At 37.5% G+C, this 59,400-nt stretch overlaps 2 protein-coding genes across 2 annotated transcripts in view; both read left to right on the top strand.

Annotated features, from left to right (window-relative positions):
• The window catches only part of NAE1 (NEDD8 activating enzyme E1 subunit 1), a 26,121-nt gene extending 18,856 nt beyond the window's left edge, over window positions 1-7,265 (top strand). The window contains exons 16-20 of the mRNA XM_036115165.2: window positions 1,300-1,386; window positions 1,904-1,996; window positions 4,573-4,687; window positions 4,773-4,822; window positions 7,023-7,265. Coding sequence (XP_035971058.2) covers window positions 1,300-1,386; window positions 1,904-1,996; window positions 4,573-4,687; window positions 4,773-4,822; window positions 7,023-7,132 — 455 coding nt within the window. The 3' untranslated portion in view covers window positions 7,133-7,265. The remainder of the gene's footprint in view (window positions 1-1,299; window positions 1,387-1,903; window positions 1,997-4,572; window positions 4,688-4,772; window positions 4,823-7,022) is intronic.
• A 4,266-nt stretch (window positions 7,266-11,531) lies between these two features.
• TERB1 (telomere repeat binding bouquet formation protein 1) lies at window positions 11,532-54,310 on the top strand. The gene is made up of 17 exons (XM_036115166.2): window positions 11,532-11,562; window positions 20,765-20,875; window positions 21,061-21,189; window positions 23,855-23,986; window positions 24,702-24,762; window positions 24,860-24,975; window positions 25,074-25,196; window positions 30,932-31,084; window positions 31,719-31,850; window positions 32,854-32,979; window positions 34,572-34,729; window positions 42,082-42,431; window positions 44,073-44,137; window positions 44,446-44,541; window positions 49,840-49,989; window positions 50,292-50,357; window positions 53,942-54,310. The coding sequence occupies exons 1-17, from the start codon at window positions 11,532-11,534 to the stop codon at window positions 54,127-54,129; spliced, it is 2,187 nt and encodes a 728-aa protein (XP_035971059.2). The 3' UTR covers window positions 54,130-54,310.
• Window positions 54,311-59,400: the final 5,090 nt, after the last annotated feature.

Consider the following 59,400-nt stretch of genomic DNA (forward strand, 5'->3'; position numbering starts at 1 on the left):
CTCTCCCCTCTCATGCTGTTTCTCTCTCTCTCTCTCGAATAAATAAATGGAATCTTAAAAAAAAAAAAAAGAAAAAAAAAGAAAATTGTCATTAATACAGAATTATTTTCAGCTTATTACTTTTAAATAGTTTGGGAAAGTTTTATGTGAAGACTTTGGATGTGAAATCTTGAGTCACATGTACATTGACAATATTGGTTTAAATACTCACTTTGATCTGTGTTAAATGACTGATGGAATTAAGAATTTTGCCATCCAGTTTCAGAGTGGGTTGGCTCTTGGGAACTTGATAACTCCTTAGGAGGCCCAGAGCATTTTCTTTTATTTAAGAATTAGTTTAAGAGGGGTGTCTGAGTGGCTCAGTTGGTTAAGCATCTGCCTTTGCTCCAGGTCGTGATCCTGGGGTCCTGGGATTAGGCCCTGTGTCCATCGGGCTCCCTGCTTAATGGGGAGTCTGCTTCTCCCTCTCCCTCTGTGCTCTGTCTCAAATAAAGAAATAAAATCTAAAAAAAAAAAAAATTAGTTTAAGAATAATAAAATTTGTTTTACACGCTGTCTGAGAATTTTTCCCTGTAGCTACTGCCCTAAGCTTCTGCAAAAGTCTATATTTTATACATTCCCCAGCTTTAAAATGTATTTATCCATGTTCTTCCTTTAATGACTCTTCCATAGTGCTTGTTGAGGCTTAGTTTTAATGTTTTGTTTTACTACCGATCTTGCACCTTGTTTTTGAATTTGTGTTTGCTCTACTAGCTCATATGATACCAGATTAGAAGCTGGATGTTGGGTACTTGAAAGTTAATTCTCTTCTCTCTACTTTGGGGTATGTTTGAAAATTTCCATAATACAAAGGGTTTTTTTTAAGAGAGTTTTACATATATAAAACGCACAATATATATAATGCTCTCCTTTAGGACTACTTATCTGTAATAATGATAAAAATGACTATTCACTGAGTCCTATCAGGTATTGTGGGAGGTATGCACTTGATACACTTGCACATTTGATCCACAGAACAGCTTTCAAAGGTAATATCCCCATTTTACAAATGAAAGCAAGCTCAGAGAGGTGCCATCACCTACTTACTCAGTGCTGAGCTAGTTGTACTGCCAAGGATATGAATTGCAGATGATTTGTGTTCTAGTGCCTTCTCTGCTAACCATGAGAGCCAAAGAGGCATTCTTCACATTTCCATGTCTGTAAAGAGTATATACAAAATTTCCTGTTCTTAGAGTGACTTGTGATTTGGAATATTCACATCTCAACCGTTTACTTCCATAATGTCTTTCCTATATTCAGGCACCAATTCTGCATTTCTTCGAGTGGTAAGATGTCGATCCTTAGCTGAAGAATATGGCTTGGATACAATTAACAAGGAGGAAATAAGTAAGTATAATAATCCTTTGATGCTAGGTTATTAGTTTTAATTAATTTTAGAGGTATAAATAAATATTTTGTGTTTAATAGTAGTGAGTATATGATGATAATTTATAGGATAATGTAAATATTGTACTGTAAATTTTATTCTATAAACCAAGAAGTAGTCATACTTCCAAATAGTCATAACTGCAAAATAAAAACTTAATATATACATGAAATCATCTTTAGGTTACTGAGTAAGTTATGTGATATGAAGAAGAGCTAAAGTCAGAACGTTACTACGTTATTAGAGATTATGTGACTAGCTAATGGTCCTTAAGAACATTGGGTTTCATCTTAACATATCTCCCTCTCCCTTTATTTTACTATTATTTATCATTTTCTATTTTATTGTCACAAAATATTTAAATTTTGTGATAGAATTGCCGTGTATCCTGAAACTGGAGTATATAGTAAATTCAGTTCTACATTGTTTTTATGTAATGAATTATCCAAATTACACTGAATTGTTTCTCCCTTTCAGTTTCCAGCATGGACAATCCAGATAATGAGATAGTATTATATTTAATGTTACGGGCTGTTGATAGGTTTCATAAACAACATGGTCGATATCCAGGTAAGACTAGCAATCTCATTATCATATACAATAAAGTCTTGAATAAATACTTAAATTGAATTAAATCTTGAAGTTTCTTGGGTGTTCTTGGGGTGTTTACAGTAGTGGTGCTTGAATTTTACATTGTAAACAGTTTATACCTACTTCATCTCAGGGAGGAAATACCATTTGTTTTTTAAGTGTAAGTATTTGCAAATAATGTTTGATTCTAAACTGTTACAGGAGAATGTTGGTTGAATGCCTATAGAATAAAACTTTTTCTTTTTTTGAGGAGTTGGTGGGGAGGGGCAAAGGGAAAGAGAAAGAGAGAATCTTAAGCAGGCTCCACGCCCAGCAAAGAGCCCTACTCGGGGCTCAGTCTCACAACCCTGAGATCATGACCTGAGCTGAAATCAAGAGTCGGACACTTAACCGACTGAGCCACCTGGGTGCCCCTAGAATAAAATGTTTTTTTCCTGTCAGTTTCCATAGTTTACTTCTAAGACTCATACTGAGTTTAATTTAGTGGAACAGGAAAGCCATAAGAAGTATGCCTAGTGACTTGAATTCCAAACTCTGAAGGTGTAGGGATTTCTTTGCTCAGAATCTATTTTTTGTTGTCTGTAAATGTAGTTAATTGGAGAATTGGTATAATCTCAAAAGATCTTCAGTTGCCCAGAATATTTTTATTAAGATGATAATTTTAATTGTGCAGTATTACTACATAGCAGCACATTCTAGAAGTATCATAAAACCTGTTGCCCCAACTGATGTAGTATGCCCACTGAGTTACAGTCTTAACGAGCAAGCTTACCAGCAGAAAGAAAAGGAATAAACACCAAATATGTATTACTTTATGTGTATTGTTTGATAGCTTGTATTTTTGGTTTATTGCATAACAAACCATCCCAAACCTTACTAGTTTAAAACAGTAAATTATTATCTTGTAATTTGCGGATTGGCTGGGCTCAGGCAGTTATCACTCTCGGAGTTGCATGACGCCTGGGGCTGGGGTCATCTGAAGGCTTGACTGTGGTAGACATCCAAGAAGACATTTTCACTCATGTGACTGGCACTTTAGTTGGAACAGCTGGAACTGCTTGAGGGCATCTCTCTCCATGGCTAACTGGGGCTTCCTTTTAGCATTGTATTCCTAGGGCAGACTTCTTACATGGTGGCTGGCTTTCCCAAAGTTAACATTCCAAAAGACCCAGGTGGAACATACAAGGCTTTTTATGAATTAGCCTCAGAAGTCACACAACATCACTTACATCATGTTCTATTGGCTTCACAGAGCCAGCTTAGATTAAGAGTGGGAGGGGACTTCGTGAGGGCACAAAGGAGTATTCATTGGGGAGCCATCTTGGGAGACTAGCTACCACAGAGAGCACAGGCTTTGGAGTTGAACCTAGGTTCAGATCTAAGCTCTGTCACTTACTATCTCTTGATCTTGGGTGGGTCACTATTTCCAAGTCTCAGTTTTCTCATCTATGGAATGGCGATAATAGTGTCTACTCTTGGATTGTAAGGGTTACGTACGTGATGTATGAAAATCACTTAACACACTGCATGGCACCTTGTAAGTATTCAGTAAAGACTTGGTATTATTATTATGAGGAAGAGTAGTGATGGTTTTTAAACTAGAAGGGCTAAAAAATATTATTTGTTTTAGTAATTCTTGAATATTACAGCAATTGTATTTTTCCTTCCAGTAGTAATAATAATAGCTTTGCCTTTGGAGACATAGTATAATCATTAAGAACTGCCCAGGCCCATATCCCAGTTTTGCTACTTAGGAGCTAAGTAACTCAGGCAAATAACTTAATCTGTCTGCCTCAGTTTTCTCACCTATAAATGGGGATAATAATAGTACCTACTTCATAGGGTTTTTGTGAGGATTAAATCAATTAATATATATGGTACTTAGAACACTGTCCAGCATTTATTAATGTTCAATAAATGTTACCTATTATAGCTTTATGCCTTCAGTGTCATTTAGTCTTCTGGAAATGGATAATAAACACCATAATTTTTTTAAGCACCGTAATTTTTTTTTAGGGCGGGAGGGGCAGAGGGAGAGGGAAAGAGAATCTTAAGCAGGCTCCATGCCCATCGCAGAGCCTGATGTGGAGCTTGATCTCAAGACCAAGACCTTGACCTGAGATCATGACCTGAGCCAAAATCAAGAGTTGGACGGTTAACGACTGAGCTACCAAGGCACCCTGAGCACCATAATTTTTATTCAGAGTATAAATGGAACATTACTTTCTTATTCATTTAATTCTTCTGTCAGATAATTATTGAGCACCAACTATGTGTCAGATACTTTTCTAGATACTGGGTATAGAACAGTAAACAAAGCAGACTTACCAAACTTGAAATTTTAATAGGTTTCAGATGGTTTCTTTGATTGTTACAGCTTTGTGATAGTTGTAAATATTGGTCTCGTACTTACCCTTATTTTTGTTCTTACTTCAGTTTCATTCCTTACTATTTTGACTAGAACACCTAAAACTGGATTTAGAAAAGTAGATAGCCATTGGTTTAGAATTTCATTATTCATTTTAATGAAAATTAACTTACATATGTATTTTTAGGGGTATCTAACTACCAAGTTGAAGAAGATATAGGAAAGCTGAAGTCTTGTCTCACTGGCTTCCTTCAGGAAAATGGATTATCTGTAATGGTGAAAGATGACTATGTCCATGAATTGTGAGTATTTTTTAGGGCATGGGAAAGATAATACCTGTCTTGTCATAAGGCTAATCTAAGTTCACGTCTCCATCTCTTTCTGTAGTTGCCGATACGGAGCTGCTGAGCCACACACCATTGCTGCGTTCTTAGGGGGTGAGTTCCATAGATGAGAAGACTGGCATCTGTGGTAACACAATACAGTTAAGAAGTTTTGTTTTCTGAGCTGTTTTAACTAGGGGAGTCAGTGAGGCAGAATATTGTGTTATTTAGATTATTTCACTGGTCTCTGCTTTTCATCTCCCACTACTGTCCATCTTAAAGTGAAGTGTCATTGATCTTCCTAAAGCATAGCTCTGATCATGTCTCTCACTTAACTAACCCTCTGCCCTGGCAGTAACACATACACACTACAATGATCTTCAGAAAACAAGTCCAGAGTCCTTGATTTGACATTAAAAACACACTGTGTTCTGGTTCCATTCAGCCTTTCTGGCCTTGGTTTTTTCAAGTTATTTCCTTTTCCTGGAGACATGCCCTATGATTTCCTGCTCCTACAATCCTTAACCCTCAGGGCCCATTTGCCTTAAATCTCCCTATTTCTTGCATGTCTAAAATCTACCTGTTCTTCAAGGCCCAAATGAAAGTTAGCATCTCTTTCATAAAAACTCCCTGGAGGCTAGAAGTCCAAGGTCAGGGCCAGGGCAGTTGGTTTCTGGTGAGGCCTGTTTGTGGCTTGTAGGTGGCTACCATCTTGCTGCGTGCTATTATATAACCTTGTCTTTGTTCAGGGAGGACAGATGGGACACAAGCTCTCTGATGTCTTATGTGGGCACTAAACCCATCATGAGGGCCCTACCCCATGACCTATTTACCTCCCAAAGACCCCCATACCATCTTCATCTCCAAATACTATCACATTAGGTATTAAGGATTTAACATGAATTTTGAGGACATTTAGCCCATAACGTGTTCTATATTCTGCACAACATGGTTATGTTCCACTTCTTTCAGGTCATTGTTAAAATGTTATCTTCCCTTTGTTAAAATGTTATATGAGGCCATTCCTGACTCCCCAGTTTAAAACTGAGTCACTCCTCTTGCACTCATATATATCCCCCTTTCTTGCTTTTTCTCCTTAGCACTTAGAGTCATTTGACTTACTGTAAATTTTACTTATTTGTAAATTATCTCTCCCTTTCTACTAAAAAGTAAGATCCATGAGGGCAAGGATTTGTGACTTTTGTTCTTTATCCCTAGTGCCTAGAAGAGTTTCTGGTACATAATAGAGTCTCATATTTTATTGAATCAATGAATGTTTGTGAAAGATGAAGCTTCAGGGGTGCCTGGGTGGCTCAGTCGGTTAGGCGACTGCCTTCAGCTCGGGTCATGATCCCAGGGTCCTGGGATCGAGCCCCGCGTCGGGCTCCCTGCTCAGCGGGGAGCCTGCTTCTCCCTCTCCCACTCCCCCTGCTTGTGTTCCCTCTCTCGCTGTCTCTCTCTCTCTTTCTGTCCATTAAAGAAAGAAAAAAAAAAAGGTGAAGCTTCATATTATAATAGATGAAGAATTTTTTTTCTCTGTAGTTTTGTTTTTTCTATTGTTTGCTTTGATTAGTTACTCAAAACTTCTTACTGTATAAGACTGTTACTGAGTATAGCAGCCTGGCGGTATTTAATATAGATTGTTTCCAAATTACAAATGTATTTAGAACAAATACACCTTTATTCCATTTTATAAAAGTAAAGTAGGCACAGGGTAAATGTAACATAAGGATCATCATCGAGAATTTTTTCTATTTGTATTTTTTATTTATTTTTATTTTTTATTTTTTTTTAAAGATTTATTTGACAGAGAGAGACACAGCGAGAGAGGGAACACAAGCAGGGGGAGTGGGAGAGGGAGAAGCAGACTCCCCGCCAAGCAGGGAGCCCGATGCGGACTCGATCCCAGCACTCTGGGATCATGACCTGAGCCGAAGGCAGACACTTAACAACTGAGCCACCCAGGCGCCCCTATTTGTATTTTTTAAAAAGCACTATCAACCATACTACTGTTTTGACTTGACTTAAAATATCGTCAGCATTCAAAACCACCATAATACTTCATTCTTTTAAATTGTGGCATAATATCCCAAAGTGTGAATGTATAGGACAAAATTTGTTCCTGTAATAATATAGTTATAAAAAAATTGCAGTCCTTGATTTTGATGTGCTTCAGTAAGCTATGCCTGTTTTGGCTTATTTTTAAACACTTTTGCTTTTGGAAATGAAAGGTTTTCTTTACAGAATTGGATATATTTATATAACCTGAAATTTACCTTTTTCAAAGATTTGCTTTTCTCCTTTTTCCTTGCAGGAGCTGCTGCTCAGGAGGTTATCAAAATAATCACCAAACAATTTGTAATTTTTAATAATACTTACATTTATAGTGGCATGTCACAAACTTCAGCAACTTTCCAGTTGTAGAATAAGCATCCTATGTAGTGTGTTAATGATTTAAACTGTAATTGCTTTCAGGTTGTGCTCTAGTTTGTAAAATTCTAGGAAGGGAGAACTGTTAAATTGTTTCCTTAATAAACATTTTTCTCATTTGTAATAATGTAGTCTTGTTCTTTGTGGGGGAAGGAAGCAGTTGTTTTTCTCAGAGAATAAAAGCTATCCATTTTTTTTTAAGAATTTTAATTTATTTTAAGATCTTATTTATTCATTCGAGACACAGAGATACAGAGAGAGAGCATGAGCAGGGGGAGAGGCAAAGGGAGAAGCAGGCTCCCTGCTGAGCCAGGAGCCAGACGTGGGGCTCGATCCCAGGACCCTGGGATCATGACCCGAGCGGAAGGCAGATGCTTAACCATCTGAGCCACCCAGATGCCCCAAAAGCTATCCATTTTTAATTGAGTTCATTATTTCTGGTTTGCTAATTCAAAGTTACTTATAAAAATCCCTTGTGGGGTGCCTGGCTGGCTCAGTCCGTACAGCATGCGACTCTTGATCTGTGGATTGTAGGTTCAAGGCCCACCTTGGGTATAGATTACTTAAAAATAAAATCTTAAAAAAAAAAATCTCTTGTGTTTCATTAAAAACAGTTTAAAATAGGTTTTTTTCTTACCCTCTTAAGCAATGAATTTAAGCCATGCATAGATTTTAGCTATGGACGTCTTAGGACCATCACGATTTGAAAAGACAAATATTTCAGATGTATAGTTTTATTAGAAAGGACAGGAAGCTTGGGAGAGAGGAATGAGGCCAGGCTTGGTGCTCGGATGGCCTCTTAACCCATGTTGTGCCCTGCAGCCACAGTCCCAGAACCAGCCTCATCGTCCCGGAGCCTGCTCTCCTGACTCCTTGCTGCCAACGCCCCTCTGAGCAAAGAAAGCCCTAAAAACTGGGGGCGATGAGATCAGAGGATTTCCCGTTCACATTGTGACTTTCCACCACTCAATGACACTGCATCCACCCGCTTCATACCCGGAACCCGCCTTGGTAACATCGGGGAGCGGCGGTCAGCGGAGAGAGACCGGGTTGGCGCAGCCGGAAGTCCCGCCCTACGGAAGTGGGCCCGACCCGTTGGGCGGGAAACCGAGTCTGGCGTCGTCGTAGGCTGGCGGCGAGAGAGAAGGGGCGGAATCCCAGCGCGCTGCGACTTGAGGGTGAAGGTCACGGCCTCTGCTCCCCGCGCGTTCGGATCCTGCCCGGCTCCCGCCCGGGAACCGGGCTGTGGCCTCCTGTGGAAGGTGGGCTGCCGCCGGTAGGCCCGGGTCCGCCGTCACAGCGGCTGGGATGCGGGACGCCCGGCTCTTCCCTTTCCAACCCCCTGACGTGAGGGGGTGGATTGAGCTGGCGGGAACGGGCCTCCCTGAGGAGGCAGCAGACCCCGGCTGCAGTCCCCACAGCAGCTGGTGGCAGAAAGAGAATCGTCACGTACCATGTAGTCGGGCGTCTGGAGCCCGGCAGGTTCCGACCCTGATTGCACTTGAGAATCCTCGGGCCTCTCGCCGGGTGATTCGGGTTATGGGAGGGGTGGGAACCAGTGGTGAGGCCCTTTCTCAGACCGTGGGCCGGGCCGCGTGGGCTGCAGCCCTTGAGGGGCGCACCCGCTGCTGGTGAATCCCCCATGAAGGGCCGGGACTCGCGCCTTTAACGAGCATCCCGTCCTTGGCAGGAGTTGGAGAGCCCTGGCTTAAGAAGAGAGGGCCTGGGGAAGACCTCTGCTCTTCAAAAGGAGATCTTCCGGCTCTTTAGGTGAGCCAGGTCTTGGTGTTAATGAGGGAAACAGGGTGGAGGTAGACTTCCCTCCTTGGAAAGATCGGGCATCGCCCGCCTGTGCAAACTGGGAAGAGGTGATGAGGATTAATGTGAAACAGCTGCTCCGATCTCCTGAGTCTGGGAATGTAAATGTAGTGTGAACTCACTCGTGGTACCCTCGCTTTTCTGCACCTGTTCTCAATCTATTTTAACTATTGTAAAAGCTAATTTATTTGCATATTGGCCCTTTCTCCCTCGCTTCTCCTACTGTAAGGAAAATTTCCACAATGTATGAGTCCAAGCTGGGTATCCGCTGTCAAGGACTTAGTGATGGCAATTAATGGTGGGATTTTCAGCCTGCCAGCCTTATACAGGAAGATGCCATTTATCGTTCTGATATTTTGGGGGTAATATTTACATTTCAAAAAAGCTTTTCATGTTAACAGTTTCTAGGCCAAGGGAAAGAGTAATTTTCAGCTAGTTTTCTTGCTTAAATTTGAATTTAACAGCACTGTTTTGGGGAGTAGATTAAATTAAACCTGTAAGTGGGATGGTTTCTTCCTGTTACCTGGAAAAATCATTTCTCCCCCCTGTGAGAACACAGCAGATAATTTTGAAATCTTGTTCATTACAATTTGCATCTTCACTAAATTACCGAAAACACTGTCTGCTTTATTGAACAGATACTTTTGTGTTGGGGAAGAGACTATATAATTTAAAATATAATTATATAATTATCAATTCCTTGAAAGTTATAGCCTGTCCTTTGCTGTGGATGTTTCTAAAGCATTTTGCTAGTAAATAGATGACTTGTATTAATGCTACAAGGTAGTTGGAAAACTCTATTTTTTTGTGTGCAAAGTGACCATTTAATTGAAAAAAGTATAGGAAAGACAAAGGGGAATAGAAGGTAGTGTATTTTGTCAGTTTCAGTTTCAAGATGTTTAGATTTTAAAGTTATATTCCTTTTTAAAAATAAAATCATATTTAAAGCAGAATAATTCTGACTAATTAAAACTAAGGAAATAGTCCTTAAATTCCTTCACAAAGCAAAAATTTCCACATATGATATAGTAGTCCATTTTTATAAGTTTTTTTTTTTAAATTAGTCTTCCTTTTCCAAATCCTAACCCATTTGTTGAAAGGTAATGCATGTTTACATATGGGAGACAGTACAATAGAGGATAAGAGTGTAGGGGTTGGCCTCAGATTTTCTTGGTGCCCATTCCAGCTCTGGCACATACTCTCTGTTTGAACTTGGGCAAATTATTTACCCTCTCCTCATCAGAATTCATCCCAATAGCTCCCTCTTAGGATTGTTGTAAAAACTAAAAAGATAATATTTATAAGGTTTACAGAACACAACCTTGCCTATGATAGGACTTGAATGTTAGAAGCTTTTATTATTATAAAAATTGTGAAAAATAGAAAGAAGTGGGATAAGACACCATAGAACCACCGGCTAAAGACAAGTGTTAATATGTTGTTGTTTTCTATGTGGTTTTATTTTATGTTTGCCTCTACAAAATTGGGATCATGCTGTAGATAAAAGTTTGAGTTTTGTTCTTTTAGATTAATTGTAGCATAAGCATTTTGCCTTGTTATTAAACATTTCAAGCAAACATCAGTATTCTTGTAACAGTATCCTGTGAGTGTACCATAATGTACCTAACCATTCTTTTTTTTATTTAAATGTTATGTTAATCACCATACATTACATCATTATGGAATATCTAGGTTAAAAAATGGCAAAACTGGTGTATATTTATATATTACCTTATAAAAGATTCTCACATTTATTATTTTTTTGTTTGGGAATTTTATTTCCATTCTGAGAATGAGAAAAAAATAGAAAGGATAAGTAGCTATCTCCCTTTAACCTTATAGTGTTGGAGTAAATAAGAATTCTAGAGTTCTGTGAGTCCTGATGACTCTAAGAAGTTAATCAGACTCTCAGAGGTTTTTCTAAAAAATCAGTTTAGCATATGAGATGCCATATCAGAGTTGCTGGTTATTTTAAAAATTCTTCTAAAAAGTGATATATAAACAAAGATTTTTAGCTTAATAGTAGAATACTATGTTGAAAAAAATGGGTTGTTAGAAAAAATATTTTAATATTAAACTTAGCTTGTGTAGAGAAATGGAGTTCTTAAGTGTGTGTGTGTGTTTTAAATTTCTGATTCATGGAGGGGTGACCAATCAGAAATGATGGGATGAAAATTTACAGGAGAGAAAATAAGGAAGGAGTACCAGAAGAGGATCAGTTAGATTCAGTTAACCAACCATTTTTATGTTTATTTAATAAAATGTGTTAAATGCCTGTAGTACTTAAGAATGCCACGTGCGTTTATGTATGTTTTTAAATTTAATTCTTGTAACAACTTTATAAAGTAGGAATTTCCTATTTTGCAGATGAGGAAACTGAGCCTCAGAGAACTTAAGTATAACCTTTATCACATATTCAATAAGTTGTAGATTCAGTCCCTGCTCTCTGGCTTCAGGAAAACTATTTTTCCCTACCCCTTTGCATTTATAATTCTGGAATTCTCAAACATTGATTTAAATTGAGAGAATACCTTTATCTTATAGATGAAATATAAGGAAAAGGATACAGACAAGTATGGAAAGTGAGGACACAAAGAAGATACAAGGTGAGAAATTAATGGATTATTTATCTGGTATTAATTTTATAATCTATTAGTGGGATATACTGCAGATTATCTGACAGGATCCAGGAAATGAGAGAATTATTCAGCAATTTACATATGTATTTATTGTGCATCTACCCTGCCTGTCACACTGACTTCAGGACACTGACATTCTAATGGGTAAAGGCATGCTGATAATTAGAATACTGTATAATAGCTGATTTAATAGAGATATATACAAGAACAGTGGGAACCTGAGAGAACCACCACCAAAGTATACATGGAGGTACAGATTTCAGAGTTGTCCTTAGAAAGATAGAAATGATATCCATGGGCATGGAGGAGATTCATCAGAGAGGAAATATTAAAAAAAAAAAAAAGGATGGGAAATAATGTTCCTTAATGCACACCACGTAAGGTTTTGGCTGAGGAAGAGGGCTCTCAAAGACTGAGAAAAATATTTCAGAAAGGTCAATGGAAGTTTAGGAATGTGGAATTTTGGAAACTAGCCTTTGGAGAATACTTCATGAGAAAGATTGCTTGAGCTCATCAGTGTCAAATGTCCACAGATGACTGAATTATCCACTCGATTTTCTATTTAGGAGATCATTTGTTTTATTAACAGTAAATTTGATACATTTCAGCCAGGTTGCAGTATATTGACTTTTGGGTGGGAAATAAGGATCTGGAGACAGTATGAATACCTAACTCTTCTTAAAAGCTTGACTGAAGATATATGGCAATAGGTAGAGGGAGACTGTAATGTTAAGGGAGCCTTGTAAGGGAGTAGAGACAAGAGAATATATGAAAGGGGAATGGAGATTCTGAAGAGGTAGAGGTTGAAGAGAACTGAAAAGAGAGGAGGGATAATTGTAGATGCCCCTCTCAGACCCTTTTTTACACTATGGGAATTATTCATATTTTTCTTGGTCTCCATCACCAGATTTTGAGTTCCTTGGAATCAGAATCCCCATCTGGTACAGAGTGGATGCATAGTAGACAGGCAATAAATATTTGTTAAATGAATAGATTTTTAAGGAAGTCATGGGCCTGTAATGGTGCCATTTGAGTTGCATGTGAGAGAAATCAAGTCAAACTAGTACAAGCAAGAAAGGAAATCTATCAGTTCATACCACTGGGAAACTCAGAGTTGTGAGGAAGAGTTCTCCAAAAAAAGCACAAAAAGGAGGGAAATCATTCTGGGCAGGAAAAAACCCCACCAAAGTATAGTAGTTGTAGTCACTATAGGGTCCCACAACACAGGTGAATGGATTAACCACGAACAAGAAGGGCGCTAGATACCTGTTCTGATATTGTAGAGGAAGAGATAAGAATGAGTGTGGCTGTAAATATTTTGTAGGAATCCTGTGTTGTGGAAAGTGGGGAATTCTGTGAGGCCTAACATCTGTGTCTTTGAGGATTTATCTTGGCATTTGTAACCTGCTTTTGCCCAGAGAGCAAGGCAAGCCAGAGATGCCAGATAATTAATGGCCCTTTCCCTGGGAGCAGCCCTGAACAAATGACTGATTGGAATTGATGGACAAATACTCTTCATCCTATGGTGGGGGTATCTCTGAGACATGTGGCTCCACCCTGGCTCCCAGAGTTCCCTTGTGGAGTGAAGCTCCAGTTACCCTTAATAATAACTTGCTTCTGTCTGCCTTCCTGTCCTGTGTCACTTTCTCAAAAAAGTACTTAACACTCAAATCCTTGTCTCTTGGTCTACTTCTGGGGAAACCCAATTAAAACAAAGTGGAAGAGGGGCTCCTGGGTGGCTCAGTTGGTTAAGTGTCTGCCTTCGGCTCCGGTCGTGATCTCAGGGTTCTGGGATCGAGTCCCGCATCGGGCTCCCTGCTTAGCTGGGAGCCTGCTTCTCCCTCCCCCACTCCCCCTGCTTGTGTTCCCTCTCTTGCTGTGCCCCGCCCCCCGTCTCTTCTCCCTGCTCGTGCTCTTTCTCTCACTCTCTCAAATAAATAAATAAAATCATTAAAAAATAAAATAAAGTGGAAGAGAAGGAGATGTGGGACAGGGGTTGGACGTTTAAAGATAGCTAAAGATTTGGAATAGCCATTGCAGAAAATGGCAGAAGCAGCAGAACGGTGTGAGAGATAGAGCTGACCATGGATGGGATTGCTGAATAGATTTGGGGGTTATAACTTGGAATGCATACCAAATATTTGTAATGGCATAATTGCTTGATTTTTTTTTTTTCTTTTAGCAATGCCCAAATTTGGGCTGAAAGAGCAGAGAAAGGAAAATGTTTTTGAGTCATGGTTAGGATTATAGGACATGTTTAGTAGAAGGACGGGGGTCAAAGTAATCTTAGCAAGATAATGGTTGAGGTGATGAATCATGGGATCTAGGATGAATAGGGAAGGAAATGAAACTAGAAGCCTCGGTGCAGGAGGAGTAAAGGGATTATAGAGATCTTAGGGGTCAAGGAGTAAATATAAGAGTAAGAAAGTAAGACAGTTGAAAGGATTAGGGATAATATTCCAAAAGTAAGATGATAGATTTGAAAATATTACTGATAGATCTGTTCTGACTAATGACAGGGTTCCAAAGTTTGGCCTTGGAAATGAATAGCCAGATTTACATACAGTTTGAGATTTAGAAAAGAGAGACTGTCTCTTTCCCAGTATCCATATCAGTCACCCAAAAGAACTGAGATTGGGGTCACTTTGGTCATTTGGACAACTGCAAAGCATACCAGTAATTTGATTTTTTTTTTAAGACTTTATTTATTTGACAGAGAGAGACACAGCGAGAGAGGGAACACAAGCAGGGGGAGTGGGAGAGGGAGAAGCAGGCTTCCCGCGGAGCAGGGAGCCCGATGCAGGGCTCGATCCCAGGACCCTGGGATCACGACCTGAGCCAAAGGCAGACACTTAACGACTGAGCCACCCAGGCGCCCCCAGTAATTTGATTTTTGTATATAGAATAGCTTTATTAAAATATAATTGACATACCACACAATTCAACCATTTAAAGTATACAATTTAGTTGTTTTTAATATATTCACAGTGTTGTACAATCATCATCACAATCAATTTTAGTGCCTTTTTATCACCCCCAAAGCAACCCTGTACTTTTTTTTTTTGTGAGAAGTTTCATTTTTTTTTTAGTTTTTTTATTGTTATGTTAATCCCCATACATTACATCATTAGTTTTAGATGTAGTGTTCCATGATTCATTGTTTGTGCATAACACCCAGTGCTCCATGCAGAACGTGCCCTCCTCAATATCCATCACCAGGCTAACCCATCCTCCCACCCCCCTCCCCTCTAGAACCCTCAGTTTGTTTTTCAGTGTCCATCGTCTCTCATGGTTCGTCTACCCCTTTGATTTCCCCCCAACCCTGTACTCTTTAGCAGTCACACCACCACCACCCCCCAACTGTAGGCAACTGCTGATCTATTTTCTGTCTCTAGACTTGCCTATTCTGGACATATAAATTGAATCATACAATATGTGGGCTTTTGTGGCTGGCTTCTTTCACTTAGCATAGTATTATCAAGGATTATTCAAGTTTTATCAGTATCTTCATTCCTTTTTGTTGCCGAATAATATTCCATTGAATGGATATATCTTATTTTTTTTTTTTTTAAAGATTTTATTTATTTGAGAGAGAGAGTGCACATGAGAGGGGGGAGGGTCAGAGGGAGAAGCAGACTCCCTGCTGAGCAGGGAGCCCGATGCAGGACTCGATTCCGGGTCTCCAGGATCATGACCTGAGCCGAAGGCAGTCGCTTAACCAACTGAGCCACCCAGGCGCCCCTGGATATATCTTATTTTGTTTATGCATTCAAGAGGTGATGGAAATTTGGGTTTCCACTGTTTGGCAGTTATGAGTAATGTTGCTGTGAACATTCATGTACAAGTTTTTGTGTGACATGTTTTCATTTCTCTTGGGTATATATCTAGTAGTAGAATTATTGAGTCTGGTAAATTTATATTTAACCTTTTGGGGAATTGCTAGACTTTTTGCCAAAGTGGCTGTACCATTTTACGTTCCTACAGCAATGTACAAGGGTTCCATTTTCTTCAAATTCTTGGTAAACACTTGTCATAATCTTTTTGATTATAGCCATCCTAGTGGATTTGAAGTGGTGTTTTTTTTAACTATTTTTATTTAAGATTTTATTTATTTATTTGAGAGAGAGAGAATGAGAGCGGGGGGAGGGTCAGAGGGAGAAGCAGACTCCCTGCTGAGCGGGGAGCCTGATGCTGACTGGATCCCAGGACTTCAGGATCATGACCTGAGCTGAAGGCAGTTGCTTAACCAACAGGCGCCCCTGTGAAGTGGTATTTAATTGTGGTTTTGGTTTCCATTTTCTTAATGACTAATGATGTTGAGCGTCTTTTCATATACTAACTGACCATTTGTGTATCTTTCTTGGAGAAATGTCTATATGCTTTTTACTTGGGTTATCTTTTTATTATTGACTTTTAAGAGTTCTTTATATTTTCTGAACACAAGCCCCTTATCAGATATCTGATTTGTAGATCTATTCTTCCCTTCTGTGAGTTGTCTTTTCACATTCTTGATATCTTTTGAAGCTCAAAAAATTTCAAATTTTAGGTCCAATTTATCCAATTTTCTTTTATAAATTGTGCTTCTATATTGTATATACTTGAGTTTTTGTTTTATTTTCTTCAGGAATGATTGAAGGAACTAGGTTGCATAGGCTGGAGAAGATAAAACTGAGTTGTAGATGTTATTAGGTGCTTTGTCTGGGAAGGGAGGGATTATAATAGAAAATATCAAAGTAGGAGAGGGTGTACAAGAGGGAATAGAGGAATACATAAAGAAGTTTCTTGTTTTCTGCAGTTGTGCCTAGAATTGAAAATCAACATGCCCCATCAAAAATCCTCTTTGGCTTGTTGTTATTGCTATCCATACAGTCAAACTAACCTTCTTACGGTCTCTGTTAATGTAGAAAATGATCAATAAATGTTTGCTATTGCTTTAAGATAATTTAGTAATAGCCTTTGTACTATGGTTTTTTACTAACAAGTTGAGTCATGAGTAATTTTATTGAACCAAACTGTCAGTTGAATTTCTTTTAAGAGGAAAACTAAATATTGATTGATAATAGATCTAAGTTTCTTTTAATGTGTTCCTCTATGTTTTTATGTTCTTTCTTCATCCTATATCTTTGAGAACTTTAAATTTAATTCAAACATATGTCAAAATCTGCATACAATTTTATTTAAAACCAAGAGATGAAATTGTTAAAAGGCCGTAGTGAAAAGTTTTATAGGGAAATGATTGTCTTTCATTTTTAGTTGCAAATAAATATTTCAAGTTTATATTTTTGTAAGTTTTGACACACACATATGTATATATGCAAACAGTAGCACAATCAGGATAGGGAATATATCCTCATGCACCCTTATAATACTTCTTTTCGTCCCTTCCTGGACCCCTTTCCCCCAAGCAACCACTGATCTGCCTTCTGTTACTATAGTTTACATTTTTTTTTCCAATACACGGAGTAATACAGTATATATTCTTTTTTTGTGGTTTCTTTCAGTTTAATTATTTTGAGATTCCTCCAGGTTGTTGCATATATCAATAGTTAACTCCTTTTTATTGTTATACTTAGCCATAGTGTATGGTCATACCACAATTTATTTATCCATTCATCTGTTGATGGACATTTCAGTTGTTTTCAGTTTTTGGCTATTACATATAATGCTGCCATGAACATTTGTGTATAAGTCTTTGTATGGACCATACCTGCTTTTCTTTTAGATAAATTCTTAGGAGTGAAATGGCTGGATCAAATGGTAGGTGTATGTTTAACAATTTATGAAACTGCTGAGGGGTGCTTGGTTGGTTCAGTCAGTTAAGCATCTGCCTTTGGCTTAGGTCATGATCTCAGGGTCCTGGGATCGAGCCCTGTGTCAGGCTTCCTGCTCAGGGGAGAACCTGCTTCTCCCTCTCCCTCTGCCCCTCCCCTTGCTTGTGCTTGCTCTCTCTCAAATAAATAAATCTTAAAAAAAAAAAGAAAATGAAGTTTTAAATTTTGATGAAATACAGTTTATTCCTTATTTTTCTACAGATTGTGCTATTTACATTGTGTCTACGAAATTTTCACCTAAACCAAGGTTGCAAAGATTTTTTCCTGTGTTACCTCTTAAAAGTTTTATAGTTCCAATTTTACATTATGTCTGCAATCCCTTTTGAGTTAATTTTTGTATATGGTTTGATTCGAGTTTGGTTTGTTATGTTTTTGAACGTGGGTATCTAGTTGTTACAGTACCATTTGTTGGAAAGACTATCCTTTCTTCTCTGCATTGCCATTGTAAAAAAATAAGCCTGTTGGGGTTACATTGAATTTATAGATCAAGTTGAGGAAATCGACATTTTAACAATATTTAGTCCTCCAACCCATGAAAAAGGTGTTTTACTCCCTTTATTTCAATCTTCTTTAATATGTCTCCACAGTATTTTTTAAGTTTTAGTAGACATGTTGTTCACATCTTTTGTCAGATTTATCCCTAAGTATTTAATATTTTTGATGCTATTATAAGCAGCATTGTTGTTGTTTTTTTTTTAAGTTGGCTCCAGGGGCACCTGGGTGGCTCAGTCGTTAAGCATCTGCCTTCGGCTCAGGTCATGATCCCAGGTTCCTGGGATTGAGCCACACATCGGTCACCCTGCTCCGCAGAGCCTGCTTCTCCCTCTCCCACTCCCCTTACTTGTGTTTCCTCTCTCTCTGTGTCTCTCCCTGTCAAAAAAATAATAAATAAAATCTTAAAAAAAAAATAAAAATAAAAAAATAAAGTTGGCTCCATGCCCAAGGCAGAGCTCTAACTCATGACTGGTGAGGTCATGACCTGAGCTGAGATCAAGAGTTGGATGCTCAACTGACTGAGCCACCCAGGCTCCCCATAAACGGCATTATTTTTCAATTTCAATTTTCAATTACTTATTGCTGGTATATATAGAAATGTAATTGATTTCTGTATGTTAAATGGATATACTGAAACCTTACTATACTCAGTAGCTCTTTTGTAGATTCCATCAGATTATCTGTATAGAAGGTCATGTTATACATGAAGGTAGATAGTTTTATTACTTCCTTCCTAATTTGAATGTCTTTTGTTTCTTTTTCTCACCTGATGGCACTGGCTAAGCTCTCCAGTACAATGTTAAATGGAATGTTAAATAGAATGACATTGGCTAGACTCCCCAGTACAATGTTAAACATCTCTGTCTTGTTCCTGATCTCAGGGAGAAAGAATTCAGTCTTTCTCTGTTAAGTATTATGTTTACTGTAGGGCTTTTTTTTGTAGATATACTTTCTTAAATTGAGGAGGTTTTCTTCTAGTCCAAGTTTGCTGAACTTTTTTTTTTTTTATCAGAAATGAATGTTGAATTTTATCAAATGCTTTTTCTGCATCTATTGAGATAACCATATAATTTTCCACGTTAGTTTGTCATATTACATCAATTGATTTTTCATATCTTAAGCCAACCCTGAATTTTAGGATATACCCACTTGGTCATGATGTATTGTTACTTTAAATGTTTTTAGATTCAGTTTGCTAAAATTATTTAGACTTTTTACATGTATGTTCATGTGGGATATTGGTCTGTAGTTGTCTTTTTTTCCTTTCTAATTGCTTTGGTTTTGGTATTAGGGTAAGGCTGGCCTCATAGAATAAGTTTGGAAGTATTCCTTCTCTCCAAACTTTTAGAAAAGTTTGTGTAGAATTGGTATTACTTCTTCCTTAAGCATTTGGAAGAGTTTACAAATGAAGCTATCTGAACCTGGAGTTTTCTTTACAAAAGGTTTTTAAAGTGTGATTTCAATTTCTTTCATAGATATAGGAATATTTAGGTTATCTGATTTCTTCTTGGGTGAGTTTAGATAATTTGTGTCTTTCTTTCTTTCTTTTTTTTTTTTTTTTTAAGATTTTGTTTATTTGAGAGAGAAAGAGAGAGAGTGTGCCTGCACATCAGCAGGAAGAGGGAGATGGGCAGGGGCAGAAGGAAAAGCAGACTCCCTGCTAAGCAGGGAGATCCATATGGGGCTCTATCCCAGGACCCTAGGATCATGACCTGAGCCAAAGGTAGAGGCTTAACCAACTGAGCCACCCAGGTGCCCAGTTTGTGTCTTTCTTAATGATTTTATTTTTTTAAGTAATCTCTACACCCAATGTGGGGCTCGAATTTACAATCCCAAGATCAAGAGTTGCATGCTTTACTGACTGAGCCAGCCAGGTGCCCCTAATTTGTGTCTTTCAAGCAATTTGTCCATTTCACCTAAGTCATTGAATCTATAGATAAGAAGTTATGCATAACTATTATTTATCTTTTGAATATAAATAGAATCTATGATGATGCCATCTCTCATTCTGGTATTGGTAATTTGTGTCTTTGCTCCTTTTCCCTCATCAGTTTGTCTAGAGATTTATCAGTTTTACTGATCTTCTCAAAGAACCAGTTCTTTTTTCTGCTTTCAGTCTCATTGATTTTTAGTTTTGATCTTTATTTCCTTCCTTCTACTTACTTTGGGTTTAATTTACTGTTTTTATAGCTTCTTAAGATGGAAGCTAAGGTCATTAATTTGAGACCTTTCTTCTTTTTTTTTTTTTTAAAGATTTTATTTATTTATTTGAGAGAAAACACAAGCAGGGGGGAGCGGCAGAGGGAGAGGAAGAAGCAGGCTCCCCACTGAGCAGGGAGCCTGATTTGGGACTCCATCCCAGGACCCTGGGATCATGATCTGAGCGGAAGGCAGATGCTTAACCAACTGAGCCACCCAGGCGCCCCAAGACCTTTCTTTTTTTATAATATAAGCATTTAGTATTGTAAATTTCCTCCCAAATACTGTTTTGGTAGCATCCCACAAGTTATAATGTGTTGTATTTTCATTTTCATTCAGTTCATTTCTAAGTGGCAGATGTTTAAACCAGTGTAGATTTATTTAAAGAAAATAATATTTGAATTTTGTATTCTATTTCATGCAAGGGGAAAATCTAATAGTTATAAGAATTTCATTTCAAGTTCTTTTATTTAAGGAACATCTTTTATATATCTTTACTGTTTGATAGATTATAAAAGGAATATATACTTATTATTTTAAAAACAAACATTACAAAGATACAACATTTAGAAAGTGAAATTTAAATGGTTAGTTTTTGAAAAGAAACATTTGGTTTAAAAGAAAAAGAAATTTTTGTTCTTCAGAAATGAAGACTGACCTGAACTTATTATTGGAGTGCCTGAAGTATCAAATGGACAACCCTTTCTCACAAAAGGAAGCTTTGGTCACTATTCATTCAATTTGTCAACAAAATAGTAAGACATGATACTGAATTTTTATCTGTGATTCTAGTTCTTTAGTATTGTGATATATGAAATATGCATAGTTCTTTCTCTTTGACTCAGTTACTCTGTATGCTTTGTTACAAAGTTCACGTGATTTATTTTCTCCCTAAAAGATTCATAATATCATTTGTTTTGTTTTTCTGTACACCCTATAGGTAATGCAGGTGTTTATTTTAGGGAAATTGGTGGTTTGATGTTTGTAAAAAATCTTGCAAAGTCAAGTGAACATAGCATGGTAAAAGAAGCAGCCTTATACACATTAGGAGCTGTTGCAGAACAAAATGGTAATATATGAAAACTTTTTTTCATTATCCTTCAAGCATTGTGCTATATTTTAACAAACTACTAAAAAGTAATTTTAGAATTAAGTTCCTTTTTTACATGTCTGAATAGTTTTATCCAGTTATTTTATTTATTTGTTTAAATTCATGCATGCCACTTGTTAACTAATGAAGGAACCAGTAAAATAAGACAACTGTTTCAAAGGCAATGACAAAAAAAACAACATAGGCGTTACAGAATGCTAAAATAGATTTGTACGTAGGCATATAACTGGTCAGTATCTGCAGGGCAACAATCAGTTGCGTTCTACTGGCCAAAATGTTTTGTATTTCTATGATCAAGAGTAACCTAGGGCACCTGGGTGGTGCAGTTGGTTAAGCGTCTGACTCTTGGTTTCGGCTCAGGTTGTGATCTCAGGGTCGTGAGACTGAGCCCTGCGTGGGGCTCTGTGTGAGATTCTGTCTCCCTCTTCCTCTGCCCCTCCTGCTCATGTGCTCATGTGCGTGCATGCTTTCTCTCAAAATAAATAAATAAATAAATATATATTTTTTAAAGGATGACTTGGATTACTATCAATTTTCTACAATTTACAGAGATGTAAAATAGCCCAAAGACAGTGAAAGACACAGATAATCTAGAAGGGTGTGCTAGATGGGACATTCAGTAATCATTTCAAAATCTTTCACAATTTTTCTTGCTGTTAGTCGGAAACATTTGTTTCACTTTGTCTTCTGTGCTTATCTTTTTTTTTGTCATGCAAAAGTTTATTTTTACAAAAATAAAATTCATCATTCTTTCCCCTTTTTGCTTCTGGATTTTGAGTCATAGGAAAGTTTTCCATACTCTTAAGGTTCTAGGGGAATCCACCCACATTGACTTTTGGTCCTAGTATGGTTTTATTTTTTACGTTTACATTTTCCTTTTTGAATCCTTTTGAATATCCTGGGGTATGGCATGATATATGCTCCAGTTTCATCTTTTTTATGTGGCAATCCAGCTATTCTAACACTTCTTATTAAAAAGATCTTTTTCATGTTGATTTGAGATGCTATTAGTGCTTCATGAATTTGCATATGTGGTGGGTCTATCTCTGGTTTTTCTATTACGTTCATTCTCTATATAACTAGGTAGTTGAGTCAAAAAACAAAGATAACCTACAACATCTTGTATATAGATAAATATACTCTGGGTAGAGAAATTCATGTTGGTAAAAACATTTTCCTGTATTATACCCAAAATGAAGTTGAATCTAAAGTACTGGTTTGTCAAACAACTTTCTATTCTTAAAGTTTCAATTTTTTTTTTTTAATGCGGGGCTTGAACTTGACCCTGAGGTCAAGACCTGAGCTGAGATCAAAAGTCAAATAGCTTAGCCAATTGAGCCACCCAGATGCCACTTAAATTTTCATCCATAAATATTTCTTCATCATTTGGTAGGAACCAAGCTGTGTGCTAGTCATTGGGATAAATCAGACACTGTCCTTTGCTTTGAGAGAAAGTCTAATAGCTGGTTCTAAATACTGGATAAAATACAAATTATATCTCTGTGTTCAAATTATTATTATTTTTAAAGATTTTATTTTTTAAGTTTATTTTTTTTTAGTAATCTGTACACCCAATGTAGGGCTCAAACTCATCACCCCTAAGATCAAGAGTCGCATGCTCTTCTGACTGAGCCAGCCACATGCCCTCTTAAATTATTTTTAAAAAATTCTGTTTATTGTATTATTATCACACACACACACACACACACACACACAACCCTACTGTCAGGTATCATTTTTGCTTTTTGGAAAGATATTTTTATTTCTAGGAAGTTTTTAAAAAATAGCACAAGTATCATTTGTCTATCTTCTAAAACAGGTTTCTGAATTTTTAAAAATTTTTCTCTTGGGGCGCCTGGGTGGCTCAGTCGTTAAGCGTCTGCCTTCGGCTCAGGTCATGATCCCAGGGTCCTGGGATCGAGCCCCGCATCGGGCTTCCTGCTCACCCTGAAGCCTGCTTCTCCCTCTCCTACTCCCCCTGCTTGTGTTCCCTCTCTCGCTATCTCTCTCTCTGTCAAATAAATAAATAAAATCTTAAAAAAAAAATTTTTTTTTTCTCTTGCTATCTTTTGTTACTTACTCATCCTCTTAAATTTTTTTCATATTTTTTTGTTTAGTTAGGTTTAGGGTTTTGTTTTTTTTAAAGATTTTATTTATTTATTTGCCAGAGAGAGAGAGAGAGCGAGAGAGAGAGCGAGAGAGAGAGCGATCAAGCACAAGCAGGGGGAGCGGCAGGCAGAGGGAGAAGCAGGCTCCCCACTGAGCAAGGATCCCAATGTGGGACTCGATCCCAGGATCCTGGGATCATGACCTGAGCCGAAGGCAGATGCTTAACCGACTGAGCCACCCAGGCGTCCCTAGTTAGGTTTTTATTAGAAATTCTAGGAGATTTTGTACATGTTTTAGAGCCTCAGTCAAGTACTTCTGATTAAGGTACTGCTTTTTTGTCTGCTAATTGAGTAAGCACATAGCAATTTTTCAGAAATTTTGTTGCATGACTAATAAATGTCAATGAAATGAGATCTGGTTGAGAACCATCTGTTTGGCAACTTTATATTTTGTTCAGCGTATTTTAAGACTTATGCTAATGCATAGAAATTGAAATTATATTTTTATTTTTCAGTTTACTGTCAGCAGTCTTTGTGCACTTCAGAATTATTTGAAGACTTAACTTGGTTCTTATCTAATGGTGATTCAAACACAAATTTGAAAAGAATGTCTGTCTATGTTATTTTGGTTCTAGTTTCAAATAATAGTAAGTACATTCTTTCGTGGTGTAGAAACATTTAAAAAAATAATAAATTGAAATAGTCTTTGTTCTTTTTATTCTAGTCTTTATATTAGTGTCTTTTTTTTTTTTTTTTTAAGTAGGCTCTACGTCTAGCGTGGAGCCCAATGCAGGGCTTGAACTCACAACCCTGAGATCAAGACCTGAGCTGAGATCAAGAGTCGGACACTTAACCGACTGAGCCACCCAGGCACCCCTATATCAGTGTCTTTTTAAAAAATCTTACTAACTTCTGAGAACTACTAGCTTTAAAGAAAAGAGAATCACATATATTTAATTGTTTGATATTTATTAATTATAAAAAATAGTAAAGTGATTTGTGTTATTTAAATAACATTGAAAAGGAGCAGCTTTAAAAGCAAAAGAGGCATTTGATGATTAGTTTGGTTGATTTTCCACTGAATTAGCCATTTAGTTACAGTGTTTATTATATCAGCTAACAATGGCCTTAAATTTCATGTAGCTCTTAGCTAAAATTTATTTCAGTTTTGGAGGAAATTTGAATGCTGTCTTTTTCTGGGCATAAGTAGTGTATAACCCCGATTACAGATTTTTATCTATTGCAATACTTTAAAGTGATTACAAGTTATTTATTAAAAATACTACTTAAATGTTTTTCATTTCTGCAAAATTACTTATAAACAGAAGTCCTATTTGTGTATTATATGTCTGTTTTTTTAAGGGACTGGACAAACCCTTGTAAGAGAAACAGGTTGTATTACAGTTCTGACACAGTTGTTCAGGTAAGAAAATACAAATCTTTTGTTGTTATTCATTACTTAAGACTTTAACACATTTGTTTTAATTTGCTTCTTCCTTTTTTTTTTTTTAACCAAATAGGACTGTTCTTTCAAAATACGAGTTGAATTTGTCGGATACTAATGTATTCCAGAGCTATCAGTTATGGTCTTCAGTGTGTAGTACCTTGTGCGTCTGTGTCAACAATCCTCAAAATGGTAATATCTCAAATATTTAAATATAAAAATAAAATAAAAACAAATGAACTGATATTTTCCAAATATATTAAAACATGATTGACTTTGTCTCCTTTCAGATGAAAATCAAATGTTTTGCTGTTCACTTTTTCCACATGCCAATGACTGGCTAATAAATTGTATCAAACCTGAGATAATTCGCCCTGTTTGCTCATTTATTGGGCTCACTCTTGCAAATAACAGTAAGTATTCATTATTCTCTAGTTTTACTTGAAGAAACATAGTTCAAAACATAACAAAAACCTATTGAGTTAATTATGGAGTTAATTGAATTAATGAAATAATTTTATTACAGTAAGTTGGGTTGTTTTGGTTGCATTTAGACTATTACAGATAGGAAAATCTTGAAAGTAGACATTGTTAGGAAGATAATAGGAAAGATGGAGGTAGCAGCATAGTTTTGAATCTCCCCAGATACCCTCACGAAACAGAGCAACTAGATAGCAAAACTAAAGCCCCACACAGTATATTCTCTGATCACACATAATTAAATTAGAAATGAATAAAAATAAAACATCTAGAAAAGTCCCAAATATCTGAAAATTACTCAGTGCTAAAAAAGAGACTAAAAAAAAACCCTACAAACCCATGAGTAAAAGAGTAAGTCATGGGGCGCCTGGGTGGCTCAGTCGTTAAACGTCTGCCTTCAGCTCAGGTCATGATCCCAGGGTCCTGGGATCGAGCCCCACATCGGGCTCCCTGCACCGCGGGAAGCCTGCTTCTCCCTCTCCCACTCCCCCTGCTTGTGTTCCCTCTCTCGCTGTATCTCTCTGTCAGATAAATAAAATCTTTTTTTTTTAAAAAAAGAGTAAGTCATGAAGAAATTAGAAATGTTTTTAACTGAATGATAATGAAAGCACAACATTAAAAAACTGGGTTGCTAAAAATAAATAAATGAATGAATAAAAAATAAAAGCTGGGTTGCTGCAAAAACATTCTGAAAGCAGTGTTTGGAGGGAAATTTATAGCACTACAGTTTGTATAAGGAAAGAAGAAAGCTCTCAATCAATTATATTAGTTTCCACCTAAGAAACTAGAAAATAAATCAAGTTAAACTCAGAGTAAAGAAGGAAATAATAAAGAGAAGATAAGAAATCAATGCAATAGAAAAATAACAGAATAGGGAAAAATCAATGAAACCAGAGCTAGTTCTTTAAAAAGATCAATGAAATGGTGGATCCTTTAGCCAGACTAACCACAAAATAAAAAGAGAGGGCCCAAATTACTAATATCAGGAATAAGAAATGACATCACTCTAGATCCTAACAGATATTAAAAGGATAATAAAGGAATAATCAAAACAACTTTATGCCACTAAATTTGACAACTTACATGAATTGGATAAATTCTTTGAAAGGCACCAACCACCAAAGCTCACTCAGAAGAAATAGATAACCTGAATATTATTATGTATATTAAAGAAATTGAATTTGTAGTTGAAAACCTAAAACAGGAATTTCCAGGCCCTGATGGCTTCACTGGTGAATTATGACAAACATTTAAGGAAAATAAATTCTACATAAATTGCCAGGAAATGGAAGTGGAAGAAACACTTCCCAACACATTTTGATGTTTTTATTTTAGTTTATTTTATTTTATGTTATTTTATTTTATTATTTTATTTAAGTAATCTTCATGCCCAACATGGGGCTTGAACTCACGACTCAAGAACAAGAGTTGCATGCTCTACTGACTGAGCCAGCCAGGCGCCCCTTTCCCCATACATTTTAGATCAGCATTATTCCCCTACTAAAACTTGAAAAAGACCTTACAAGAAAACTGTACGTCAATATCCTTTATCAATATAGATGCAAACATCCTTAGCAAGACATTAACAAATCAGGGGTTCCTGGCTGGCTCAGTCTGTAGAGCATGTGGCTCTTGATCTTGGGGTCATGAGTTCAAGCCCCATGTTGGGTTCAGAGCTTACTTAAAGAAATTTTTAAAAAGTTATAATTAAAATTTTAAAAAATATTAACAAATCAAATCCAGCAATATACAGAAAGGATAATGTATTATGACCAAGTGACATTTATCCTAGGAATGCAAGATTGGTTGAACATTGGAAAATTCACCATATTCACAGGTTATGACAGAAAAGAAAAACTATACAATCTAAAAGGATGCAAGGAAAGCTTTTCATGTAGTTCAACATATATTTGTGACAAAAGCTTTTGGTAAACTAGGAATAGATAGAACTTCTCAGTGTGGTAGAGGGCCTCTACAAAACACAGTTAACATAGTCAATGATGAAAGACTTAATGTGCCCTCCACCAACCCCAAGATTGGAAAAAAACAAGGATGGCTACTCTCAATGCTTTAACATTTTACTGGGTGTTCAGGCCGGTGAAATAAGACAAGAAAATAAAAGGCGTAGAGATTGAAAAGGAAAAGAAAATACAGTATTTATTAATACGTGACGTGATTGAAGAATCTACAATAAAGCTACAGGAATGAATAAATGATTTTAGCAAGGTTGCAGGATACAGGGTCATATGCAGAAATCAACTGTATTTCTATGTAGTAGCAACAAGCAATCGGGAACTTAAACTATCGTTTATAATCATATCAAAAAACTACTTAGGGATATATTTAATGAAATATGTGCAATGTCTATATGCTGAAAACTATGAAACATTGCTGAGGTAAAGAAAACCTAAATTAATGGGAGATATATTACACTCATGGATTGTAAGACTCAGTATTATTAGAATGTCACTTTGCAAATTCATCTCTTGATTCAAGGCATTCCCATCAAAATACGAGCAGGCGTTGCTGTAGAAATTGACAGGCTGATTCTAAATTTACATGGAAATGCAAAGGGGCAAGGATAGTCAAAACTGTTTTGAAAAAGGTCAGAATTATGGGATTTATATTACTTGATTTCAATACTTATCATACAGTAATCAAGAAAGTGTGGCATTAGTTTAAGTGTAGACATACTAGATCAATGGAACAAAATAGAGAACCCAGAAATAGACCCACACATATATAGTCGCTGGTTTTCTAAAAAGGTGCCATAACAATTCCATGTGGGAATTTGTCTTTTCAACAAATGCTTCTGGAAAGAGTGGATATCTGTACACATAATATGAATCTCAACCCTAATTTTATACTGTTTGTAAAAATTAACCTGAAGCGATCCACAGACCTAAGTGTAAGAACTAAAACTGTAAAATTCTAGACAAAAACATAGGAGCAAATCTTCATAATTTGGGAGAAGACAAAGATTTCTTAGGACACAGAAAGTATGAGCCACTAAGGAAAAAATGAGAAATTGGACTTCAGTGAAATTGAAAGCTTTAACTCTTCAAAAGACCATGTTAAAATGAAAAGGAAAACCATAGACTGGAAGAAAATATTTGTGAAATGTACATCTGACAAAGAACTTGTACCCAAAATATATATAGAACTCCTACAAATTGGTAGGAAAACAACCTAATGATTAAAAAAATGGGCAAGATTTGGACAAATACTTCACCAAAGAAGATACGAGTATTAAATTGTAAATAAGTAATGAGAAAGTTTTTGAAAAGCTGCTCAAAATCATTGGTCATCAGAGAAATCCAAACTAAAACCCCAGGGATACCACTACACACTCACACCATGCCTAAAAGCAGAAAGGCTAGTAATATTAAACGTTGATGAGGATATGGAGCAACTAGAACTTTCTCACACATTGTTGGTGTGTACCTATATTCACGTATTTAAAGCAAATAGTCATGTTTCACGTGCAAAGGAACATATCTCTATAATTCCAAAATTGTGTTCTCTTTCCATGACGCTTTGACATTTCCTTTTTCTCTAAAAGTCAACTTGAAATAGGAATAATTTTAGGACCTCATTACTCTTAGCAAACTCGTATGAAATAAGAGATTAGATAAAATTTGAAATATTCAGTGTACAAGTGTAGACTAGGATGTTCTTATGCTTATAAGCCTGAATTTTTATTACATAGGCTATTACTAGAAAATGTGGTAACACAGTGCCATTTTTATCTAAACATTTAAAGATATTTCTTTTTCAAGAGGTTTTTGTTTTGTTTTGTTTTTTAATGAAAATACTTTGCAGAAAAGAAACCTGTTTTGGAGTCTCCATAATATTGAAAATGGTTGCTTATCCTTCAGTAACATTTCCTAACACCTCCTTTCGCAGATGTAGAAAATTCTGAACCTGATATTTTTTTAATACATATTTTTTATTTATTTATTTTTAAAGATTTTATTTATTTATTTGACACACAGAGAGAGACAGCTAGAGAGGGAATACAAGCAGGGGGAGCGGGAGAGGGAGAAGCAGGCTTTTGACAGAGCAGGGAGCCCAATGCAGGGCTCGATCCCAAGACCCTGGGATCATGACCTGAGCCGAAGGCAGATGCTTAACGACTAAGCCACCCAGGCGCCCCAATACATATTTTTTAAATATTTATTTACTTGAGAGAGAGAGAGAATATGAGCAGGAGGGGCAGAGGGGGGGGAGAGAGAATCCCAAGCAGACTCTGCACTGAGCCTGGAGCCTGACACAGGGCTTGCTCTTACAGCCCTGAGATCATGACCTGAGCTGAAACCAGTAGTCAGAGGCTTAACCTACCACGCCACCCAGGTGTCCCTGAACTTGATGGGTTTTTTTTTTTTTCTTTAGATTAAGATCTTTGTGTTTTATCAAACAGTATAAAAAGTAATTTTTTCATTTAAATCATCTTTGCTCAGGGCACCTGGGTGGCTCAGTTGGTTAAGTGCCTGCCTTCGGCTCAGGTCATGATCCCGGAGTCCCTGGATCAAGTCCTGCATCAGGCTCCCTACTCAGCGGAGAGCCTGCTTCTCCCTCTGTCCCTCATCCCACTTGTGCTCTTTCTCTCGCTCTTTCTCAAATAAATAAATCTTAAAAAAAATAATGTTGGTTCAATTTGTGATGCTAGGGTAGACTGGAAAGAAGATTTGTGGCAGAATTATATCCATTTGTTATAAACCCACTGCTTATATAGGGGCTGTGAAGACTATTGAATGCACAGACCCATGGGATACTTTCCCATCAGAATCCTTTTCTTTTTCTTTTTTTTTTTTTTTTAAAGATTTTATTTATTTATTTGAGACAGAGAGAATGAGAGAGAGAGAGCACATGAGAGGGGAGAGGGTCAGAGGGAGAAGCAGGCTCCCTGCTGAGCAGGGAGCCCGATGCGGGACCCGATCCAGGGACTCCAGGATCATGACCTGAGCCGAAGGCAGTCGCTTAACCAACTGAGCCACCCAGGCGCCCTTTTTTTTTTTTTTTTTTTTTTTTTTTTTTTTTAAAGCAGAATCCTTTTCAACAGTGGAACAAGACACTTCAAACTTTTTAAAAAAATGTATTTTTCACTGAGTATTTTTTTGGAATAGTTGTTATGTCTCTCAATAATATGTTATAATTTTATGTTCTAAGAAGTAAAAGAATTAGGCTTAAATAAGATGGAGAAAATATGTGTTCCTTTGGAATAATTACTTTGCCCTTTGTAGATTCAAGCAATCTGAGGAATGAGTTATGTTGGAATTCAGAAAATAGGCAGCTTGCTAATTGCAATACCAAGCTAAATGAATGAATCTATTCTTCATAGCTCTATTGAAAAACTTTGAGTTTACTAATGTCATTCTTGCAAAATATACCAGTTCTTGCTAAATGAAACAAAAAACATATCTAACAGGAAACACTGTACTGTATATGTAGTTGTTCTATGTAAAAGTTCGTTTCTTACCTAAGCAAATGACCCATTTTATGATTATATGTATGCACAGGTAAAGATTGGATTTTTCATTCTTTAATTTTGGGATTTTTAGTATTTGAAAAAGTCATGTGAATGTCATATTTAGTGCAAATTAATTGAATGGAACCATACACTTTTCTTGTTTGAGGTATTAATAGTTTTGCTGCTTTATTCCTTAAGCATATGTTCAGAAATACTTTATATCTGTGGGTGGACTGGATGTATTGTCTCAAGTTCTGGTGCAACTGGAATCAGATTCACACAAGACTCTTTCCAGTGCTAAGCTTGCAGTGGTGGTGACAAAGACAGTGGATGCGTGTATTGCTGATAATCGTGAGTGAACATGCTTAGTAATTTTTCTACAGTTGAGTTTTATTTGAATTCAGCATGGTGAGTGTTGAAATGATAGATTGAACACAAACATAGATTGGACTTTCAGTGTCTCACAAGCAGGAGGGCATCTTAAAAATTATCTGGTCCAACTCCTTGTTTTCATGTGGAGATTATGACTTCCCTCAGGGTTCAAATCGAGGTCTTCTGACTTTAAGTCTACTGATAGAACAAGATAAGATTCTGTCATTTCTAAGCCTTTGTTTCACTGAAAAAGCAGTATTAAATGAAAAGCTTTAGATGAGAAATGAAGGGACATCTTGGAAACATAAGCAATGGAAAGCCCAATTTATAGATTTTTAAAAATTATATGAAGAATTAAGGTATGCCTCTTTCTAATAAGTATGAGGTCTGACTCACCCAGCCATAACCAGGGATTAATGAGGGCTCTATAAGCCATTATCTTATTACAATACATTTATTTATATTCACACATACATACACATATGTATGAGATATGAATATTAGCTATTATATTGATATGATATTGTTCTCCCAGGATAAGATCTGACAAATAGCATATGTATAGTTTCAAGTTTTAAATTTATACTTTTTTCCCCCTATTTTATACTAATAGCTACTTTTGGAATAATACTATCCAAGTATCAGATTGTTTCAAAACTTCTGACATTACTGCTTCATGAAGGTCTGGATTCAGGAGAAAAATTTAGCATTATACTTACTCTTGGTCATTGCACAGAGGATTGTGGTTAGTATTGAATTTATTTTATTTATTTTTTTAAAGATTTTATTTATTTATTTGACAGAGAGAAACACAGCGAGAGAGGGAACACAAGCAGGGGGAGTGGGATAGGGAGAAGCAGGCTTCCCGTGGAGCAGGGAGCCCAATGCGGAGCTCGATCCCAGGACCCTGGGATCATGACCTGAGCCAAAGGCAGATGCTTAACGACTGAGCCACACAGGCGCCCCTAGTATTGAATTTACTTAGTATGCTTATTAAAATAGTGGAGTGGAAATCCACTTTTGGTTTTTTCCTTATTTTCATATGAGAGGCTTGAAAGTACTGCCTTTCTTTAAGTCATTCAGGCCCCAAACCAGTCATTTTGCTCCTCATCCTCCTTCATCCATAACCCTCCTTATCCCTTTCTGCCCAGTTCCAGTTTAGGCCCGAGGCCCCTCAACATCTTTCACCAATGTGATTGGACTAGATTCCTCCTTGTGTTCCTCTTCTCCTATCTCCATTCTTTTTTTTTTTTTTTTTAGAGGGGGAGGAAAGGGAGAGGGAGAGAGAGAATCTTAAGCAGGCTCCATGCTGTGGGGCTCCATTTCACAACCCTGAGATCATGACCTGATCCCAAATCAAGAGTTGGACGCTTAACTGAGTCACCCAAGTGCTCTGGATTTATTCTACCTTTTAAATTTTTTATTTTTATTTTTTATTGAGGTTGAATCTGACAACTATACTTTTTTTATTTTCAATGATACCTTTTTTTAAACTAGGTGAGGGCTGTTTTTTTACTCTTAATGAGGTATGACTATGTGGCTGTATTTCAGAGATCATCACTTATGAGACAGGTATTTTATGTCAGAAGATGATTTCCTAAATGGAAAATACTTCTGAAACTATTTTTTATTCTAAAGATTTAAACTATGATCATAATGATCACAAAGAAGAATTATGACCTTATGTAGATAGTTTATGAAAAAATAACTATAACTATTTTCTACTTTCATTTTGGTATGTTTTCCAGAGGAAAATCAGTATGATCTTTTTAAAAACAATGGGCTTCCACTCATGATACAAGCCTTAACCGAATCGCAGAATGAGGAACTGAACAAAGCTGCCACTTTTGTGCTTCACAATTGCAAAAAAATTAGTAAGTTTATTGTTACTTAAAAAAATACCAAAGTTTATGAAGGGGAATTTATATCTGCTTTGATGAGCCAAACCCTTTAGGTTCCCAGGCGCTTCTTAATTTGAAAAGCAGAGTATATAATTTGGACTTGACAACAAGAGTATTTCAGCATTTCAACCTATCTGGAAGAGAGCAGCAATATAGATAATTCACTTATTTTATGCAATGTGGACAGTTTAGTTGTAGGACTTAAATTTGAGGCCTACAGGTGACTTATGGTTAAATTATAATATAAAGTGCATTTGTTTATTTATTTTTTTATTTTATTTTTTAAAGATTTTATTTATTTATTTGATAGAGACACAGTGAGAGAGGGAACACAAGCAGGGGGAGTAAGAGAGGGAGAAGCAGGCTTCCCGCGGAGCAGGGAGCCCGATGCGGGGCTCGATCCCAGGACCCCGGGATCACGACCCGAGCCGAAGGCAGACACTTAATGACTGAGCCACCCAGGCACCCCTTGTTTACTTATTTAAAAAAATGTTCGAGTGCCTATTATTTGCAGGCACTGTGCTAGTTTTAGGGATACAGTCTGCACCCTAGAGCTTTGTTTAACTAGATAAATAGTCCTTGAATAATCTCAGAAATGAATGAATTGTTATATATTAACTGAAGGGTTAGGAATGGATGGAGCATAGATCTTAGCATATAACAAAAGACTGTGACCTAGACTTGGAGCAGAAAAGGCTTCGGAGGAAGTGATTCTTTTTTTTTTTTTTTTCTTTTTTCCATTAGACATTCTTTTTTTTTTTCTCTCTATTTATTTATTTTTTGATGTAGTGTTCCATGATTCATTGTTTGCATATAACACCCAGTGCTCCATTCAATACGTGCCCTGTTTAATACCCATCACCAGGCCAACCCATCCCCCCACCCCTTCCCCTCTAGAACCCTCAGTTTGTTTCTCAGAGTCCATAGTCTGTCATGGTTCGTCTCCCCGTCCGATTTCCCCCCCTTCATTTTTCCCTTCCTACTATCTTTTTTTTTTTTAAACATACAATGTATTATTTCAGAGGAAGTGATTCTTGAGCTGAGATCTGAATGTATAGTGTTAACTAGGTCAGCCATAAGCAATGGTGAGGCACAAAGACCCTGTGATAGGAGGGAGCATGCATGGAAGAAATGATGGCCATTGAATTGGTCTTTGTGGAAGAATTGCTGCTGAAATATGTAAAAAGAAAACTTAAAAGATTAAAGGAAGGAACTGCATTATGAAAACTGTTAAAAAAAAAAAACAAAACCTAAAACTGGTATCCACATACTTGGGGATGTTTATGTACCTGGCATAATGTATTTTCATGATGTTCTTTCTCCTATACTCCTCTGATAGAGTAAAGTCTAACTTATGACTGGGGCTTGGGCTTCTGCCAAGTACTTGCTTTCCATTTATTTTCAGTACCACCTAGACAATTAAGATAGTCTGCATGGGCAAAATTTAGAGAAGAGGGTGTGGGGTATGAGGTAGTCCTTATTTAAAGTGTTAAAATTATATTTAAACTGTAAAAAAAACAGTCCTAGTAATGGATAAATTCATTATTTTTTCCCATATTACAAAGCTGAGAAATTATCTCTAAGTCTAGGAGAATACTCTTTTGATGAAAATGAAGAACAATTAAAAGACGTAAATATGAAAAAGAAGAACCTTGAAGAGTACTGGAAGAAAGCAAAGGAAATTCTACACAGAATAGAACAGCTTGAAAGAGAAAGAAATGAGGTTGGCCTTTTTGTTTCAAGGAATATAGAACTTTTTTCAACTATTTTTCTACAGTAGAGGTTGGAGTGTAAAAGATTTTTCTTGCTAAGCTATTTTTTATATTTCAATGTTTTTTTAAAAAGATTTATTCTAGTGAGAGAAAGAGAGTGAGCTTGTGAGTGGGGGGAGGGGCAGAGGGAGAGGGAGAATCTCAAGCAGACTCCCAGCTGAGCTTGGAGCCTGACACAGGGCTCAATCCCCTTACCCAGGAGATGATGACCTGAACTAAAATCACGTCTTATGCTTAACGGACTGAGCCACCCAGGTGCCCCAGATTTTAATGGTTTCAAATTTAAAATTCAATTGATACTTGAGAAACCATCTTTGAACATAGGGAAAAAAAGATTTTTAAAAGGTGGAAATGATGACTGAAAAAATAAGAGACATGGAAGATAGAGATCTAATGTTTGCATAATAAGAGTTAGAAAAAGGATGGAGGGGCGCCTGGGTGGCTCAGTCGGTTAAGCATCTGCCTTTGGCTTGGGTCGTGGTCCCGGGGTCCTGGGATCGAGCCCCACATCGGGCTCCCTGCTTGGCGGGGAGCCTGCTTCTCCCTCTCCCACTCCCCCTGCTTGTGTTCCCTCTCTCACTGTGTCTCTCTCTGTCAAATAAATAAAATCTTCAAAAAAAAAAAAAAGAAAGAAAAAAGAAAAAGGATGGAGAAATAATAATCCCTCTCTTTACATATATGTATATGTATGTGTATATGCACATTTCACTATTTTTTCTGTGAATGTATGCTTTGTGTCTTTGTATGTGCATGCATTTTTACTTTTATTTATTTACTTTTTAAGTAGGCTCCAAGCCCACTGTGGAGCCCAACACAGGGCTTGAACTCATGACCCTGAGATCAAGACCTGAGCTGAGGTCAAGAGTTGGATGCTCAACTGACTGAGCCACCCAGGCACCCCTGTGCATGCATTTATAAAAATAAAAGCATAGTGCTCAACTTAGTATAATAGTATAGTAATTTCATTCTTTTAAATGACTAATATTCATTATTATAGATGATCATAAATTTATTTAACTAGTCTTTTGTTGAGGGACATTCAGATTATATTCATTCTGTCACCAGTGTAGACAACTCTAGAATAAACATCCTGCTACATATGTGTGTGTGTGTGTGTGTGTGTGTGTATGTAACAGCTTTACCGAGATGTAAATCACGTTTGATTCAATTGACCTGTTTAAAGTATACGTTTCATTGGTTTTTAGTATACTCACAGAATTGTGCAACCATTACCACAATCAATCTTAGAATATTTTTATCACCCCCAAAAGAAATCCCATACATTTTAGCAGTCAGCCTTCCTATTTTCCCCATCCATTCTCCCCACCTCCCCAGCCTAGGCAACCACTAAACTATTTTCTGTCTCTATATACTTGCCTATTCTAGACTTCTTATATAAAGAATCATATAATATGTGGGCTTTTGTGACTAGCTTCTTTCATTTAGCATAATGTTTGCAAGGTTTATGCATGTTTATTTTTTTTTATTTTTATTTTTTTTTAAAGATTTTATTTATTTATTTGAGAGAGAGAAAGCATGAGAGGGGGGAGGGTCAGAGGGAGAAGCAGACTCCCTGCCGAGCAGGGAGCCCGATACGGGACTCGATCCTGGGACTCCAGGATCATGACCTGAGCTGAAGGCAGTTGCTTAACCAACTGAGCCACCCGGGCGCCCGGTTTATGCATGTTTATATCAGTATTTCATTCCTTTTAAAAAAGCTTTATTGATATTTTATTGATATATTTCATATACCATACAATTTGCCCATTTTAAGTATGCAATTCAGTAGTGTTTAGTGTATTTACAGATATGTGCAACTATAGTCAATTTTAGAATATTTTCATCACCTCAGAAAGAAATTCTGTACCCTTTAGCTATTTCCCTGCATCCCCCATTCCCAGCCATGCACAATCTTCTTTGTATATCTATAGATTTGCCTATTCTGGACATTTCATATGAATGGAATTATGTAATATGTGATCTTTTGTGATGGGCTTCTTTCACTTAGCATATTTTCAACACTCATCCATGTTTTAGCATGTATCAGCACTTCATTCCTTTTTATGACCAAATAATTTTACATTGAGTGGATATATATCACATTTTGTTTATCCATTCCTTGATGGACATACTCTTTTTTTAAAGATTTTATTTATTTATTTGACAGAGAGACACAGTGAGAGAGGGAACACAAGCAGGGGGGAGTGAGAGAAGGAGAAGTAGACTCGCTGCTGAGCAGGGAGCCCGATGCAGGGCTTGATCCCAGGACCCTGGGATCATGACCTGAGCTGAAGGCAGATGCTTAACGACTGAGTCACCCAAGCGCCCCCTGATGGACATATTCTTTACTTGTAATCTGTGTCTTTATAGTTAGCATGGGTTTCTTGTAGACAGTGTATAGTTTGGTCTTTTTTTATCCTGTGTGACAGTTTCTAGTTTTTAATTGATGTGATCACTTCTTCATTTATGTTTAATGTAAGTATTGGTATGTTTGGGTTTAAGTCTACCATATTGCTACTTTTTTCCTATTTGTACCATTTGTTCTTTGTTCCTTTTTTTCTACTCTCCTTTCTTCATTTATATTATTTTAAAAATTCTAGCTCACCTTAGATTATTGGCTAAACATTCCTCTTTTTTTAAGTGGTTGCTTTAGGGTTTATACTATACATCTTTAACTGATCATGGTCTATATTCAACTAATATTATTCCACTCATGTGTATTATACATTTCCATTTGTTCTTTGTGCTGTTGTTGCCATGTATTATTTTACTGCTACATTGTTACAAACTGTTCAGTAATATTATTTTTGCTTTAAACAATCGTTTTTCTGAAATATTTTTTAGTAAGATATTATTTACATACAGTGATAATCACACATTTTAAATATATGGTTTGAGTTATGATAATTTTATACCATTGCATAACTATCATGACAATTAAGATAGAACAGTTCATTCAGCCTAAAATGTTTCCTTGTGTCCTTTTGTAGACAGTCCCAGTCCCCATCTTCAGGCCCAAGCAGTCATTGATGTGTTTTCTGTCACTAGTTTTCTTTTTCTATAATTTCACATAAGTGGAATTATATATTATATAATCTTTTGTGTTTGACTTCTTTTACTTAATGTGTAATGTATTTGAGATTCGTCAATGTTTTATTAATATTTGCTCCTTTTTATTGCGGACTGAATATTCCACAGTATGAATGTACTACAACTTGTTTATTCACCAGTTGATGGATATTTGGATTGCTTCTAGATCTTGGCCACTATGAATAATGTTGCTGTGAACATTGGTTTGTACTTCTTTGTGTGAAATTTACATTTTCATTTCTCTTGGGTAAATACCTAGGAGTGGAATCACTGGACAGTTATACCTTAAAGAAATTATGAACCTCTCTCAGTGTATCTACTTCCATTTGCCACCACTCAAACAACAGAACACCAAAAGGAGAAAAAGTCCCTTCTTTCTCTTGCAGTCTTGTATTGTCCTTCCAGCACTTGCTAATAACAGAGACTAACATCATTGCTAGTCATAGAATAGCAGTCCATTGAGCCTAGTTTCAGTTTTACAATGTAGGGCAAAGAAGGTTGGGTTGGGAGTTGAGGAGCAATAAATTAATAACTAATACACCCTGTAGGCCAAGTATACAACTGTTACCCTGGGATACTCCTTTACTGTCATCTCATAATGCTCTTTTTATCCTTCCTAGTTTGATTTCCTGTTTCCTGGAGTCCATGTCATCCTCTTTTTTCTACATTTTAGGAAGTGTTCTCATATTTACTTTTTATTTTATTTTTTTTTTAAAGATTTTATTTATTTATTTGACAGAGAGAGACACAGCGAGAGAGGGAACACAAGCAGGGGAGTGTGAGAGAGAGAAGCAGACTCCCCGCTAAGCAGGGAGCCCAATGGCGGGGCTTGATCCCAGGACCCTGGGATCATGACCTGAGCCAAAGGCAGACGCTTAACAACTGAGCCACCCAGGCACCTCATATTTACTTTTTAAACAAATATGTTTTTCACTTCTGCTTTCATATTTGTAGTTACCAAAGCCTCTTTTTTACTCCATTTAAATCTTACTCTTATTTCATGGACTTAAGACATCATTGGCATTCTTCTCTTAAATATATCAATGATAATTTTCTTTTTTTTTTAAATTTTTACCTATTTATTTGAAGGAGAGAGTATGAGCAGAGGGAGAGGGAAAGAGAGGCAGAGAAGCAGTCTCCCCACTGAGCCTAGAGCCCGATGACGCAGGGCTCGATCCCAAGATCCTGAGATCATGACCTGAATCAAAACCAAGAGAAGGCCACTTAACCAACTGAGCCACCCAGGTGCCCCTCAGTGATAATTTTCATTAAAATTTTTTTTTCTTCTGGGGCACCTGGGTGGCTCATTTGGTTGAGCATCCAACTCTTGATTTGGGCTAGGTCATGATCTTAGGGTCCTAGAATCAAGCCCCACATTAGGCTCCACGCTGAGCGGGGAGACTGCTTGTCTCCCTCTCCCTCTGCCCCTCCCCTTGCTTATGGGCACACTCTGTCTCTCACTCTCTCTCTCCCTTCCTCTCTCAAATAAATCTTTAAAATTTTTTTTTTCTTCCTACTCCATCTTTTTCCTCTGAGTTTGCTTGCCTATTTGCTTGCTTGCTTTCTGTCTCTCTCCTTCCCTCCCTCCCTCCCTCCCTTCCTTCCTTGGTCTCTAGCTTTCTTCATATTTCTGGTGGTCTTTGGTTGCTACTCATATTTAAGAGTCAGATACTGAAAGTCTTTCTGAAAATTTGTTGATTATGGATTCTCATAGGATCAGTTAGATGAGTCATTTTTGGGGAGAACCTCCAATGTCTAATCTCCTGCCTAGAGATTGTCAACCAGTTTTCTGGAATCAAAATGGGAGAAGAAAGCTTGTGGGTCTTAGTATTCAGTATGTGAATATTTGCTTAGATTTGTTTCTTAAATAGTGTTCTGCCTTCAGCCTTGTTTGGTGTCCTCCAGTATAGAAACTGTTCTATCCCTTCCAGAGATTGAACTTTAAACCTTGGGGAAGGAGAGGACCTTCTGGTGTCAGTCAACTGCCTGTTAAGTGTGCATAAATAGGGGGGTCGAGATCTAATAATGCAACTACTTTTTTTTTTTTTTTTTAAGTAGGCTCCATGCTCATCCTGGAGCCCAATGCTGGGTCTGAACTCACAACCCTGAGATCAAGACCTGAGCTGAGATCAAGAGTTGGATACTCAACTGACTGAGCCACCCAGGCACCCCTGTAATCCAACTATTTCTTAAACAGACTTTCATCCAGTTTTCCTATTTTTAAGCCCCATCTTCATCCCATCTTCTAGAGTTCCAGCACCTCCAATTCCTCAGTCTTTTGAGAGTTTGGCAGCCCATCCTAGGTAGTTTCTTAGCTTTTCCCATTGTCAGCTTTGGATTCAGCTTTATCAAGACTGCTAAGTAGGTTATCATTCACCTACCTGCTTTCCAATTTCCAAACTTGGGTTGCCTTTATTTCTTCTTTCATTTCTCCTTCTCCTTGTGGGTTTATGCCTTTTTGAAAACTGTTCTTCAGTTGGTTTACTCCACTGGGCTCAGGACCAAAAATTAATAGAGGTGTTAAATTCATCATCTTTACTGGAAGCCCTCATTATTTGTTTGTTTGCTTATTTACTTACATCTCTCTATTTAAAAAAAATTTTTAGTGGCGCCTGGGTGGCTCAGTCTGTTAAACATCTGCCTTTGACTCAAGTCATAATCCCAGGGTCCTGGAATCGAGCCCTGCATCGGGCTCCCTGCTCAGTGGAGAACCGGCTTCTCCCTCTCCTTCTGCCTCTCCACCCCCACTCTTGTGCGCCCCTGCCCCTCCACCCCCGCTTGTGTGCATACCTGTGCCCGCTCTCTCTTTCTCTCTCATTCTTGCTCTATCTCAAATAAAGAAAGAAAATCTTTAAAAATTTTTATTATTTTAGAGAAAGAGAAAGTGTTGGGGGGAGGGGCAGAAAGAGAGGGAGAGAGAATCCCAAACAGATTCCCTGCTGAGTGGGGCCTACCTAGGGCTCAATCTCAGGACCCTGAGATAACCACCAGAGCTGAAATCAAGAGTCGGATGCCCAACCAACTGAGGCACCCAGGCGCCCCTAAAAAAAAAATTTTTTTTTTTAAATAGGCTCCATGCCCAATGTGGGGCTTAAACTCACGACGTGGGATCAAGAGTTGCATGTTCTACCAACTGAGCCTGCCAGGCACCTGCTTTATTCTTTATTTGCAGTTGCGGAATAGTCTATTGGTGGATGTGGTAGCTCTCTTTCTTATGAACATTTAGGTTATTTCCAACTTTTAGCTATTACAAACAGTGTTGCAGTTAATAACATTAACATTTTGCACTCACCTGAGTACTTGCACATAAAAGTAAGATATGCTTACCTTTACACAAGTATACCTATAGGATTTTTTTAAAGATATGCACAGGTTTTATTATGAAAGATACTGTCAAATTATTTCTCCATAGAGGTTGTACAATTTATACTCCCACCTGTAATGTATGAGAGTGTTTCCCTGTATCCTTTTGATCTTTGCCAGTGTCCTAGATGAATGCTGTCTCAGTGTGGTTTTACTGTGCATTTCTCTTATTGCAAATGGGATGGGGCATTTTTTCATATGTTTAAGAGCTATTTATATTTCCTTTCCTGTTAACTCTTCATCTCCTTTTCCTGTTTTTCTACACTATTGTTAATCTTGTTCATATTTCATTGTAGTAGCTTTTTATAAATGTTAATAGAAAAAAATCATACCTCAAGATACGACTTACACATATTCTTTCTATATGGGTTGATTATCATTTGACTTCTGACCTTTTTTTCTTCTGAGTTCCTCCCCCACCCACCCACATTGTTCTGGTATGTAGCAAAACTTTGAAAGAGTATTTTTGGTTTTTTTCTTTTATGATTTATTGATTCTTTGTGATATTTGGAGAGGTCGTCTTCCTCTTAACAGTGTTAAAATACTATGTTTTCTTTTAAAACATAACATTGCATTTTTTACATGACAATATTTAGCTCATTTTGACTTTATTTTTGTGTAAATTCTGAGATAGGGATCCAATTTATTTTTTCCCCAGGTGACTATCCAGTTGTCCCCAGATTATCTATTAAATATATTCCCTTTTCTTCTAATGTAAACTGTCCCTTTTATTATGTATATTCTTTGGCTAATCATGAACTTTTCCTACATTATTTAAAGGGAGTGTAAATTGGACTATAAAGCAAATGGATTATCTTGAGATTATTTACTTGTCATTTTTATATTATAGGAAAAAATACAAAGAGAAAAAGATAAGGATAATGTTTCATCTATGAACATAAAAATTCAAAATACATTGAAACACCTCCATTCAGATAGTATTGGCAGAGGTCCTACGGCAGAAGATAAAGATAAAAGGCAGTCGAGAAAACTTCAGAGTTATCAGTCCCATGGAGTTCTGTCTTCAGCATGTACAAATGATCACCAAATGAAAACCCTGTTAAAGAGTGCAAATCCAGTTAATGCTTGTTATAGGGAGAGTGGGCAAAGTAAGACTTTATGTGAAGCCAATTCAAGCTATAATCAAAACTTACATGAAGGAACAACTTTTGAAAAAAAGAATTCTGTTTCTCAATCAAGGTATAGTTTAATAATTGTTTCTAACTTTTATATATTTAGTCAAGTATTTTTTGTGCAGTACTATGTGCCACACTGTTAAGCCCTGGGATATAGAAATGATAAAACATGGTCTTGGGGCGCCTGGGTGGCTCAGTTGGTTAAGCGACTGCCTTCGGCTCAGGTCATGATCTTGGGGTCCTGAGATCGAGCCCCGCATCAGGCTCCCTGCTCAGTTGGAAGCCTGCTTCTCCCTCTCCCACTCCCCCTACTTGTGTTCCCCCTCATGCTGTCTCTCTCTCTCTCTGTCAATTAAATAAATAAATAAAATCTTTAAAAAACCAAAAACCAAAACAAAACAAAAAACATAGTCTTGGGAGGAGCCTAAATGGAAATGTTGAGAAGGGAGTTTGGTTGGGGAGGTATAGGCCAGTTCATCTAGGGCCTTGCATGTCATACTCAGGATTTTTGGTTTTCCCTCATAGGGCATGGGAGCCATTGAGGATTTTAAATTGAGTGACATCAGATTTGAATTTTAGAAAGGATACTCAGAAAAGTTAACCTGAAATCCTGTACCTGAAGTAACAATGTGTACATTGATAATCCATTAGCAATGTAGCAAAAACCAGTTTCTAAATTTAATTTGATAAAAGGGAATAGTGTGTGATGAAAATCTGGCTTAGGCTTGCCTTTTCACTTGTTCCTTGCACCTCACCTCCAGTTGATGTCCTTTCTCCCTCAGGTAGCTTGTGGGGCCAGACCTGGGATTGTAGTGTTTCTTAAACCCTTACTTGTGTTCTCTCCTCTGATGGTTACTGTGCCAGGAGGGAAACTGAAGAGTATGCTGCTATATTCTGGGAAGGTTGCAGGGTGAACAGGATATTAGGGAGATGGATTACATCATCATCACCCCTTTTTTCCTTTGCAAAACCATTCTTGATGTCAATTTAACTTGATTTCTCAGGGATATGGAATTGGAAAGCATTGAGATACGTTCTTGGGCCAGCCTTCTTGCTCTCTGATTCTGTTCTTTCCTTTTTTTTTTCCGCCTCATTCCTTCCTGTTTTCCTTTTTCTTTTTTTAAGTTTATTTATTTATTTCAGTAATCTCTATACCTAGTGTGGGGCTCGAACCCATGACCCTGAGATCAAGAGTCTCATGCTCTACCAACCGAGCCAGGTAGGTGTCCCATGTTTTCCTCTTTTATAACTTTTCCCCCATGTTTCTGCTGGCATCAGTATTATTGCCCTTTGGAGTCTTGTAGGTTTTTTTTTTTTTTTTAAAGATTTTATTTACTTATTTGAGAGAAAGAGAACGAGCATGATCAGGGTGAAGGGCAGAGGGAGAAGCAGACTCCCCCAAGCAGGGAGTTGGACGCGGAGTTCGATCCCTGGACTCTGGGATCATGATCTGAGCCCAAGGCAAACGCTCAACCGACTAAGCCACCCAGGCACCCCTGGAGTCTTATTTAACTCCATTTTTGGAAAGGAGGCTATAACCATTACAAACACTACTTGGGCAGAATTTGATAGACTTTGGTAGACCCTGGTTCCATCTCCTTCTGCCTGCCAAACACCCAGAATTGCACCACTGCCTACAGAAACATTTGTCCACACACCAAACACTATGTTTACTTTTAAATATCTGGTGTCTATTTTCTTTTAGTGACCATATTTTTAAACATCCAATTCCCGTTGTCAAAAATAGAAAGCAGCAGTTACCAGTAACAGGTATGATTAAAAATATTTCTTCTTTGATTTTTTAAGAAAACATTTAGGTGGATAATATAGCTAAAAATGTACATTGGTATATTTGCTCTCTAACATATGAGCCACACTTTTGACTCTCTTTCTGGTGGTGTAAGTGCCTCAGTCACCTTTTACTGATAACCAGAACCTTTCTGTTTATCTACTAGGGTGACTGGATATGTTGTACTGTGCTAAAGTTTATGAAAATCTTGAGAATTAATATATCGTGTAAATGTCAGGTCATTTTCATCAATCAGAAGAATCTTACGTGTTGCAGTTTTTTTTTCCAGATCCATTTACATTATGTTCAGATATAATAAATAAAGAAGTCATCAGTTTTCTAGCAACTGACAATCATTCCAAAATGTTAAAGTATAGATGCTCAGGTAAATATTCTTTAATTACATTTGTTTTGCAATTAAAACTTTGTATGAAATTAGTTAACTAGGATTTGTAGTAGTTCTGCCTGTGTGACTTAAACTTCATTTCCTTTGGAAAAATAACAATCTGGAATATCATAAAACACTCAAATCAATACCTATCTGCATTAGCCTGTGCTTCCAATATTTATTTATATGAATCACCACATCTAATACTTTATTACTTTATTATTCTATTTTTGTCAACAATACCATCTACAAGTTTAACTTTTCTGAGTAAGGTAAACATTTTTTATATTTTCAGAGAGCCAATAGGTATGTATTCTGGATAATGCTCTAAACATAAGACATTAAGTATTAAACAGTATCTATTTTCATGTCTATATTTAATGTGTAAATGTTTCTAGTGTTCCACTCCCCATTATTTTATTTTTTCTGCAAGTCTCCTGTAAATGTGCCACAATGCTTAACCCACAATGCTTAACCCAGCCCCTTCTCCTCCATACCCTGATATTTCCTCTTTCAGTGTCACTCTCTGCTCTATGGACAAAATTGAGGCTATTCTATAGTAGGCTTGAAATAACACTATTCTTTAGTCTTGGATGTAGAGTTTGTCTCTTACTCTAAAATTAGCTACATCATCTGAATCCCATCTCTTTTTTCCTCCCCACTTTAATACTTGTGAAATCTTTCTTTTCATTACCTTTCTATTCATTAACCCCTTTTGGCCCACCTTAAACTATGTTCATTTCTCTTCATCTAAAAAAGAAAAATCTAAGGGCTCCTGGCTGGCTCATTTGGAGGAGCATGCGGCTCTTGATCTCAGGGTTGTGTGTTTGAGCCCCACGTTGTGTTTAGAGATTACTTAAGTAAATAAAAATTTAAAAAGAGAGAGGGAAAAAGTATTAAATACTTGATGTGACTTGCTGTCTCTTCAAGTATTCATCCCCTTTCTTTCATCATTTATTACCAGACAGCCTGCTCTTTCTCCTTTCTCTTTCATGGTATGAATTCCCTTCTTAACTCCCTGCGCTCTGGCTTCTTTTATTGCCATTCTACTAAACCTAAATGTTAAAGATTTCCTGAAGTCTCTTTTTTTCCTGCCAAAACCGAAGACTTTTTAAAAAATTCTTATCCTCTCTAGTATCTCTGTGCTGTTGACTGCCATGCCTTGAAATCCTCTCCTCTCAGTAGTTTAAAGACAAACTTCCCAGATCGTCCACCCAGGCTCCCTGGAGGTGTGCAGTGAACTCACAAGGCACCACACAATACTTTAAATTTTAAGTGAAACACAAAATAGTCAACATCTTTTGGATACCACAGGCACTACTAGCTCAAAGTCATTTACAGTTTCAGTGTTAGATTGCACAACATTCCTTGTGATGATGTCATCTTTGTGGAGCTGGGCTTTCAGTGGTTGTGATAAAAAGCAAGCACCACATGAAAATAGTATGGAACAGGAAATGAGGGTGGCAATGTCAGATTCCAAGGTTTGAGAAGTTGTGCTGTACCTAGTAGGTGCACATATCCCATTAAGAATAATTGTGATTAATAAGAATGAAATCTAAATATTTTTTTTAAATTTTTTTAAAAAAGATTTTATTTATTTGAGAGAGAGCATGAGCAAGCATGAGTGGGGGGAGGGGCAAAGGAAGAGGGGCAAGCAGACTCCCTGCTGAGCAGGGAGCCTGACATGGGGCTGGATCCCAGGACCCTGGGATCATGACCTGAGCTGAAGGCAGACGCTTAACCGATTGAGCTACCCAGGCGCCCCTAATTTTATTTACTTATTTATTTGAGAGAGGGAGAGAGAGCGCACGCACGAGAGGGGGAGGAGCAGAGGGAGAGGGACATGCACACTCTGTGCTACGTGTGGAGCCCAACGCGGGGCTCGATCCCACGACCCTAAGATCCTGACCTGAGCCGAAATCAAGAGTCAGAGGCCCAATCAACTCGGCCGCCCAGGTGCCCGTATTATTTCAATTTAGGTGTATTATTTTTTCAAATGGCTACTAAGTTATTCGAACATAAATATTTATTAAGTTGTTTTGGACTTAACAGGCAAATCAGTATTTCTTTTGGCCCAGGGGTGCCATAAAAAATCACCAAGAACTTAAGGATGCCACGAAGTGGGAAAGTTTGGGAACCTCTGGTCTGACGCATTTCAGAGGGCAGAGTGGATGCTCTATAACTGTTCACTTCCTTTCATCCCTTACTTTGTTTGAGATGGTTCTCTCCTAGTTCCTTTCTTCAGTGATGATTCATTCATTTCACAGATACTTAGGGAGTGTTTCTTCTATGGCAGGCATGGGTATCAAAGATGAATCGATCTCAGTCCTTACTTCAAGAAGTCTAAAAACCACTCCATTTTATCACCTTTATTACTTTATCTTTCTCTTCTTGCCAAATTTCTACAGATATTTCCCCCAGACATAATCTGTAGCACTTTCTCAACACTGTGGCAACATTTACTTCTGTGGCATCAGCTGTCATTTTACTGATGATTTCAAATTTGTTATCTCTATACTTAGCTTCTACTTTGAACTGGTTATAGCCTCATTCCTCCATTTCCAGCTGTATCCAGGACATACTCACTTCAGTATCGTGTTTTTACTTGAAGCTTGATGTATTTAAAACAGCATCTTCCTCCCTGTTAAATTGCCTTCCCTCCAGCCACTCCATCCAACTCCATGTTACTATTCTTCTGGCCTTCCAGATTTCAATTATCTATAACCATTTTTTCTCTTTACATCTCCTATTTCTAGTCTGTCAAATTTGGTTCTTTCATTCCCACAGAGGTGCTTTTTGCTTCATGCTCAGTTAAACCAACTTTCTAGCAGTCTTGCAGTTTGAAGTCTCACCAACCCCCAACTATAATGTTCATGTTGCTGTTAACTTCTCTAACATGTGCTTTTTATCATGTCATCAAGCTAAAAGAACCCTCAGTGCTTCTCTGTAACTCAGTGACTCAAACTCTCTGCCTGGCTTTTTGTGAAATTTTGTTCTGCTTCCACTTGTTAAATTTTATTGCATATTTGTTCTCTTTAAGTCTTCCAGAAAGTTGCCATGCTTATTCCAAACTTTGTCATTCAATCAACTATCAGATTACTTAAGAATTATCCTAAGCTTTTCCCTTACCCCAGCAGCTCATCATTCACCAGTTTTTACCTCAGAAATCTCTACATTCTCCCTATAAATGTCCTGTTTCAGAATCCCCTCATTTATATTCTGGACTATTGAAGTAACCCCTCAACTGATCCTCTTACCTTCGCCTAAGCTTTCTATGAGACAAATGAAAATCATTTCCTTGCTTAATAAATATCCTTTAGTTCCTCCCCACTGACTTGAAGATAGTTAATACTTAGTATGGCTTTCAAGACATTCTTATCTTGGGGCGCCTGGGTGGCTCAGTCCGTTGGGCGGCTGCTTTCGGCTCGGGTCATGGTCCTGGGGTCTTGGGATCGAGCCCCGCATCCGGCTCCCTGCTCGGCGGGGAGCCTGTTTCTCCCTCTCCATCTGCCTGTCACTCTGCCTACTTGTGCTCTCTCTCTGTCAAATAAATAAATAAAATCTTTAAAAAAAAAAAAAAAGACATTCTTATCTGGCCCCCTGCAACCTTCACTAGCTTCAACTTTCCTCCCACATTTCTCTCTAGCCACACCAAACAAAGTACCTATAATTCTCTGACCATGCTGTGCTTTTTCACTTTTTTAGGCTTTTGCACATGTTCATTGTACTTGAAATGTCCTTATCTCAGCCAGCTTTCTTCCTGGCTAACTTCTAGTCCTTTAGGAGTGGGCCGCTAATAACATTAGGTGACTGGCAGATGGGGAACTTTATAATGGATGGAAGTGGCTAACGTCATCTGAACCTACTGATCAATCTTAACATTAAAAAAAGACTTTCTGTACCTCTTAATATGATGCAGAAAGAAGTTCTCAATCCTGCCTGTGAGGAATTCTACTAAAAACAATTGAATCTGAGCGCTGGGTGGCTCAGTTGGTTGAGCATCCAACTCTTGGTTTCTGCTTGGGTCATGATTTCAGGGTCATGGGATCAAGCCCCATGTCAGGCTCCGTGCTTGGCAGGGAGTCTGCTTGGAGATTCTCCCCTGGCCCCGCCCCCTGCTCCCTCTCTTTCTTTCTCTCTCTCTCTAAAATAAAATAAAATAAGGGTGCCTGAGTGGTTCAGTCGGTTAAGGGTCTGCCTTCGGTTAAGTGTCTGCCTTTGGTTCAGGTCATGATCTCAGGGTCTTGGGATCGAGCCCCGCATCTGGCTCCCTGCTCAGCAGGGAGTCTGCTTGTCCCTCTCCCTCTGCCCCTCCCCCTACTTGTATTCCTTCACTCACTTGCTCTCTCTCAAATAAAATCTTTAAAAATAAGATAAATCTTAAAAAAAAAAGAATCTGAATCTTATCAGTCATCCAGATCTAATTACTAGTTTATTGGACACACAGGAACATTTTAAAGCATCTAACTAGGATAAAATCAACAAAACCTAGCCTTTGAGTAGCTCCATAGTACAAATGACCCAGTGTTTACATCAAGTAAATGACAAGGAGGAAGAGAGGAGAATTGATAGATTAAAAGAAACTCAAGAGACATTTCAACTGAATGTAATGATGGAACTTCTTTGGATCATGGTTTAAACTAACTGTAAAAAGAAAGTTTTGAAATGATGGGGAAATTTGAACACTGACTGGATATTAGATTATATTAGGCATAATTTTTTTAGGCTTGATAATGGTTTTGTGTGTTTGAAAAAGAAGCCCTTTTCTGTTAGGGTTGCATATGAAGTATTTACAGATGAAATGATACTTTAATGCCAATTCCAGCCTCCATAATCCAGTGTATACATGAGGGGCCGAGCAGAGTAAGTGGGTTGTAGGCAAAATATGACTGAGCATGACTTAATAATTATTGAAGGTGAATGATGGATAAGTGGAAGTTCTTTTCCCCTTACTCTTGTGTGTTTAAAATTTTCCATAATAAAACATTGGGGGGAAAAAGACAACCAGGCATAAGGGTCACTTGTTTTGGATAGCTTTCCTAATAGTGACTCCTGCTCAGAACCAAGCTAGGTGGTCCGTTTATATATCAACCTAACTGTTCACACCTCTATTGTAACACTTATTTCACTGTATTGTATCTGTTGTCTTTAATCTCTCCTATGACTGAGCTTCTTGACATATTTATAATTAAGTTCCTGATTTCAGTTACCATCATAAAGATATTTGCTTTCATAGATTTTTGTTATTAGATATTTTGTAACATCTATATATCACTTTAATTTGTTTTCTTTTAGGTTGCATAGCAGTAGGAAAATCTCTGAATAGCCGAAATTTTAGCAAGCTCTTGCACTCTTGCCCATACCAATGTGATCGTCATAAAGTCATTGTGGAAGCTGAAGACAGATATAAAAGTGAACTAAGGAAATCACTTATCTGTAACAAAAGTAATTAATTCCGCAGCTTTGAAACTGTAATTATGACTATGCCTTCTGAACTGTGATCTAGAACATTAAATATATTAAAAAGCTAGAGGGCAAAATGTTGAAAAGAAAATGTCTCTGAGCAACCAGTGTTTTAAGATGTACCCAGGGAACAGATTTAGTCTCTGGTAGTTTAAAAATTCTTCCTAATCCATCTAAGAATTCCCATTAGAAGGGGGAGGGGGGAAGGAAATACCATATTAATGGAATTGATGTGCTCTTACTCAGATTGATACTCTATCCTAAATGTTTTCTGTATTTTTCAGAAATTCTGCTGACCCCACGTAGAAGGCGACAACTCAGTGGTGGATCTTCTACCTCTGGAGAAATAAGTGAATATATTTAATTTTTAAATAAACCTAAATTGCATATAGTTCTGAGAAAAAAGAGGACAACTAAAGGATTGTTCTCAGTCTCGTCATTAATGGTTCTTAAATGATAATCCTTGGCTTTGATGAAGGCCATAGGTCCTAAGAAAAGAGGCTTCTCACTTTCCGTCCTCATGTTGCTTTCTCACCCATTGCTTGCCAGCTGGGGAAGAAGCAGGAGGAAACTAACATTTATTAAGCACTTCCTGTATGTTAGGTGTTCTACAGACATTTCCTTTAATTCTTATAATAATATTATTATAAGGTAGGTTTTATTTTATTCCCACTTTAAGGTACAATGAGTTGGCAAATGGCAGAGCTTACATTCAAATGCAAGCCTGTCTTTCTTCAGAAGCCCCTGTTCTATCCTCTCGATCACATTTCTATTTTAAGAACAAAATTATTCTCCTATGTATAAGTGCCTCAGAGAGATTTTGCAGAAGGTTTAGGTTCATAACTACAGCACTTCAACACCATCAGAATTGAAGAGACACATAGAACCCTGCTTAAAAATCAAAATACTTCTTAAGTGATGAGTTAATTTATGAGAATTTTTATTTAACTATGGGTTAACATTTCAGGTTTATAACCATTCCAAATTTATCACAGAGACTTAAAGAACGTTATCACTGTATTCTCTTCATATGGAATTAATGCCTGAAGAGTAAGAATAAGCAGTTGAATAACCTTACTTGTCAAAATAACCTGGAATTTAGTAGTATCTATAGAGTTACTCTGTTACTTATTGCAAAGATATTTAGACTTGATACATATGGAAACATTTTGCCATATACTTTTAATTGGCCATTTTCACTTCCAAAGCCTTAAAAGAAGTTTCAAATTTACTTTTTTAAGATTTTGGGGAGGAGGTCACCTGGGTGGCTCAGTTGGTTGACCGTCTGCCTTCAGCTTGGGTCATGATCTCAGGTCTGGGATCAAGCCCCACATCAGGCTCCCTGCTCAGCGGGGAGCCTGCTTCTCCCTCTCCCTACTTCTCCCCCTGCTTGTGCACTCTCTCTCTCTCTGACAAATAAAATCTTAAAAAAAAAGATTTTTTTTTTTTTTAAGTAGTCTCTACATCCAACGTGGGGCTTGAACTCAAAACCCCGAGATCAAGAGTCACATGCTCTACTGACTGAGCCAGCCAGGTGCCCCTTGAATTTACTTTTTATATCTGGGTCTTTTTCTAAGTTAAAAGTTCTGCATGCAAAATAAAATTATGTACAGTACTCCTATAGGGCAGTCCACTTTTTTGAAATATTTCCTGTAGAAACTGTTAGAGAATGGTAACTTTTCCATAGAAACATGTTGCACTTGGAAAACTTGCTTTTGACAAGGAGTTGGCATCAAGTTAATAATGGATATTTTTCAACAACATGACTTAAAAGCAAATATATAACAACTAAAAATATCCTATAATCATTTTACATAGTAAACTCATTTGCACAGCCTCATGAAATGTACATAATTATGGTTATACATTGATTACACAGAGGGATCCTAAATACTATTAAGTGATGTCCAGCTCATAAATACATACATCTTTTTTGTAGGATTAGAATTCCTTTAGCTAAAAGCAAATAGTTAATAATTTGGCCTGCTTTTTTTTAGAATTTATAAAGACATCTTGAGGAGGTATGAAGTAGATTGGTCTTACAAACCTCTTTCGCAAGCAGGCTAGGAATTTTGGATATGTTGCCATTTTCCCACCTTGATTTCCCTTTCTTTTTGAGAGACATTTATGACCATTTGTTTGGCTGTAGGTTACATTCAAATTTGAAACCATTCTTTTGAGAAGAGACCATTGCAGCATCTCAGCATTTAAAGAGCCTTGGCTCTCGTTCAGAATGGACTGGTATCTTGAGAGGGTTTGAAAAATAAGGGTCTCTAGAATTGAGCCTTCTTGCCTCGTTTCCCCTACTCTTTCCTAATACCCGATCAATATTAAGAAGAGCACTAAAGAAGTCACAGAAGGGAGCCCTGTGGGGTAGAGCTGCTTCCTCCTAGGCTGCCCCGTATTCAGCTGCAGTAAACTTTGAGGAATTGGGCACAGATGTAGGAGTCAGTGAGATGGCAGCTTCATTAGAGAAGTGGGAATTGGCTGTGAACAACTTCCAGATGCCTGTATCCTGAACGTTATAATAACCTGTCCTGTCCTGATTATGAGTTCAAATCATTTAGCAAGTGAAGTTGAAATCATGTATTTCTTGGATAACAATAGTTTTCCAGGAGACCCAAAAGTAAAGAGTAACGTCATTGGTAAGTTTTTTTTGTTTTTTGTTTTTAAAGATTTTATTTATTTATTTGAGAGAAAGAGAAAGCACAAGCAGGGGGAGCGGCAGAGGGAGCGGGAGATGTGGGGCTCTATCCCAGGACCCCGGGATCATGCTGAGCCAAAAGCAGACGCTTAACTGGCTGAGCCACCCAGGCGCCCCCATTGATAAGTTTTGAAACACTTTTTACCAATAAGTTTTTTCTTCCAACAAGTATTTATTGATCCTCTCCTATGTGTCAGGTACTGTTTTAGGCATTGGGATATGATAGTGACCAAAACAGACAAAAATTCTTATCTTCATGGATCTTGCATTCTAAGTAATACCATTAAGTAATAATCAGACATTATTTTTATTGATTTCTCAGCCTTCTGATAGGATTTTTATTTCTGTTTTAAAAGATCTGAGCTATGGCTCCTGTCCTAGGAGAGGTAGACAAATGGCTAACAGTCTTGACTTGCAAGGGCAAGATTTTCTAAGGTTTTCCCAGCACAACTATTTCAAGTCCTCCTAAAGTAAATAGTAGCCTTAAGTGTGAATACAAAAAAAAGCCCTCCATATCAGCATCTATCTACAATGATAACATGAATTAGCAATGAATGAAAAAGCTTAAAAGAAAACTATTTCCTAGTAATCATCACCAGAAGATATTTATGTTATTAACACCAACTGTTTATTTTTTCTGTTGTAGAAAGTATCCCTAAAAGCCAGATAGTTAAAAACTTCCTTCCCCCCTTGTGCAGCCTATTTTTTGAGTTTTAATCAAGCTGAACACCCATATAGGTAGTGAATGTGTTTTTTTAAAAATGAATTTCAAAAGACCCTTATTCTTTAAAAATATTTATCAAGCCTATTAATTAAAGTAACAAGTGTTGATATTCTTTTTTATTCTATGAAGTAATGGAGCCCTTTGGGAAGACTGTATCTGTAAGATAGGTAAGCTGTTTGTTAATTGTCCTCACAGGAATGTTGAGAGAATTAACAGTCAAATGTTTATAAATTCTTGTGTTTCTTGATTGAAAAGTGTTGCAAGTATTATTACAATAGGATTAAGTTACAGTTATTGAAGAATTCAGAGTGATAAGGCCTAGCTTCATAGTAGGCACTGAGTTTTTTAAAATTGACATGGATTTCTCTATGATGAGTAGTGCAGGCATGAAGCTTTCTCACTATATAGTTCATATCCTTAGAATAAGTTAAGCACTTATTTGGGTCTCAAGAAGATCCCTTTTTTCAGCAAGTACTAATATATTCTACAATTATTCTTAATTACAGAAAAAAGAAGAATTCGTAAAAACTTTACCGAAGAAGAAGTAAATTACCTTTTCAATGGAGTTAAGAAAATGGGAAATCATTGGAATTTAATTTTGTGGTCTTTCCCCTTTCAGCAAGGACGGAAGGCTGTGGACCTTGCTCACAAATACCACAAGCTGACCAAACGTCCCAAGTGTGCAGCTCCTTGATCGGAATACCTGTCAGTTTTTAGTTTGAACTCTTAAAATACAATGCCTTGAGAAAACACAATTTAAAATACTCTTCTAAACGCTCATGAAGCAGGGAATCTAAAAACAGGAATACTGTTCTAATTACATACTTTTTGTGACGCTTTGTCTCATCGAATTATTAAAGTAATTTATAAAACAATACATTTTTAATGTGTAGATTAGTAAGACAAAATTCCTTTATAAAGTCAAACATTCATTTAGGAATATGCTTTTATTTTTCCTTAAGCTCGAGGAACACAGGTCAGAGAAAAAAATGATCAGCCTTTAAACATTATTTGACATTATATTGTAATGGATACCATGTGAGACATTTGGATTTTAGTATATTCTTACCCAGTGAAAGTTCTTCCCCAGAACTTAGAATAGTTTCCCAAGCTGTTCAAGTGAAGTTCCCACACATTAAATCAATGTTTGACATTTTGTTAACGAAAATGTTCCTCTTCTAAAGGCTGATTATGTAGTTCCTTTGAATACTCCCAAATTCCATGGTCAGGTTCACTTCTTTTTGGTGTATGTTTATTTGTTTTGCTTTTTAAAAACTGAGAACATTTTTTTCTTTTTCTTTTTAATTTTTTTATTGTTATGTTAATCCCCATACATTACATCATTAGTTTTAGATATAGTGTTCCATGATTCATTGTTTGTGCATAACACCCAGTGCTCCATGCAGAACGTGCCCTCCTCAATACCCATCACCAGGCTAACCCATCCTCCCACCCCCCTCCCCTCTAGAACCCTCAGTTTGTTTTTCAGAGTCCATCGTCTCTCATGGTTCGTCTACCCCTCCGATTTCCCCCCCTTCATTCTTCCCCTCCTGCTACATTCTTCTTCTTCTTCTTTTCTTTCTTAACATACATTGCATTATTTGTTTCAGAGGTACAGATCTGAGATTCAACAGTTTTGCACAATTTACAGCGCTTACCAGAGCACATACCCTCCCCAGTGTCCCATCTCCCAGCCACCCCTTTTTGTTCATTTTTAAGTTAGTTTTCTTCTAGTGGAAAACCAAACTATTTGATCTCAATTTTCTATTTTTCTTATTCTTTTTATATTTCTATCATGATCCCCAAAGGATGCTGTCTCAGCCTTTATTATACTTAAAATGCTATTGCTGTGGCAAGGTGATTAAGTATCAGGGCCTGAAACCTCACCTGTATACTTATGTAGCCGTTGGCTCACTGCCTCATGTCATTGTAGATTTCTTCAGTCCCAGAAGTTATTTCCCTGTAAGTTTGTATTCTTTGACCTTTTCACATCATGACTATTTCTACTTTGATAAACTCAGAGTTTTTATTAAATTTTTAATTTTCTGATCCATAGTGAAAATTCCAGAGAGCCAATATGCAGAAAATTTTCTATTTAAATCCAAAATTTCCTTTAAAGGAAAGAATAATTTACAATTAGGAAAATTCCTTAAAGCATTTGAAGTGTGAATGAATCTAGTCCATTATCTGTCAGTATTTCCTAAGCACTATGGAGATTATTTAAATAGTCTGTTCGGTTATTTCAATTTGTACTTCTCAAGATTTATGCAAGTTATTTTAGGTCAAAAGGGAAAACATTTTGTCTGTTGTTTCAGCCTTACCGGTTTAGATAATCGAAGTTGTTTCTTAATATTGTTCAAATATGACTTAAGCATATTTTTCCACTTCAAGTGGGTCTCAGGTAATAGTTCTTTATTTTTTTTAATTTTTAAAAAGATTTTATTTATTTGACAGAGAGAGAGACAGTGAGAGGGGGAACACAAACAGGGGGAGTGGGAGAGGGAGAAGCAGACTCTCCACTGAGCAGGGAGCCCGATGCAGGGCTCGATCCCAGGACCCTGGGATCATGACCTGAGCCGAAGGCAGACGCTTAACAACTGAGCCACCCGGGCACCCCAATAGTTCTTTTCTTTTCTTTTATTTTTTTTTAAAGATTTTATTTATTTTATTGAGAGAGAGAGAGCACAAGAGGGGGGAAGCGGGAGAGGGAGAAGCAGACTCCCTGCCAAGCAGGGAGCCCGATGTGGGACTCGATCCCGGGACTCCAGGATCATGACCTGAGCCGAAGGCAGTTGCTTAACCAACTGAGCCATCCAGGTGCCCAATAGTTCTTTTATTGACTGGGAATTATGTATGTAACAGAAAAATCAAACACTGCTTAAGTGAAGCATCCCCAAGAATATGACATACTGTAGCTTAGACACTGATTTGTATCAGTTATTGAGGCTATATTTATTTATTTATTTTTTTTTTTTTAAAAGATTTTATTTATTTATTTGAGAGAGAGAGAATGAGAGAGAGAGAGCATGAGAAGGAGGAGGGTCAGAGGGAGAAGCAGACTCCCCGCCGAGCAGGGAGCCCGATGTGGGACTCGATCCCGGGACTCCAGGATCATGACCTGAGCCGAAGGCAGTCGCTTAACCAACTGAGCCACCCAGGCGTCCCATGGGCTATATTTAAATTAACCAGTATTGGGGCACCTGAGTGGCTTGGTTGGTTGAGTGTCTGACTCTTGGTTTCAGCTCAGGTCATGATCTCAGGGTTTGTGAGATTAAGCCCCGCATTGGCTCCATGCTGGGCATGGAGCCTGCTTAAGATTCTCTCTCTCCTTCTGCCCCTCCCCCCCTAAAAAATAATAATAATAAAAAGAAAAGAAAATAACCAATACTCTATTACCTTCTGAAATATTGAAATTTTGTCCTAACCCTTGACTAACTTTTGGTTAACATGAGCTGCTTTTTTTCCTTCAAATGGAAATATTTGGTAATAAAATAAATGACATATCAAAAGGAAAGCCGAAGAATAATGACAGAGAACTGTATGGCTTTAAGAATTCAGACCTGGCCAAATCAACTGGGAATAAAAAATGATTTTAATAATGACAGACCTTTGGAGTTGGAACTGACCTCAGTTGTAGTTTGCTGCCAGAGGCATGAACTGCTGTACCTGGCCATTGGTGGCTCTCCTTAATTTTACAAAAATCCTCAGAAACATGGAGTTTACTACTTAGGGTAATAATTGATGGTCATTTCTTCCTTACATTAAAATGAAATGTGCTTTCCTCGAGCACCTTTTGTAGAATCACAAAAGTTGAATTTCTTTTCCACTATGCCGGTCCTTGAAAGGCAAAGATAGATATCCATCACTTTCCCCTTTTCCCTCTACATGCTTTATCTTTCATGCTGATAAGCCCCAGTTACTTCAGCGGAACAGTGTCATGTCTCCTATGAACTTAGTCACTGACCACTGGACACTTCTTTTGTCTTTTTTTTTTTTTTTTTTAAGATTTTATTTATTTGACAGAGAGAGGGAACACAAGCAGGGGGAGTGGGAGAGGGAGAAGCAGGCTTCCCGCGGAGCAGGGAGCCCGATGCGGGGCTCGATCCCAGGACCCTGAGATCACGACCTGAGCTGAAGGCAGATGGTTAACGACTGAGCCACCCAGGCGCCCCCACTTCTTTGTCTTTATAAACTGTGTCCAGAAAGAAATGTGGCCTGACTGCCAGAGTAAGGGATCAGCTTTGAGGGGCCCAATGAGGTTTTATGGACTTCACCTGAGATAGTTCTTGGTATTCTACATGATCAACTCTCAGACTGTAGTTAATATAGTTTATGATTTACAGATTATAATTTTAATTAATTTCTATTTTGTTCTTAGGCTTTTATTTTTAACCCCACTACAGAACTTCAGTAGTGTCTTAAATTTCATCTTGCTACATTTATTTACTTATTTATTTTTAAAAAGATTTTATTTATTTATTTGACAGAGAAAGACATAGTGAGAGAGGGAACACAAGCAGGGGGAGTGGGAGAGGGAGAAGCAGGCTTCCCGCGGAGCAGGGAGCCCGAGGCAGGGCTCGATCCCAGGACCCTGGGATCATGACCTGAGCCGAAGGCAGATGGTTAACGACTGAGCCACCCAGGCGCCCCATCTTGCTAGATTTAATCTGCACCCAGTTTGTCATCCAGTATATTAGGCATCCCTTCCTGCTTCAGGTCATCCACAGCGTGAGTGTGCTGCTGCTTTCTCATCCAAGTCACTGATGGCAACTTGAGTTGGCTGGGCCAGGGTGAGAGGTTGGGCAGGCTCCTAGCAGCCTCTGGTTGTCCCTGCTCATTGGTCCCCTCTGGGCCTAGTCTTTAACTTGCCTCAATGCTATCATTCAGCTTACATTTTTCACTTTCTTATCTATGATGTGAATTGCCAGATGCCCTGTTGAAAACTGTAGTTGCTGTGTCTGCAACATCCTCCTGCCTGGTATTCCTGCAAAAAAGAAAAAGACTGTAAATCTAGTCCTATCTTTTCCTTTTCCAACTGGTCACATTAGAGAATTTTACCTAGGGCTGATAAGTTCACTGGCCTGTAGTTTTAAACTCCATCTTCTGTCCTGTGAAAATTCAGATTTATGACTTGTAACACTTTCAGACTTCCAAGGGTGTAACTCTTAATGGGTTTTCACTCTCATTGTCTTGTTTGAACCTTACATTCAGGTTGGCAGATGCTATGCCCATTTGTTGGATCCTGTAACTCTTGCTGCCAACATTTGGCAGAGCCGGATCAGAATTCTGCTCATTTGAAACTCATGTAGGTGGTTGCTTTTCCGCCATATCCCACTTCCTTGTGATATTTAGAAATGCCTTATAAAGTGAGCTGTTTGAGGATAGCAAGATCCCTCAGAGGCCACACCTAAAGTTAAGCTGGATAGGTGAAATGGACTTGGTTTTTTCCCATTACTTTATTTCCCCTTGTCGCTTCTTGACCTTTATCCTTCACATCTTTTTCGTTCCTTCAACCCCCCACCCCAAGAAAGGAAATTAAAGCTGCCTATTTCTGGTGCGAAATGCTGGCTCCCTGGAAATAACATTTTTAAAAAACCCGTTAATAAACTCGAGTGTATTGTTTACTGCGGCAAAGATCACTACCTTGCAGTTTTAATAGGGTCAAGGAAAGAGGAGTAGAAAAGCGGGCTATTTATGAGGATTTGAGGGTCTAGTTTAAGGTCGATCTTTCAGTGCGGGGCTTGGTGAGAACTGGGCAGAGTTCATGATATAATAGTTTAAACTCAATAAGATTGAAGTACTGGGATGCTATCTTCTGGCACTGGGGTCCTCGGGAAGGTTTCTTAAGCTTTCCAAGCTTCAGGTTCCTCGTCTGTGAAAGGGTTAGATACATTCAGTGAGATAATGTGTGACTGTGGCACAGGTAAGCGCCAGATAAATGGCGCTGTCGGTGCACTGGTCTCAC

Source organism: Halichoerus grypus, chromosome 15, assembly GCF_964656455.1.
Source record: "Halichoerus grypus chromosome 15, mHalGry1.hap1.1, whole genome shotgun sequence".
NCBI classification, from domain to species: Eukaryota; Metazoa; Chordata; class Mammalia; order Carnivora; family Phocidae; genus Halichoerus; species Halichoerus grypus.

Coding starts and splice junctions, on each gene's coding strand:
- TERB1 (XM_036115166.2), top strand. CDS start 11,532: ATGGAAAGTGAGGACACAAAGAAGATACAAG. Junction 32,980..34,571: donor TCACAATTGCAAAAAAATTA/GTAAGTTTATTG, acceptor CATATTACAAAG/CTGAGAAATTATCTCTAAGT. Junction 44,138..44,445: donor GCAGCAGTTACCAGTAACAG/GTATGATTAAAA, acceptor TTTTTTTTCCAG/ATCCATTTACATTATGTTCA.